The 72,089-nt window shown below is 39.0% G+C and overlaps 1 protein-coding gene and 1 non-coding gene across 3 annotated transcripts; one reads left to right on the top strand and one right to left on the bottom strand.

Moving 5' to 3' along the window:
• Nucleotides 1–4,768: 4,768 nt before the first annotated feature.
• On the top strand, nucleotides 4,769–4,875 carry LOC140858269 (small nucleolar RNA R71). The gene has a single exon (XR_012141836.1). It is a non-coding gene; the product is annotated as a small nucleolar RNA R71 (small nucleolar RNA).
• Nucleotides 4,876–20,521: 15,646 nt separating this feature from the next.
• On the bottom strand, nucleotides 20,522–56,850 carry LOC105032901 (phenylacetaldehyde reductase). Of its 2 annotated transcripts, XM_073258100.1 has the most exons (7): nucleotides 56,043–56,065; nucleotides 55,758–55,873; nucleotides 29,250–29,419; nucleotides 25,299–25,490; nucleotides 23,778–23,940; nucleotides 23,117–23,303; nucleotides 20,522–20,909 (listed from the first exon to the last, which is right to left on the bottom strand). In XM_073258100.1, coding segments are annotated over exons 1-7 (975 nt in total). In that variant the 5' UTR covers nucleotides 56,045–56,065; the 3' UTR covers nucleotides 20,522–20,764. The 2 variants fall into 2 exon arrangements, with proteins under 2 accessions (XP_073114201.1, XP_010905793.1); XM_010907491.4 differs by lacking the exons at nucleotides 55,758–55,873; nucleotides 56,043–56,065 and adding an exon at nucleotides 56,523–56,850.
• Nucleotides 56,851–72,089: the final 15,239 nt, after the last annotated feature.

The following is a 72,089-nucleotide window of genomic DNA, read 5'->3' on the forward strand; positions in this document are numbered from 1 at the left end:
CGAAGCAACTTAATCAGAATAAGTTGGTTCATAAAGAACCATGGCATCTTCAACAGTCTTGACAGGTAATTCCAAGAATGGTTTTAATCGTTGACCATTAACTTTAAAGATAACACCATTACTTGGGTTTTCAATCTCAACAGCTCCGTGTGAAAAAACTTCCTTTACTAAAAATGGTCCTGTCCATCTAGACCTAAGCTTTCCTGGAAACAGATGTAATCTAGAGTTATATAAGAGCACCTTTTGTCCGATATTGAAAGTTTTTCTTATAATTGATTGATCATGAAATGCTTTGGTTCGTTCCTTGTATATCCTTGCATTTTCATAGGCTTCATTTCTAAGTTCTTCTAATTCATTCAATTGAAGCTTCCTATGGTTTCCAGCATCGTTCAAATTTGTATTTAGTTGTTTGATGGCCCACATGGCTTTGTGTTCTATCTCAATAGGCAAGTGACATGGTTTACCAAACACAATCCTATAAGGAGACATTCCTAGATTGGTCTTGAAAGCGGTTCGGTATGCCCAAAGTGCATCAATTAATTTTAAAGACCAATCCTTTCTATTGGCATTAACAGTTTTTTTCAGGATCTGTTTGATTTGTCGGTTTGACACTTCAACTTGCCCACTAGTTTGAGGATGATATGGTGTGGCCAATTTGTGGGTGACATTATACTTTTTCATCAATGTTGCAAAAGGTCGGTTACAAAAATGGGTTCCCCGATCACTAATGATTGCCCTAGGAATACCGAAACGGGAGAGAATATTTTCTTTAAGAAACTTAATGACCATTTTGCTATCGGGTGTTCTACATGCAATTGCTTCTACCCATTTTGAAACATAATCAACTGCTACTAGAATATATTCATTTCCAAAGGAATTTGGAAATGGTCCCATGAAATCGATCCCCCAAACATCAAAAACTTCAACTACCAAGATTGGGTTGAGTGGCATCATGTGTCGCTTGGTGATTCGGCCCATTTTCTGACATTGAGCACAATTTTTACAATATTCGTGAGCATCCTTAAACAAATTGGGCCAATAAAAACCACATTGGAGAACCTTAGCAGCAGTTTTCTTAGACGCGAAGTGACCCCCACATGCTTGATCATGACAAAAAGATAAAATATTCATGACTTCGTTATCTGGGATACACCTTCTAATAATTTGATCAGGACATTGTTTAAAAAGATAAGGATCATCCCAAATGAAATACTTCACTTGGGCAAAGAATTTATATTTATCCTGCTTAGTCCAATGAGAAGGTATCTTGCCTATGGCTAAATAATTTACAATATCAGCAAACCAAGGTTCAGTAGACAAAGACATGAGTTGCTCATCTGGGAAAGATTCATTGATGGGTGGTTCACTAGATGGTGCAACTGGAATTCGGGACAAATGATCTGCTACAACGTTCTCAGTGCCTTTCTTGTCCCTAATTTCTAGGTCAAATTCTTGAAGGAGCAAAATCCATCTGATTAAACGTGCCTTGGCATCCTTCTTTGCTAGGAGATGTCTAATGGCTGAGTGATCGGTGTAAACAATGGTGTGGGTCCCAACCAAATAAGATCTAAATTTCTCTAAAGCAAAGACAACGGCAAGGAACTCCTTCTCAGTTGTAGTGTAGTTAAGCTGCGCATCATTTAAGGTTTTACTTGCATAATATATCACTCTAGGTAGCTTATTTATTCGTTGACCTAAGATTGCGCCCACAACATGATCGGACGCATCACACATTAATTCAAATGGTTCAGACCAGACAGGAGGATGAATGATTGGAGCTGATACAAGTGCATTTTTTAGAAATTCAAAGGATTCCAAGCACTCATGAGTAAATTCAAATTTAGTATCCTTTGCCAAAAGATTAGTCAGTGGACGTGCTACTTTGCTAAAGTTGGCAATAAACCTTCTATAGAATCCAGCATGACCTAAAAATGAACGTATTTCTTTCACAGATTTAGGTGGTGGAAGACTTGCAATTAGATCTATTTTGGCCTTGTCCACTTCAATCCCCTTTTTAGAAATGACATGGCCAAGAACTATTCCCTGTTTGACCATAAACTGACATTTTTCCCAGTTGAGAACTAGGTGCTTCTCCTTACATCGTTCTAGAACTAATTGCAGGTGATTCAGACACTCGGAGAAGGTTAGACCAAAAACAGAAAAGTCATCCATAAAAATTTCTAGAAATCGTTCTATCATATCTGAAAATATGCTGATCATGCATCTCTGAAAGGTTGCCGGTGCATTACATAGTCCAAAGGGCATTCGTCTATAGGCAAAAGTACCAAATGGACAGGTGAATGTAGTCTTTTCTTGATCTTCAGCGGCTATGGGGATCTGGTTGTAACCGGAGTATCCATCAAGAAAACAGTAAAACTCTTGTCCGGCTAGTCTTTCCAACATTTGATCAATAAATGGCAAAGGAAAGTGATCTTTCCTTGTCGCAGCATTCAACTTTCTATAGTCTATACAGACCCTCCATCCCGTTTGGGTCCTAGTTGGGATAAGTTCGTTTGCATCATTTTGGACCACTGTTACCCCAGATTTCTTGGGTACTACTTGAACTGGGCTTACCCAAGAGCTATCAGAAATAGGATAAATTATTCCACTATCTAGGAGTTTCAGAATCTCCTTTTTAACTACATCCTTCATAACTGGATTAAGCCTTCTTTGGGCTTCTCTTGTTGGTTTAGCCTCTTCCTCTAAGTATATTCTATGTTGAACTATAGAAGGGCTTATTCCTTTGATATCTGCTATGGTCCAACCTATTGCCTCTTGATTTGCTTTTAGAACTGACAATAACTCCTCCTCTTGCTTGGGATCTAGGTCTGATGCAATAATTACAGGCAAAGTTTCTTTGGGTCCTAGATATGCATACTTGAGATGTTCTGGGAGGGGCTTCAGTTCTAAAATGGGTGCTTCCTCTATCGATGGTTTAGGTGATGAGTTCACCATCTCAATGATTGGTTCAGTAGGAAGTGTCGATTCCTGATTAATCTGATTTTCTTTAAGTATTTCATTGACATCCTCAGACTCATGGATTAACCAGGGGTTAGACTCTAGGTCGACTTCATCATCACTAATGTCAATGGATTCATAAATACCATCTTGGACTACATTGACATCAGCATGAGAAGAGGATTCCTGTTCTAAGTTAAAAACATTAAGCTCAATGGTCATATTCCCAAAGGATAACTTCATTAGACCATTTCGACAATTGATTTCAGCATTGGCCGTAGCTAAGAATGGTCTTCCTAAAATGACAGGTATATGTCCTTTAGGATTCGCAACTGGCTCAGTCTCTAAAACAATAAAATCTACAGGAAAAATGAAATTTTCAACCTTTATCAGAACATCCTCGACCATTCCCTTAGGGATCCTGAGAGATCTATCGGCTAACTGTAATGTGATCCCAGTAGGTTGAAGTTTTTCTAATCCTAGTTGTTCATACACCGAATATGGAAGGATATTCACACTAGCTCCTAGATCTAGCAAGGCCTTTTTTATATTGGTTTCTCCAATAACACAAGAAATTGTTGGAGCTCCAGGGTCCTTATATTTAATTGGCACATGGCTAGATAGGTATGAACTGACACTTGCAGCCAAAAATGCTTTCTTTGGTACATTAGTGGTCCTTTTCCTAGTGCAGAGATCTTTTAAAAATTTGGCATAAGTTGGAACCTGATGGATTATATCTAAAAGAGGAATATTAACTTGGACTTGTTTAAATACCTCTAAAATTTTGTCTAAATGTTCAGATTTATTGGATTTCAGTCTGTTTGGAAAAGGAGCTCTAGGACTTTTAAGTACTGGACTAGGTGAATTTTCAGTTTCTGGTGCTTGAGGTTGAAAGGTAGTAGTTTTAGAAGGTGACTCGGCAGATGAGTCATCTATATCATCAAGTGCAACTACCTTATTGTCTATTTGTTTTCCTGATCTTAAGGTATGAATGGCATTTATACCATTAACTTGGTTTCCTTGTTGGGGTCGTGGACCATTTTGGTTCCTAGGATTTGGCTCATGTTGGCTAGGTAACCTACCATGTTCTCGTTCACTAATGGTCGAAGCCAGCTGACTTACTTGCATTTCCAGACGGGCTATAGCTTGGGTGTTATTATTTATGAGTTGACCCGTAGTTTGCATAAAGCTGGTATGTGTTTTCATCATGGCTTCTAGGCTTTTCTCTAAAGAGGTAATTTTTTTGTCATTATCATGGAAGCCTGGCGGGTTGTTCATCACTGGGTTGGACCTTAGATTTTGCTGATTGAAATTTGGATTACCTACATTAGGATTCTGGGACCATGAGAAATTCGGGTGATTCCTCCAACCTGGGTTATATGTGGGTGCATAAGGATTGTTCAATGGTCCTTGATAGGTGGCATTCACCTGTGCACACTCATTCGAGTAGGAACATTCTTCTAAGACATGGTTTGGTGCATTGCACCCTTTACACATGGGTGCAGATATTTGATTTACATTGGCTGGTCTCTGTAATTCTAAGGCTTCCAATCTACGTGTTAAGGTTGCAATCTTGGCCTCTGATGCTAAGGTTGGTTGAATTTGATGCATTCCTCCTCTTGAAGGTGTAGCTTTATCAGGTTCCCTAGTTGTTTCCCACTGTAAATTTTTCTCGGCTAGGTCTTCTAAGAATTGCCAAGCTTCAGTAGTTTCTTTGTCCATAAATTGGCCTTGGCACATGAACTCTAGCATGGTTCTTGAGTTTGAATCTAACCCCTCATAGATGATCTGGCATAGTCTCCAAGTTTCTATTCCATGGTGTGGGCATTGGGTCAAAAGATTCTTGAAACGATCAAAGTACTTCCAAAATGATTCACCAGCTAGTTGGTAAAATTGATTTATTTCATTCCTAATCCTAGCTGTTTTATGATGGGGGAAATACTTTTTTAAAAATATTCTCACAAAGCCCTCCCAGGTAGTGACAGAATAGTTTGGCAGACTATAAAGCCACTTCTTAGCATTGTCCTTAAGGGCAAAGTTGATTAATCTAAGTTTGACCTCATCCTCTGTTAATTGCAGTTTCATGGTTGCACATACCTCCTCAAATTCTCTAATAAATATATAAGCATCCTCTAATCCTGTGAATTTTGGAAGCATATTTATGATTTGAGGTTTGATTTCAAAATTGTTAGCTGTGGGTTGTGGCAACCTGATACAAGATGGTTGGATGGAGCCAACTGGATAACACAAATCCTTAAGGGTCATGGGTTGGATTGGTTCAGCCATTGGAACAACAGGAATTGACTCAATTCTAACTAGACGACCCGACACTCTTCTCCACACACGAAGTGTACGGTTCTCGATGTTTATACAATTTTTTTTTTTTTAATAAAATTTTTATGTATAAGGAAAAGAAAGAAAAGAGAAAAAGTTCTAAAGAGAAGATCCTAAGGAGTCCTAAATCTAAAGAAAAGTAACCAAATTAATTTAAATTTTAAATTTTTTTTTTTTTTCAAACAAGTGAATCAATAAATTAAACTCAATCTATCCTAGGGTTAACCTAAATCTAGACAGCTCCTAACTGTTCCAAGATGACCCTTCAAACCTTCCAAGTGGAGATTGATCAACTAGTTAGCCAGGTAAGTATAAGAGGTGGGAGGTTCACTCATCGTTGCCTTTCTAGACACCAAACGAGTTGGCCAGGCCAGCAACTGAACCAATTTAACAAACCACCCTCAGGGACTTGCCTAGACACCAACTAATCAAACAACTCAAACTTGGTAGAACTCTTAGGGTTCCTTGTCCTATTGAGCTCGAATTCCTTAAGGTTGACGTCTAATTGATTTTAAGATTAAAAGTCTAGGTAATGCAATATGATGGAGATGGTTTTTGGGCTAAGGAAGGGTAATGAAATCCCCACCTTATCTTGTTAATGGGTTGATGCCCTTAGATTAATTATGAAAATACAAATACAAATAAACAAGATGACCAAGAATGTAAAAGATTTTAATTTAGAATTTTTTTTTTATTTTGATATTTTACTTCACGATTATGAAATGTCTTTTGTTTTGTTTTATATTTTTTTTTTTGTGATTAAGTAAATTCAAATGATTAGGTCTAAAAGCAAAAGTAATTAACTAAAAATAATAAAAGAGAAATTAGAAGCGTACCTGAGTTTTCCAGCAATCACCAACTAAATATAGAAACTTAAAGAAAAAAAAAAGAGAGTTATAACGCACGAAGAACAAATATTTGAAAATAATTTAAAACGCCAAATCCCCGGCAACGGCGCCAAAAACTTGATGTTCAAATCTTAAAATTTGTAAATAAAACCGCAAGCGCACGGTGTGCAGAGTAGCACGACCAGCGAGTACGGGTCGATCCCACAGAGACTTGGTTTTAAAAATAATTTTCAAATCTATGCTCAAGTGAGCTTTAACAAAAATCGAAAGTCGAAAGTTGTTTGCTAAAGACAATAAGACTAAGGATCTAGGGTTTTTGAATCCACTAGATCTAGATTAGGGAATTCTACCTAAAATTTTTCTTATTGATCCTAACGACTACTCCTCTTGTCTTTCCCAAGCATAGATTATGAAGGGACTAAGGCCCAACGATAACCTATCAAGATTCTTTACAGGGGAGTAGTAACTAGGATCCCTTAGGATTTTCTCCTCCTATGCACTGAATCAAGCATGAACTATGAAGGGACTCTGACCCAACTGTAGTTCATTAAAAATTCTTGGCAAAAGAGGAAGAAAAAGAAACCCTAAGAAAAAGAAAGAACCCTATGTAAAATCCCTACTCATGATCTAGCTTCATCGCAAACCCTAGAAGGGATGCTTAGCTAGACATGATCTAAATCTACTTACAAAATTTAAATACAGAAAAATAAACTACCCTAATTTCATAAATTAAACTATCCTAATTGCATAAATTTAAACTGCATAATTTAAACTAACCTAATTGCATAAAATTAAATTGCATAAATTAAACTATCCTAATTGCAAGAAAAATAAATTGCATAATGTAAAGAGATGAAATTGCATAAAAATAAGATTTTATATATAAAAAAAATTTATTACAAAAACTTCAAAGCTCGAGGCTTGAAAAGAGAGCTAAAAACCCCATTATCTAGGGTTACAAGCTTGATCGGAAGGAAGAATACATAAAACAAGGGCCTTTGGGGGCTTTTTATAGGCATTTGGGGGTTATAAGGTTTTCAAAATTTCCGATGTGGGACTAAGAGGTTTTAGGGGGTTTATGGTGCGCCGATGGGTCCATGGTCCATGCGCCTGTTGCTGTGGACCAGGCGGCTAACCAGATCACCAAATCAGTTGATTTTTGATCAATTTTGATCTGATTTGACTCGGGTTTGACCCAATTGAGTCTTCTTTCTTCATTCTTCAATTCCTGGGTCAATTTAACTCCGTTTTGCATAAAATTTGCGCCGTTGGAATCCTCTTTCCTTGTTCTTTCTATTGATGATCTCTTCTTCTGCAAAATATAATAACAAGTATCAATTTCTTAATAAAGTTAGATAATTTAGATATTAATTGATACTTTTTATGTCAATTTGTGACATAAATCAGGAGTCTTCCCCTTCTCCGATTTCGACTAAGAAAAGGGCCGTAGGGCATACTAATCGTAGAGTTTTGGGTCTATAAGAAGGGGTCTTCTCCACCCTTTAGTCACCCTATCCCAAAGTCAATCAACATTGGTGAAATCTGGCAAAAACTTCTTGAGTTTCTATTAAGCATACATGGCAAGTCTGAAGGAACTAGATCTAGGATTTTAGGGTTAGATCTTGAAACTTTTTCAAGATCAGATAGCGAAAGACTAAAATAAATCAAAATTTATCTTATAAAATCAGAGAATCCCTAGATCTAAGATCTTATTACATGATTATTACATGATATTAAATCAAAAATTAAAATATAAAAAGCAAGAACTACATGTTGATCATATCAACATGTTTCTATAGTACATCTAATGTATGTAAAATATAATAGATCAGATCTATTACCTTGCAAGTTAGATGTTCTAACTTTGTTGATCCGGACTTGAGAATGATGTTGTGAGCCGCACACGTGTCCGACCTCTAGGAGTCATCCACACGAGCCCACGAATCACGATCAGAAGTCCTGATCCAAGAAATCAGCACAATATGCTAGTATTGCATTGATCCTTCTTCGATGGTCGATTAGATGCCTCTTTCTTCTTGATTTGGACTCTTCTAAAGATGAAAAGTAGAATAAATTTTAGATCTGAGACACTCTCAGAAAACTCACAGATGGAGGAAGAAAAGAGGTGAACTCAGCAACCCTAGAAGAAGACCCTCTTCTTCTTCTCTTTGCTCTCACCTAGATACCTAGTTTTGTGTCTATTATATCTCCACATCCCAACACTCTTTCTCTTTGATTTTCACATGCACCAAAGGTCTCTTAATGCTCTGTAATCCACAAAAATCTCAAAAAAAAATTCAACTTAAATAATGAGAAATGAAGAATTCTTGTCTAGGTCAAATACCTAGTCAAAGAAAATCCAAACAGGGCAAGACAAGTGGTGCCCAACTCTTGGGCGCCCCCTCCTTCTTTTTCTGCCATGGACCACCAGCAAAGGGTGCACAATATATGCCATAAAAGTTACAAAAATTTCAAAAAAAATTTGGATAAAATCAGTGCCATAAGGAAAGTATTTTGGTTTCCTAAAATCCTATCTCATAGAATTTGAAATCCAACCTAATTCCTACTTTGACTTGGTCCACAACCATATTCCATGTAAGAAAGAAAGAGTGAAAAGCTTTGGGCATGCGTGAAGGCCTAGGAGAGAAGGTTTTGTCACACAAAATAAGAGAGAGTGGGCATGGGGGACTAAGGTGGCGCAAGGTGGAATCCTAGTTTTACTAGGATTCAATCTATGACTTGTTCAAATTTAGTTTCTCAAACCAAATCAAACCAAAACCAAATCAACCCAATTAAAATAGGTCTTAACCAAATTAACAACCTAATTTAATTAAATTAAATTAGATTTAAATTTAATTTAATTTTTGAATCAAATTAGAAATTAGGTTGATCCAAGTCCTAATTGAACTAGGACTAGTTTTTTCTTACACTTGGCTTATCCAATAAATCAATTGAATTTGAACCAATCAAGTCCAAATCAAATCTAATTAAATCATATTCAATTAGACTTAATCTCAGCCTATTGACTTAATTAAATTAAGCCAATTAGCAATCGAATTGCGAATCGATCTTCCAGCAACACTTGCATTAGGTTAAATGTCAATCGTATTGATCGTTTAACCCTAGAATGATTTTTAATCGTTGATCAACCATCTGATCGGATCGTGAACTCTAATGTGTGTGACCTCATAGGTCCAAACTTAAGTCGGTAGTACAGGAATAAATTTTTATACTAATCGAAGTGACCATCTAGCAATGGTACTCGATGGTCGGATAGGTCAAATGTGTAGAACAACATCCTTAGAACCCATACGGATATAGTTTTCATATAATTCATCTCCTTGACCAAAATGCTCATAGGACACCACAGAGTTCAACAGTCAACTCTGATCAGGTTGTCCACATTGTATTTCAAAATATCAAATCCATCTGATAGATTATCCTGGCCAAGGTTTTGCTAAATTGAAATACAGCGACTCATTCTTCTCCAACTCTTGGAGTGGTCAATCCCATCTTGATCACACTCTGACTTCGCAAGTACTTGACTGTGCCCAGAAGCCTTCCGTCACTGAATTAAAAATTCAGTTAGTCCAGTACCAAAGCACAGTGAGTTGCTTGTAAATCACTGAGGCGATCTCAGGTTTAAGGAACACTTATACCTATATCCCATCAGAGATATTCTGGACAACAGAATACTCTGGAGTTGGTCACGTTCAATGATGATGTACCCTTACATCTCACCTGTATGCCATACCAGTATCTCCATATTTTTTGGTTAAGAGGACAACCAACCCATATGGCCTACAGCAACCTATGCTCGATAGAAGCTGTCGTCCTTATTAACAGCCTATCATTTGATCGTGAACAGTTTTAAAGACTAATCGATAAATCCTCTCTTTATCGAACCTAAATAGTCCTAAGAACTTTATTACAACAACGGAGTTCATTAGAAGATGAAAATTTATGATGAAAATATCAAAAATATATTTTAACGAATCAATTACAATACAAGGTTACTCAACCGTCAACAAGTTGATGATTGACTTTTGGGACATATTTTTCAACAACTCCCACTTATCCTAAAACCACTCGACAGAGTATCTAGTACCCATCTTCGACTTGTGGTTGTCGAACTCCTTTATCATCAGAGCTTTAGTGAAGGGGTCGGTCAGGTTTTCCTTTTTATCGATCTTCTGAAGGTCGACGTCACCTCGATCCACGATCTCCCGGATCAGGTGGAAGCAGCATAAAATATGCTTCGTCCGCTGGTGTGCTTTGAGTTCCTTCGCCTGAGCTATGGCACCAGTGCTGTCGCAGTAGAGCAGGATCGGATTATCGAGGGAGGGTACTACTCCAAGCTCGATGATGAATTTTCTCAGCCACATAGCTTCCTTCGTGGCATTCGATGCTGTGATGTACTCCGCCTCACAAACAGAGTCTACCACAGTATGCTGCTTGAAACTCTTCCAACAGATGGCTTCACCATTCAGAGTAAAGATATAACCCAACATGCTTATGCTGTCATCATGGTCAGATTGAAAGCTGAAGTCTGTGAACCCCATAAGTTTCATATCTGACTCATCATAAACCAACCAATGGTCCTTAGTATTTCTCAAATACTTAAGGATGGCTTTAACCACTTTTCAGTGATTTTCTCCAGGATCAGATTAGTATCTACTCACTACTCCTAGTGAGTATGCCATATCTGGCCTTGTACATGTCATGGCGTACATGATAGATCACACGATAGAAGCATATAGGACTCTACTCATACGCTCTCTCTCTTCAGGAGTTGTCGGACAATCCTTCTTAAAGAGAAAAATTTCATGGCCTATCAGTAGATAGCCCTTCTTGGAATTCTCCATACTGAACCTCTTCAGCACAGTATCTATGTACGTGGACTAGGACAACCCAAGCATCCTTTTAGATCTATCCCTATAGATCTTCATCCCTAGGATGTAGGATGCTTCACCCAAGTCCTTCATGGAGAACTACGATGACAACCAAACTTTTATTTTCTATAGTACGGGGATGTCATTCCCGATTAAGAGAATGTCATCCACATACAAGACAAGGAATACCACAACTGAACCATTTGCCCATTTATAGATGCAGGGCTCTTCTCTGTTCTTAACGAAGCCATACGTTTTGATCACCTTATCAAAATGCGTGTTTCAACTCCGAGAAGCTTGCTTCAATCCATAAATGGATCTCTAAAGCTTGCACATCTTGGACTCATCTGTGGATGTAAACCTCTCAGGTTGTATCATATACACCTCTTCAGTCAGCTCTTTATTCAGGAGAGCTGTCTTTACATCCATCTGCCAGATTTCATAATCCAGATGAGCAGCTATTGCAAACATTATCCGAATGGATTTGAGCATTACCACAGGGGAGAACGTCTCATTATAGTCAATACCATAATGTTGACGATACCCCTTGACAACCAGACGGGCTTTATAGGTCTCCACCTTTCCGTCTGTGCCCCTCTTCTTTTTAAAGACCCATTTACACCCAATGGGTTTAACCCATTCAAGTGGGTCAACCAATGTCCATACATCGTTGACCTTCATGGACTCCATTTGGATTTTATGGCTTCAAGCTATTTTTCGAAATCAGGTCTCTGCATTGCATCCATATAAGTAATCAGATCCTCATCATTCTCATCGAGTTCGATGGGATCATCGTCTCAGACAAAAAAACTGTAGTATCTGTCCGGCTGATGCAGTACTCTACCGGATCATCTTAATGGAGCAGGTACCTTGGGCTCTGAATCTGATCTAATCAAATCCGACTCAGGTTCAGCTATTGGTGTCAGTCCTTCTACTTGTTGAACTTCATCAAGTTTAACCTTAGAGGTAACGATTCCTTCACCAAAGAACTCTTTTTCTAAAAAGGTTGCCTTAAGGCTAACGAACACCTTTTGTTCATCAGTATGGTAGAAAAAATATCCTTTGATCTCTTTGGGGTACCCTATGAATGTGCATTTATCAGACCTAGGTTTGAATTTATTTGTAACTAACCATTTGACATAGGTCGAGCACCCCCAGACCCTAAGGTGTGAAAGTGCTGGCTTACGCCCTGTCCATATCTCATCTGGAGTCTTAATTATAGACTTACTTGGAACCCTATTTAATAGATAACAGGCTGATTCGAGTGTATATCCCCAGAAGGATATCGGCAAGTTGGCAAAATCTATCATGGATCGGACCACGTCTAACAGAGTCCAATTTTTCCTTTCAGACACACCATTATGCTGTAGTGTTTCTGGAGTCCATTGAGAGAGAATCCCATTCTCTCCTAGATATGTGAGAAACTCACCAGAAAGGTATTTTTCTCCTCGATCAGACCGAAGAGTTTTAATACTCTTCTCAGTTTATTTTTCTACTTCACTTCGGAATCATTTGAACATTTCAAATGAATCCGATTTATGTTTCATCAAATAGACATATCCATATCTGGATAGATCATCCGTGAAAGTGATGAAGTAGAAATATCCACCTCTAGCACTTGTGCTCATGGACCTGCATACATTAGTATGTACTAGGCCCAAGAGCTCAGTAGCTCTCTCACCTTTTTTAGTAAAAGGTGACTTGGTCATTTTACCAAGAAGATAGGACTCACAGGTTGAAAGTGATTCACAATCACTGACTTTGAGAATTTCCTCTTGAGTCCACCTATTTATCCTGTTCTTATTTATATGACCTAGCCTACAGTGCCATAAGTAGATATCTGATACACTATCTAATCTAGGGTGCTTACCAGTAGAATAGACTATGTTAACAGATTGTGATAACATATACACACCATTGTTCAAATGTCTACAAAAAATAGTAACACCATTCATAATGATATTACAAACTTATTTCTTTATTGAAATTTCATAATCATTTTTAGCCAGAAGGCCTATAGAAATAATATTTAAAAAAAAATTGGGACAAGAATGACAATCATTAAGAACAACGGTATGAGACTCAAATACAAGTTTCAAGATTTCTAATGCTAGAACTGAAATTGATCTTCCATCTCCAACGTTCAGGAACCTCTCACCTTGCTCGAATCTCCTACTAACCTGCAACCCCTGCAACGAATTGCAAATATGGTAAGGGCTACCGGTACCCAATACCTGTCAGTTATATCACAAATAGAGAAATTACAAGAAGTTATCATATAAATACCTTGCCCAGCAACAGCTTGCTTCTTTCTCTGCCTGTTCGGGTCCAGAGAGGCAATGTACTGAGGACAGTTCCTCTTCCAGTGCTCCCGCTTCTTGCAAAAGAAGCATTCAGCTTGACTCTTATCGGGCTTGATCTTTCTGGTCTGGCCCTGCACTGATGTCCCAACTTGAACTTGCACTTTCTTCACTTTCTTCTTCTTGTTCTTCTTCCCTTTCTCAAAGGGTCGAGAACCAGAAGACGAACCTCCCACTAAGTTCACCGACTCCTTGTGGAGTTGGTGATCCTTCTCAAAGTTTTGAAGCAACCCCAGTAACCTGTGGTAGTTTACTTCAGGCTTTGTAATTCTATAATGAGTGAGGAATGGGAGATAAGACTTGAGCAGTGAGTTCGGTATTGCATCTTTCCTAAGCTGCTCATGCAAGGAAAAGCCGAGCTTGCTCAAATGCTTCATCAGCTCGATCATGTACAATACATGATCAGTGACAGAGGCACCACCTCGCATTTTGGCATTGAAGATGGCACAACTAGTCTTGTGCCTCTCCGTGTCATCAGGTATGCCAAAGGCATCCTCCAACACTTGAAGCATGTCCTTTGGCTGAGCCGTCTCAAATCTGCGACTGAACTCGTTGCTCATGGCAGCCAGCATGATGCAGCGCACCGTGGTCTAGTCACTGAGCCACTTCTTGTAAGTGCCTCTGACTGTTCCACATGCATTGGCAGCTGGCTCCTCAGGTGCAGGATCCATTATCACATATAGGATCCGTTCATGCTCCAGGACTATCTTCAACTTTTGGTATCAGCTACCGAAGTTGGATCCCACCAACTTATCATTATCCAACAATGATCGAAGCGATAGGGAAGTGGCCATATTTGTACAAAGAAAAATCATAACCTAATTAGTAATTGATTCATTAAACTTAAAGATTTAGACTTTAATCAAAAGATTTCTCTCACTATTTTATTCGAATTGGTAGCCTCTACCTCCAATTCGAGGAATTACCCTAATTTCTTAGTGGGTACTAGAATCCACTTAGACTGTACACAAGCCCAACTTTGGTTGGCCAACCCATGTACATCTAAGGGTAGGTTCATAACCAATTGTTTCTCTAAATAATTTTTAGTAATTTTAATTTTGCCCCAGTCCCTAATCAGTAGGCTTTGGCCTCCATTGAAAAGGTCTGGTTAGGTCCAACCATTAACATGACCATACTTGGCCCATCTAGCCAATGAATGATTAGGTCCAACTTTGGTTGGCTAACCTAACCACCATTTAGAAAGATGCAGTCAAGAAATCATATTATGAATGACAATTCCATCAGCCGATAAGCACAAGGCCTTTGGGCCTCCAATGATTATCCGACTGATGGACCCATTATCATCCACTTAATGGGTGGCTATGATCTAGTTATCATCATAACTATTTTATTTTAAGGATCTAATAATTTTAGAAGATTTAATTGATTTAGAGAAGGAGGTCAGATGAACCAACTTATCATGATCCTCCCACTGGCTTCACCAAGTCAGCTTAAGGGAGACCATTAAAAGGGCTGGTCTAGGAGCACATAAATCAGTCACACTGATTTACCTAGTTGACATGGGTTAGCTCGAATAGTCAAGTGATCCGATCAAAATATAATTTCATCAAGAGGTCAGGTAAGTTCGATCGGTGGGAGGGTCTGCCAAAGCTTGCCTTAGACACCATCAGAGATGGTCAGGTAAGCGGGCTACTAATTAAAAACCACCAGTTTGGTTTACCTTAGACACCAACTGGTTTAATTAGTTTTGATTAGATCAACCTAACAGTTCGTGCTAGATCGCTTAGCCAAGAATCAAGTCCATTTGGTTCTCGTTAAAGATATGGACTTGACCAACTACAACTATTGTAATTGATCAAGAGAATCCTTGACCTAATCTAAGACAACAATTGATTAGATTTAGTCAATTCTTTAATTAAGTCCATCTTTAATCTAACCTTAGGTCTAACCCAATTAATGGACCTAATTTTCACTAACCCATTAACCCAATGTGTTATGGTTTGTGTCTTAGGTTCTGCAATTCATAATCTTAGAACCTAATCAAACAACTTTTTAATTCTCAATTAAGTTTTGGGCTGAGGGTTGGGGTTCGGCTTTTTGAAAATAATTTTTATGTTTGTAAAATATTTTTATAATATGGTTCTACCAACTAAGTTGCATATTTGATTCATAATCAAAATGTAAGTGAAATAAGCATGAAACTACTGTATATCTAATCTAAACAGGTTTATGTAATTGAAACAATTTCAACTTTAAACTTTGCAAATTTTCTAGACAAATATATGATGGTTCTTTGCACAAGAATTATTAACAAAGAGATTTTATTTTAGATTTAAATATTTTTTAAATCTAATAAATCATAAATTTAATCTAGATAATATCTAACAAATTTATGATTAAAGATAGATCTACACAAACTAGGACAACCTTTGCACTGTAAGGGATAAACCTTACAGCAAGACAACCTACAGTTCGTGATTGATCTAAAAATTTTAATTTTAGATTTAACAATCAGATTATAAATTAGATCTAATCTAAGAAATAATCTAAGCATGTATAAATAATCATGTAATAAATAACTTAGGCTCTGACATCAATTGAAGGAACCAGATCTAGGGTTTCAGGGTTAGATCTTAAAATTTTTTCAAGATCAGACAGCGGAAGACTAAAATAAATCAAAATTTATCTTATAAAATCAGAGAATCCCTAGATTTAAGATCTTATTATATGATTATTATATGGTATTAAATCAAAAATTAAAATATAAAGAGCAAAAACTACATGTTGATCATATCAACATGTTTCTATACTACATCTAATGTATGTAAAATATAATAGATCAGATCTATTACCTTACAAGTTAGACGTTCTAACCTTGCTGATTCGGGCTTGAGGATGATGTTGTGAGCCGCACACACATCCAACCTCTAAGAGTCATCCACACGAGCCCACGAATCATGATCAGAAGTCCTGATCCAGGAAATCATCACAGTATGCTAGTACTGCGCTGATCCTTCTTCGATGGTCGATCAGATGCCTCCTTCTTCTTGATTTGGACTCTTCCAAAGATGAGAAGTAGGAGGAGTTTTAGATCTGAGACACTCTCAGAAAACTCATAGATGGAGGAAGGGAAGAGGTGAACTCAGCAACCCTAGAAGAAGACCCTCTTCTTCTTCTCTTTGCTCTCACCTAGACACCTAGTTTTGTATTTATTATATCTCCACGCCCCAACACTCTTTCTCTCTGATTTTCACATGCCCCAAAGGTCTCTCAATGCTCTATAATCTACAAAAATCTCAAAAAGAAATTCATCTTAAATAATGAGATATGAAGAATCCTTGTCTAGGTCAAATACTTAGTCAAGGAATGGCCACTATTGAGGTCATCTCCTCCTCAATGTCAGATGCTACTATTGGCCGCCGGCCGAGGTTCCACCATCATGGCATGGAAAAGAGGAAAAATGGGGAGGGGAGGGGACCTCTCTCTTTTTTCTTTTTTATTTTCTCTCTATGGATGAGTAGAGGGATTCAAGAAAAAAATTTTTAAAAAAAAAATTCTTTTCTCTCTCCTAACTTTCTCTCTCTATAAGTTTCTATATCTAGTTTATCCCTTTAGAATCTCTATCTCTTTATGAATTTCTCTCTCTAGAGATTTTATGGACCAATGGAGGTCTAGGTATTTAGGTAAATCCGGATCAATTGGTTGACCATAAGAGGGGGCTTGGACCTATAATATTTAGGTGTTTTCATAAATTTCGCTATCCATGATTATTTATAATAGACCTTGATTATGTAAAGGTATAATTATCGATATAAGGTGTCGAGTAGAACATCTTGACCTTGAGTTCGTGGATCAAGGGGTTGATCAATTACTATGCTTGAGTCTGAAACCGATAGAGATAAAAATCTCTAACATGATCACTATTATATATACTATTTGCATCGTTAGATTTATATTATTGGTTTATATCATCGGATTTATGTTGATGCATTTGTTTTGTTTGAGATACTATTATTTGTATATGACTTTTCGCCATGAGTACATTATATGCTGACTATATATGTATAATAATGATTGATGATATGATTATATGATTATGATATACTTATCTTGATCATACTACAAATTAAAATTGATGTGTTGAAATCAACATATAGTAATTGGATGAAAAGATATGGTTTGGACTAATCTCATTATGTGGATAGCCGACCAGGAGCTTATGTCTGAGACAACCTTCTTGAACTTCTGTGTGGGATAGCTGGCTCGAAGCTTATATCTGAGATAGCCTCCATAAACTTGTGCATGAGATAATCTCCAAAAGTTTATACATGGGATAGCTAGTCAGGAGTATCCCTGGGACAGCCTCCACAGGCTTATACTTGGGATAGTGTGCTAGAGCTTATGCCTCAAATAGCCTCCATAGATTTGTGTGAGAATTTGACTAATCATGGACTAAAATATTATCTTAGTTAGTCTAAAATTAGAAAGAAAAAGGTTATAAAATTAGAAAGAAAAAGGTTAAAAAATTTGAAAATATTATAAGAGGAATGAATGATAAGATACATGAAACTAATCCTAAATAAAGAACTTCGCTTGTTGACATGTCGTGATACATTTCTTTGGACTAAACAAATATTTGATATATATTTATATGGATATTTAAGTTATTCTAAATTTTTGATATAATATTTCATGCTTTATACTTATTATGATTTTTAAATTATATTATTATATTGACGTAAATGTGTGAAAATTTTTACTGGACTGTAAAGCTTATAGCCCCATTATTTTCTTTCCTCTTCAGAGTTATAGGATGCTTGCACTTGGCTAAGGTTCAACTCTTGATTTGAAAGGATTAATTAGATAGGACATCATCAATATTAGTTGGATAATTAAGTTTTATTAATCATACAAGATTTGATATTTGTTAATATAAAATATTTATTATGAATTGAGATCAACAATGTTCATGAGATTTTAGATTGTAATGAATTTTAAAGCTTTGTATATTCTTTAAGATCATGCCCTAGGGAGGGTGTACCGTTGCATCACCGACCTAAGTATTGGGTTCAAGGTGCGACATTCATAATTTAAAAAATATAATTAGATTATATTCTCATTTTTATTTTGCAGATATTATGGGTCACATCATAGTTGTTGGACCTCTCAAATAGGCATACATCAAGCAAAAATTGGTTTATAAAAGAAACTTAGAAATAAAAATTTTGAAGTTGTGTATATTGACCTAATTCATTTTTTATGATATGCAAATATTGACATTTATAAATGTTTCATTATTTTTGAATTGTATAATGTCATTATATATCTGTCTATTTTTCTATTTTACAGCATGCAAAATGTATCCATTACCTTTTGGGCTGAATTTTCCGAACAAATTGATGGAAATGCTATTTGTGCAAAGGAAAGAGAAGGGCAAGTTATTACTATTTTGATAGGCATGATATCAAAAATAAAATTGATGTCATAATTATCAAAATATAAAGATAATCTTTTCTTGGCAAAAATAAGAATATATAAAGATAATCTTTTCTTTGCAATATTTTGTACTGTGAAAATTGGTATCATAATTATCAAAATATTTTACATATTTTGTATATATAGAAAAATCAAAACAAAAAATTCAGTTACTATATTTAACAAAAAATAAGAATTATCCATTATGGTGAAAATATACTTATAAATTCGTGCATAAAATCAAATTACTAGTTGCTCCAATTAGATTTATGGAACAAGAGCAACAAAATGAAAACAACCGAAGAATTATTGAAATTGAATCCATATAATGTCTAAGTATTATCTAAAATGCTTATGAAATTGTCATATTCTTTTCTAAGAAACTTGAATTATTCTTCTTTTATTTTAGAGGATGAAATTCACATATAAAGCAAATCTAAAAGAAATTAATGCTTCTTATGATTAATGGAACAAAGTATGCTACAGCTGCAGAGCTATAATAAAACTTTATGGTGACACTTTTTGGTGCAGCCAATATGGCAAAATCTATTAACCTCCAGTACTATAGTAGGATATGATGTCTTCTTAATTATCAAACTTTTCCTATAAATAAATATAATTTTTTATATAAACAAAAACAACATCTATATATCTAACTTGGTTTGGTACAAATTGAATGTTATTGTTGAAGATGATACTGGTATAACAAATTTTATTATATTTAAAAAATTAATATAGCAATTAATTGATATTATAGTACTGAATCTTACAATGGATGCAAGATCTGATAGATTCACTTTTCCAATTGTTATCAAAAAAATCAGCAATGGCACCTATATTTCCCAAATTATGTTCAAATCACAAAGTTTTAATGATAACATCTATAATTTCCAGGTGATGAATATTTTTCTACCAAGTGAATCTCAATCAAGTGGTTTATACGGAAGTTCTATATCCAGATCTTCGTCATCTCAAATTCCGGAAGACCCTATTTCTTCAACTCCTGAAAAAGAAATTCAGCATAAACTTTTTCAGGAAACTACTCAATAAAATCCTAAATTACTGAGTGGATCCAAATTTGCTGATTTCTCTTAGAAGATCGTAGAGGTAGTGCGCTTGCCTAATCAAAGACTAAGAAGGAGGCCCATTCTAAAGGAATCAATCCCTTTCTCTTTACATGAGATAAGGGGCCAGGTGGCCCATAGCAAGTGCTCCCCTTCACTTTCTGGTTCAACATGAGAAAGAGAAGGAGCGAGCACTTAGTTGAGCCCTTCCCCTCCCCGTTAGTGGTAGCCCCTTATTCCTCTCCTACTTTGACTAGGGAAAGTGGATTAAATGGGACAATAATTCTCTTTTCCATAAGAAGGGGATAAAGGGGGATTCGATGGTGGTGGTAAATATTAGTAAAATCAAAGAATCATGTGCAATCAAAACTAATTGTGAATAAAATCAAAGAGAAATAGTTTGTAAGAAACTAGAAAATAAGGTAATCTAGATCCTAACAAGTGCTAGGCACTGCTCTAAGAGCATCATTTTCCCACGCAGGATATAATTAATCTCCCACTCATTCAGCTCCTCCCTCCCATAGCAAGGCATGACATTCTTTCAACCCATAGGAAGTGTAGGAAAGTTAAGGGAAATTCAATGCACGCTGTATCTTAGCTTATAAATGGCCAGCAAAACACCACTATCAGGCATCAAACACACTCAAACATGGTAGATTTTTATTACTCCTTCAAAATACCTCCATAACAAATAAAGCAAAGGTTGCACAATTGCATCAAACAAACTTGAAAGTTCCGATATTTTGATGGAGCTTAAGGATATCCTCAATAGTTCTAAACACTCAAATAGCAATATATCACTATATCTTCATAATACCATCAAGCACTATCCCAACTAATTCGGTTGAGTTCCATTTTGTGACTGTTAATTTTTAAAAACTAACAAATCCCTTCTCCTTCAAGCTTTTGACAATCTCCATGATGCTCGTCTCTAGAAGAATATAGTCAATACCTAAGCTTTTTGCCTTTTCCCTCGAGACATGGTATATTGGTACAAGGGGCTTGTCATCCGCACACCTGCCAATATATGGAGCTTGACAGTCAAAGAACAAGTACAGAAATAGAGAGATTTGCCTAAGTAGAGATTACATTTAAATTAAAGGGTAACTTGTTAAAACTTATACTCTTTAAGAACTAGTAATTGAAATGACTAATGAAAAAGTAGCCTTAAACCTTTGAAAGAGTAGGGAAAAAAGAGAAAAAGTTGATGGACAAGGCAAAGTAGAGGTTAGAAGTAAAATATATATGTCTCTAAAAAAATACTTTGGCATTTATTTACTGATTTCAAAAGATACAAGTACAAGAAGACCAAAGAAAAATAATCAAGCATAAATAACAGCTTGTGCTTTATGAACACATTCATCGGCTAATCAAACAACTTATAGCTGATACAAACATGTTGTACATTTAATCATAAGAACATGGTAATCTTTTCCATCAATAAGATATGCAAGGTTTTTGATCAATAGAGAAATGATAGTGATACTATAGATTGAACATAGAAATAGCAAACTTGAGCTAAATAATAGAATGTTCAATTGGGATTTGGATTTGACTATGTAAGAAAGGTTGCCAAATTGATACTCATTTATATTTGTAAAGAGAAAAACTTTAAACTAACGTTACAGACAAAGATAAAATACAAACCGAGAAGGTCCAAGATACTTATGGCATTGGAAAGGCCAAATGTAAAAGAAGAGAAAGCATTAGTTGTAGTTTAATTGTTATGGTTGGAGCTATTACTTTTCATATTTGTATTTTTTGAGTCCAAGCTTCTTATGACTTGGGAGGTGTACAGGTTTGAACTTAAGAAAATCTTGGCCAAAGCTCAAGAGATCTAGTAACCTCGTAAGAAGAGACAAGCACAAAGCCATTTCCAAATGGAGCATCAAGTGCAAAGCACTGTCTTTGGTACTCAAGACAAATAAGATAGTAGCAAGAAGGTGGTAGAGCGAGAATACATGTATATACTGTGAAAAACAGAGAGATAAATTACATAAAAGCAATGACAAAAAATAATATCCTAGGAATCACTCATAGATAGCAGCAAATCATCCTAATAACCCAACCACTAACAAATAGATATTGCATAAAGTGGAAAATACAATTACAGATGGTGTATGCAGTTGTTGTGCTTTGCTACACTTAAGAATCACATCTTAGTAGAAAATAGATCAAAATTGTTATAGCTTTTCCTCACATTTTGGACTAGTTTCAGCTTAAATTTTCAGAAGCAGAAAATACTAATGCCTTTGAATTTAATTAAGGAGAAAAAGGAAGCAACAAAAAAAGGGTGCATAGATAAAGAATTTTAGGAGAAAGAATGAAAGATCAAAAGCATAGATTAGCATGAATTATAGTTTTCTTCTTGAAATCATACATGAATATTTTGACCAGGTGATATAGATAAATAATGATGATGATGATGATAAGCTCATATATATAGTCATTTATTATTATAGACAAGAACCAATATGGTTTTTTGGTATGAAATAATGTTATTACCCAAAAATAGGGATTTAGTAATTCGAATGAAACGCATGTGATCAAATCACCACCATATGGTGAATGGGTCAGATTTCTATGAAATTACATGACCTAGCCACAACAATTAAGTATAAAATAGAAAATATTTTTTTGTTAACATCAAGTAGTTAGTGCTAACCCATTGTAGATTAGAATAAAAGGTCGTGTCTATGAATTTAAAACTTAATAAAACATTCAAAAGGCATGAGATTTCATGAACATATTAGGAGTGCTTTTGTTAGTCAAAAGATGCCAGCAAATATGTGAACATTACTATATTTCTCACAAGATAGGTTGCTACTGCTACGGCACTACACATGCTCATCCAATCTTTAATTGGGTATTGCTGTATGCAGGGATAATTCACGACCTCAACAAGGATGGGGTTTGCAGCTAGGCTATGGGTAAGAAAGGAATGAATTGCTAAATTCTAGATGATGGAAAATGATCCCAAAACATTTGCTATGACATACAGTCATAATACAAAAACAGCAATATATTTTTGAAGACTTGGATGTTACAAACAAAAATAAACCTACTGAATAAACAAGAACATAAAAAAAAAAAGCAAACATTGAGAACGAATATAGGACAAAATGCAAGGAAATTGTATAGTCACAATGAGAAAAAAGAATGATTTCTAAAACACAGGACTTAGTAATTAAATAAATCCATCGCCATTAAAGACATTAACTTACATTTCAGGTAGTTTAAGAGCAGGATATTGTTCATGCAAAATTTTCACAATATCTGAATAGTGAGCGACACTTTCAACTAAACAATATCTTCCACTTGCTGAGGGAACCTCGAATGCCAGAATATGTGCCATGGCAACATCTTTGACATTGACCAACCCATAACTTGCATTTGGATATGTAGAAGATCCTATAAAGGTTTCAAAAGGAAGCTGTTAAATTTTAATTCTCTTTCTTCATCAACAAAACAAATTTTATAGAAAAGACTAACTAGATTGGATAGAGCATGCTTGTAATATTACAGTAAAGTATACCAAAGAGTTCAACAAGAAGCATGGTTGAAGATTCTATATGAATGAAACATCTCCCTAGATATGTTTCATAATTAGGCCTACTACAATGATACTAGACATCAGGATAATTAACCAACTTATTTTGGCCCATTTTGGATAAAACATCTAGATCTTCACCTTGCCATTTACTTTCTTCTATTCTTTTTATCTTATGACATATGTATTTTGAGAAATGTTCTGTTTGTCTTATATTATAAAAACTACAGCATATAAAGGTATATTCTACCAAGGTAGATAAACTAAAAGAGTTAAGTCCTTGTCGCTATTTACTAATATTCAACCATGATAAATATAGCATGAAATTTACATACCATTTATTAACTTCAGAAATACAGCAGCACTCGCATTTAGAGTAGGTTGCAGAAGAGGACCTATGACAAATGCTGGGTGTATAGTTACCATATCGATAGAATTATCTTTTGAAAACTTCCAAGCAGCCTCCTCTGCCAATATCTTCGAGAGTTGATACCATAACTAATAGAAACCAATAGGTTAAAAAAAATATTCAAGGTTCTCAAACTTATACATTTACTCAGCACAGTTTGAGACAAATTAAGAATAAGATTGACATGCCACTTGCAGTGCTCTTGAACAACTAGCATCTTAAACCTCTAAGTTATTATAACATTTATAGAGAAACATAACCATAAAAATTTTTCAAGCCATCAGATAAAACACTACATGATTATTCTTTCATCTGATAGAGAAAACTATCACACTACATTACCAATATTAAAAAAAATTCTTTTTCTACAAATTGCATATTTTTTGGAACTATATATATCAAAAACTTAAATAATTAGATTAGATCAAAGTTGAGGAAAATCAAATTTGGCAATAATCAGGGTATTTTAGCTATAGACAGTAAAGAGTGAAATTAGGGTAAAAACATAAAAAATATCAATAAACTTAGGTTTAAGTCATTTTCCATAAATCATCATCTTTATAATAAGATAAGTTAATTGCTATCACATGCTAATAAATAATAAAATACTTATCTCTCATATTGTATAGTGCTTAAAAAGAACATTCTATAGAGTAAATAATAATAATAAATAGAGTAAATAATAATAATAATAATAACATTCAAAATGTAGCATTTAAATTTTGGTGGCTCCACACCTAATATCAGGTATTACAATTCCAATCACTCATATAAAATATGTTTATTATATTCACAAATACATATATTTCTAGTAAATTAGTTTGAATTGAAATAAATACAAAATAGTAGCCAACCATTAGAAGAGGAAACTGGAAAAATGGGCCTATATTAGTTACTTTTGTTGATAAATGAATCCGACAATTAGAAGGTGAGCTGCAAAGTAACTGTACAGTAGCCTTCCCCCAACCAGAGCCAATGGATTACATATATAGAATACAACCAAGTTACTCTTTCTAGCAAATCGCACATATCAATCCCTTTATGCAGTGACCAATGTAACTTTGATATCATGTTTGATCCCCAACCATGCATTGCACTTTTTTTCACAAACTTCATATTCATGCCACTAGTAAATCATACATAACAAGACTCAAACACATGATCTACTCCAAATAGGACATCTCTTATAAGATTTTGTTGTGTTCTTTGATGAGTATGCTATAGAAATCAAAAATTTCTTCATGGAAGGACAAGGTCAAAAATAATTGAGGAACCATCTATTCTTTGTGCTTCCATATGTTCTTAGGGAATTCATGTTGCAACCATATTTGATCATACAACATCCAGCTTGTCTGTATCCAGATATGATTCAAATAGAGAAATAGACACTGAAAGATAATGTGTATTATAAGGAAAGGGGGTGAATGCATGAAATACTAGCTCATACCTTTTCCTGCTTACAAAACTCTACACTAGAAAACCATGTCTCATCAACTATGACATTAGGTGTTCGTGGTCTTCCATTGTAGTAAACAGTAGCCATTGACGATGTTACAACCACCCTTCTAACAGAAGGAGTTTTTACACATGAACTTAAAACATTGAGTGTCCCCTTCACTGCTGGGTCAATCAACTCAGTCTGCAAGTAAGATTGAAAGACAAAACAAAAATAAAAAATATCATAAAGACATATGGGATAGAAACCAAGAAAAGAAAGCAAGAAGATTGTGTGTGGTAACTTTGTCCAATCCCAAATATATTACCATATTGTAACACAACATATGGAAGAGAAAACTTGTTGCAGTAAGCATGAAATAGTCAATTAGAAAGACAAATATTGCAGCATACAAGCAAAATATTAATCTATGCTGGATCTTATTATCTAGCAGAGAAAAAGTGGCCATAATGCAGTAGATTGTGGAATGGCATTGACATAGGTTAATACACATATTGGATCATATGACAAGACTCATTTTATTGCATGGTGATTTTGCGCAGAAATTTGAATATAAGTTGCAAACATGCAAAAAGTCTAAAGACTCAAATACGTAACAAAAAATATAAAAAATGAAAAATAAGTAATACATGCCCAAAACTTAGGATCATTTTGTATATAAAGAGATGAACCAAACAGGGAATGGATCTTTCTTCTCTATTTTTTACTTTTTTTTTATGAGTTGTTTTAGAAGTCCATGAATAGTTTAGCTTTTGATTCTTTAATATTTTTAGAATAGTCATATGATTAGTGTCTATCAGCATAGTTAGGTAGAGAAAAAAAATAGTAATTACTAATTAGAATTGTACTGGAGAGTTTACATGTCTTCATATATTGGGTTACTTAGTTGCAGGGCCCTCCAAATGTGACTTTTCGCCCCAACTCATCGAGGAATTATTTTTCTTCGTATTATAATTCTATCTGTTGTTGAAGCCTCTTTAGGAAAATAGTGGTTCATCAAGAGAAACTTTTTCTTTTATGTGATCTTTTATCACCTTTGGAGTAGGGGGTCCCTTCATTATTTTATATTCAAAAAAGTATTAATAGACTTGCTATGTACTCTAGTATATTATGTAAAATCAACTTCAGTTGAAATTTTCAACATAATCTTGCAGCACATCAACAGTTGAGGCAATGCTAGACGATAAACTAGCCTAGGATTAAGAGCTTACATAGATGCCCAAGGGATTGAGTACAAAGTTGGTCAATTTTTTTTATTTTATTTATTTATATTTTTAGCTATTGTACTATTAATAATCTAATATTTTATGTGGATCAAGGCAAACAACATAAATATATCATATGAGTACCGCAGGAAGGTTAAAAATATCATCAAGTTTTAAATAGTATTTTAACTTTACAACTTATAAATGAGACATAAGTTCTAAAAAATAACGTCGTGATTTTAGCTCATATAAGGTATAGATTGCTTAGCTACCCCATGGCATACAACTTTCTAAAGGTTGGAGCATAGATCTATAGTTTTGACCATACCTATGCAAGTTGATATTGTGATATTGTTGGGGAACTACTACGCATGTTGTACAATGAATGTTTTATTGATTAGCCATGCCATATCAGTCAACATTTGCCATATCAGCGATACTACCAGTTTCAAGTATAGTGTACAGGTAGCTCTCTACTTGTATTATTAAGTATGCACAAACTAACCTATACTAACAATTTACCAGCATGGTACTAGTATGGATACCCAATCGATAATGCAAAATGTGATATTAAGGAACATTCAGTATTTTTAAGTAGTGCTTTGTGTTAAATGGAGTGGCCAAATAGTCCTCGATGAAATGGTTAAATAACTTTGCAAGATATATTTTTCTTCCTTAGTGGCATAAAGTTTTCGTTATTCAAGGAATCAAATAAAATCAAAAGTATTTGTTTGATCGTGTTGGCTTTGTAGGGTTTGACATGGTCAAACAAATCGTTAAGTTGTTGCACTTAACATGGGAGAACATTCGTGATTGGGGGCTTTGTGGGAGATAAGAGAACAAAATACATGAAGATATGGAGGAGTAACATTCGGATATTTTAAATGTTACACTCCTAAAAACATGCGAGTAGTTATGATGGGTAGTTTTAAATATCTATCTAAAGCTCTTTGAAACTTATGGAATTCACAACTTATATCCCTATTGGGGCAAAACCCAAAGCCACCCAACCACAAATTTTATGTGCTCTCTCTAGGGCTAACAATTTTCGACACGACTTGTTGACACAGACATGACATGATATGTATTTAGACGGGTTCAGATTTGGAATAAATGGGTTCAGATCATAAACGGATCGACTCGTTTATGACATGATAAATTCATGTCTTAAGCGGTTTGACCTGCGAAATCCGTTTTGACCCATTTAACTAAATGGGTTAAAATAGGTTAACAGGTTACATGACACGTTTATTTTAAAATTACTTGAGGACAAATGAGAAAAATCCAAAAATTATAATCCTAACCTAAGACAAATATGATGGAATTCAGAGCTGTGAATTAGCATGATAGGTAACTAAATTATTTTTATATTATTTTAATCTTTTGACTAAATTTTTATTATTTTAGTTGATTTTATAAATAAGTCAAATAGTTAAACGGGTCATTAGACAGGTTATGTATCAGTTTGATCCACCAACATGATTATTAATCATGTCAGATGGGTCATGTCGTGTCAATCCGTGTATATTCGTATCATGTTTGTGTTCCATAAGTCGACCCATTTAATTAAATGGGTCATGTTCAGGTTGAGCTAACCTATGTTATACCCCCAGATCGATACGACCTGTTTATGATCCGTGAACACAAATTGCCAGCCCTAGCTCTCTCTTGTTTTTGATTTTTGCTCTCTTTATTCTATTTTATTTTTCCATCACATCTTTTGCTTTGAACATTATGACTCGAACACCCATTCTGGGTGTGGTCATAGGCCACAAATTCAACCAGAGACAATAAATAATCTATTCCTTCTCAGGTATTTGAGCTCTCTTCCTCACTTCTTTAAACTTAACCTCTCCAATCCTCTATTTCTTCCCTAGTCATGCTTGATGCCAAATGCCACTTTAAATTGTTCAAATGTTGTCTTATCACACTCAACACTAACTAGATCTCCTATTGCATTGTTGCTATGACCAACAACCCCCCCCCCCAACCATCTATCAGCCTCATTTTTAAAACTCCAACATTGGCACTTCAACCACTCTATTTGGACCTCCTCAACTCCCCTCTGAAGTTGCTGCCTCAACACATTCTTGACACTATCTCCATCTCTTCAGTCCAGCTACCTCAACTAGCTCCTAGTCCCACCACCTCAACCTCCACAATGGAATCACCTGAGTCGAGAAAAGAAAGAACAACAAAGAAGATCATCAATTCTATACAACAATTGGTGAACTTTTGCTCCCATTGCCTAAATGAAGAAGAAGATGGGAGGTCATTAGATTGAGCTTTAGCAAAATAAAGGGCACAATTTTTCACTGTGGCCTAGTCCGAGTCAAATGAGCTGTTAACTTGGACGGTTCAAATAGTTGAGCTGTTCAGTTCATCGATTCAAACAAATATTAGCCCAATACTAGATTTAACTCAACTTGGCCGACCATATCTAGCTGTTGGTCGATCAAACAAGTAGACCCAGTTGATCCAGCCGTATCTCTAAACACTTGAAGGAAGTGCATATACTAGATCATTATCTCAATAATCAATATAAAAATTACGTTTACTCCAATAGTAGCTCAACCCCAGCAAATATTTTTCAAAAAATTAATAAAATTATGATGATTCTATTTTTATTCCGTAAGACTAATAAGTTAGGGGCAATTTAAATAGTATATTGGTGAAAAAAGTAAACCTATGAAAAAAATACTAACAATATTATTCTATAATAGATAACCAGATAAACCTGTGGATCTGCAGCATGCATATAGAAAGGAGATGCTGTATGAAAAACACCCTCACACCCCTCAATCACTGAAGCAAAAGAGCCCTCTTCCAACAAGTTTGCTTTAAATAGGTGCAGTCTTTCATTAGCTCCTTCCAAGGCACGTAAATGCTTGGTTTTCTTCGGATCAGCTAACAAACATGACATAAAAAATTATAAGATAAGAGATAAAAATTAATTTTTCATAAAATATCAGATCTAGTAGATGCATGTCCTATAGTAAGTTAAGTGGCAGAATGTTTGATATATATCAATCATAGAATTTGCAAAAAAAATTGGATGATGATCGGAACATTGCCATTTTCTCCCTATTCCACTAAAAAATAATAATAGAAAGAGATGTTCAAACAAAAGTGACAAAACATGAAGAAATACCCAAAACAAAGAACACAAGAACTTAGGATTTCATATCCTATGCATAAATCATATATAGGCACATTTATAGGAAAGACTGAAAAAAATATTACATAGCAAAAAGTGTTATTATTTAAGTGAAAGCAGAATTGCTTCTTCAAATCTATTATATTTTTAACTAGAAATCAACATCATCCTCAATCTGCCTTAACTGAAATAAACTTCATTGCAAGGAGCCCGACATCATTCAAGCACTGCAAATAAGCTTCAAACTTGTACTAGAGATAGTTAAGAATATGATTAATCAATGTTAGCACAATGAGTCAAAAGTATCTTTCAACTAATAAGTCAAAAATATGATTAATCAATGTTAGCACAAAGAGTCCAATGGTGATTAATAGAAAAAAATATATATCAGAAAAAATTATGCACAACAAAGTCAAGAAAGAATCAACTAAAATTCCTTTGATCTGAGGTTTAAACATTAGGTAAAAGATCTATCCAACCATAATCATAGCTTAAGGGCTACAAGCCAATGTAAGCAGGTAGATTGGTTTAAGGACTATTCAACAAATCTATGTATGGAGAGAGATGAAATGAGAATAGGTGCCATGCTATATAACACTAGTAGGAGCATCCCACCACTCTTTATATCTACCTATATCTCCTAAATAGGAAAGAGGAGAAGAGGGATAGAAAATAGCTATATTCAACATCCCCCTACCCTCCACAAAAAAAATGATAAATTATACTGATCCCTCCTCTTGAGGTTTGAGGTAATTCTAGATTCCCATCTAATATTTAGGAAATATACATTCTACTACTTAGCCATTGCTATGTGTATAACACATAACCACATATTATTATCTTTCTTTTAAATAAATTAAAGAACCTTGTTGACATCATCACTCTAACCAATTTTAGTCTTACAATTTCTCATATTCTTTCTGTTTATTATTTCTTTTTATTTTTTTATTATTTGAATCTTTTCAAAATTTCAATTTTTGTCTTAAAAAAATATCAAACTTATGATGATGATTAGAACTCAACCAAAGGAGCATGATTATTAAAATCCAAAATATTTATATATAATTTACTAGTTTAGGCTTTCAGAGCCTAATCTAATATATATAATATAAAATGGAGGCCTCTCAATGGAGAAGCCTCCATATGACACGTGGTAAAAAATATGAAGCCTCCATTGGCCACCTGGACGTCATGACGCTCACTCGCGGAAGCTCCTGAATGCGTGCGGACCCTCTACCGAGCTCTTTAGAACACCCTTTGGTCTTCCCTTCTTCCTTTTGAAGGATTCCGTTGAAGACCATGCATGCGTCTATCTCTTTCTCAATGCCCCTTATCTATATGTCATAAAACCCCTTATCCGCTGGCTGGCTACTCATCGTCTTCAACCGGACTGCCTCGGTTCGAAGCCAAAAAACCAAAAAAAAGGAAAAACAAATCTCTCGACCGGCTACTCCCTCACTGTGGGAGAGAGCCACAAGTGGAAAAAAAAATGAGACCATGTTCCCAGCTCCATCTCCATCTCCATCTCCGACATCGAGAGCTTGGAGGAAGGCATCGTGGCGGCCGACGAAAGCGATGAGACAGAGGGCGATGGGAAGGCCGTTGGCAAGGGGAAAGAAAAGAGGATACAGAGGAGGGCGATGAACGAACGAGAGCACGGAGAACAGAGGGGTTTCGTAGGTTTCGATTGGGGTTTTTTCTTCCTCCCCCTCAACCTTTGCCTCTTATCTCTCTTAGGTGTTTTTCTTCACATGGATCTCTGAAAAAGATTAATAAATAAAAATATCCAATACAAAACCCCAGCCATCGTCTAAGCTTCCTTATTCAGCCGCTCCAAGCCTCCCACTAGGTTGGGACTCTTGAAGATGGAAAAAATGGAGGAAAAACAGGGAAAAACATAGGAAAAATCAACGAAAAAAGAGGACAGATGAAAAAAAATTAAGGTTGACAGATTGGGGTCTGATCCTCAAGATCTATGAGGAGACGGGAGGTAAACAAGATGGAGCAAACTTTCTTCACCCTTAGATCATGAAGTGCTCCAATCTTTGGGGCTATGGAAAGGGAACCCAGAATCATGACTGAGAGCCTCTGCACCTTGCTCAGATTCCATGCCGCCCATGTGAGATTCCACAGCATCTTTTCTATCTCCAAAGCTTGAGACAAAATGAGAGAACAAGGATGTGGGCATGCTGGACTTCCACACTCAATAAGCTGGGAGGCAATGGTGGGAGACCCATAGCTGTCGGCGTGCCAGTAATTAGGGGTGACAAAAGGCACTTAATAGATGTTTAAGATGTTCTCAAGTTAATACAAAGAAGGGGATATTGAAGAAAAGTTGTTTAGTAGTAACTCAAGATCAGCATCTCTATTGAATACATTCTAGAGATGTGGAGGCACACCTCCATGACCTTTTTCTTGGTTCTTAGGTTACAAGAGCTTCGATAATAAACAATAATCAAAGAATACATTCAAATCTACAACCTATATTTATATATATATATATTTCGTATTAAGTTTCAGATACCAAGCCATATAAATATTTGATGTTCTCATGTACTTGAATATCCATAAAACTCTTAAGAGCAAATGCTATTAAATAATCAAATTTTTACTATATTGAAACAAAAGAACATATTCTTATTAATTAAAGAATCAAAATAAAAAGGTTCACTGCACAAAAAGCATGGCAAGGGTGATTGATTTTTAAATATTTACTTGGCCAATGTAGTATCATATAAAAAAAATAAGTATTAAGAAAAAAGAGAAATGATTGTAAGAAGAATCACTAACTTTGTTTAGACAAAAAACAGAGGCTTCTCAATGAAAGAACCTCCTTTTGACATGTGGCTCCATTGTGAGATGCGGGTTAGACACATGGTTCTATTACAGAACTCCTTCGAGTGCCTACACTTGATCATCCACTCACTTCGTGCCCTTTTGCATCATCCCAGTCCCACCCGATTTATGAAAAAACAGTGGAAAAATGTAGCGAAAAAACCTGGAGAGCGATCCTCTGCCGGATGCGCACACGGTGGATTGATGTCGACGAGGCGGGTATTGAGTTGACGAAGTTAGTGTAGTCATAGTTGATGAGGTCGATGAGCTAGGCATTGAGGGCAGCTAAGTGGGTGCGGAGCTTAACAACGAGGCTTTCTAAGAGGAAGAAGAATAAGTCTAGGAGAATAGTGAGGATTTTTGGGACATGTAGTTGGCTTTCTAAGAGAAATTCTCAACCTTTTTCCTCTTTTTTAAGTTTTCTTAATTTGATTCTTTTAAGAGAGTGATGTCTTCTTCTGATTTGTTTATATCTAAAATGCTAGACATATTATATTAGTCTCTCTCGCTTTTAACGCATTGTTTTTCCTCCATTTCCTCTACCCTACTCCCTATGTCCTCTTTTCTTCCATCCCTTCCGTCTCTCAATCTTATCAATGATTGTGCCGACCGACGATTGATCATACCTTTTCTCTGAAGTAAGTCTTTAATGATGACTGAAAATTTAATAAAATAAAAAATTATATAATAATAAAATATATATTATTTTTATTAATACAATTATGAAGAAAAGAGATGTACGTGGGATGCAAATAGATGATCATGCTCGCTTAATAATGAAGATTCTGAAATAATTAATACTGAAAATATTGATTTAAAAAATAATTTCTCTGTCAATAAAAGACAGAAATGATTATGTTACTTCTTATTATTATATTATTCAAAAATTGAGTTTATATTATAATTTTGAATATTTAATATCATCTATGATGTCTTTTATATTATGTTGAATTTTTAATTTATAAAAATATTATTTAAAGAAATAAATACATACCGTGCATCGCACGAGATTCTATGCTAGTTATGTTATATGGTTGTACATACTAGAATATATAAATACAAGCAAACAGCATAGCCCATCTCAAAGCCCAAATCTAATAAATTATATATATATATATATATATATATATATATATATATATATATATATATATATATATATATATTGTTGTAGATGAAATCTGTCTTGAGCCTGAAATGCTGAAGCTACGAGATGTTCGATGTATCGATGGTGGTCGGACCTACAAGAAAAATCTCCATTGGAGCCATCTCTGGTGGAAATTTTTCTTGTAAGTCCGACCACCGTCAATACATCAAATGTCTCATAGCTCCAGCATCTCCAGCTCAGGATGAATTTCATCCACAACAAACTGACGCTAAAGGAAGGAGTGGGGCTCTCTCGTGCTAGTGCCGGGCGCCCACACGACTGCCCACTTTTGAGAAAGAGCACCCTATCTATCGTTATGCCACCATGGAGAGCTTCTCCACCGATAGGACCTGTTAGGACATTCAACCAACTCCCGATTCCGACTCTAGATCGGTCTCATAAACACAAAATGCCGACTAACAATTAGTTGACCGACCGACAGTCGACTATTCTCAGTCATCAACAGACAACCACGACAACTCGATTGATATCCGATCGATGACCATCGACATATCAGAGTTACCGATTGATTCTCATTCAGATCTCTATGACTACCGACATACTATTATTATCGACATATAGTCGGCTTATCTGAAATTGTCAATACAGAAAGTGCATAATAGCCAGAACATGATTAGTGGCAGGTGTAACCACCCATCCCACGATCGCATAATGCCAGAATGTGTAGAATCCACGTGTCTAACCGTTATAAATGGTTATCAACTACATGTCACGATCATTAGTGGGCATAAACAGTCCATTAACTCTAGAATTATGGTCCGATAATTATCTTTTAATGCCATAAAAAGTGAGACCACGTGCTCGACGGTTATATCTGAATCATCTATAAAAGGGAGATAAATGAATAGCATTGGTAAGACACTTCTGGACTGAGATTCTGCCATTTTCAAAATTCTATCTGCTGTTTATGACTCCCCACTGACTTAAGCATCGGAGAATTCCTATCGAACATAACTCTGATCAATGTGGACTTCTTTTACAGGTGCTCTTCTCCGACGATGGACGTAACGAAGAATTGGCCGCAACAGATTGGCACGTCAGGTAGAAAAAAAATACGAGCAACCATGACAAAAATCAGAGCTCAACACTCAACAAGATCTACGAGGCAATCTTCCCACTAAGAAGATATTCCTCCCCCACCTTCATTGGCAGAGCCCAGTTCTTCGCATCCTGTAGTCACTATGAACGCACAAATTGCTGCCTTAATGCAGCAAATGAAGATATTAACAGAAGCGGTTCACAGCCTCCAACAGCAACAAATACAACAGCAGCAGCAACCATCGGTAGAGCTGGTGGCTCATTCAGTGCCGTCTAGGCACAACCGCCGTCCTCCACAGCGTTCACCCTCATCTCCAGAGCGGCGACCATCTCGACACTCTCACCGAGACAGACAACCGCATTCTCGGCACTCCCATCGTGCCGTCCATCCTTCGCGGCGTTCTCCTTCTCTTTCCCATATACATAGTATCAAGAAGGGGAAAAGGCCATGTATGTCTTTTGCTTTTCCATCCTCAAATTCTTCGGGAGACTCTACCCCCAAATTATCCCGACAATGATGGCTCAACGACTACGAGCACAAGTTCAAGGAGATCGATTGCCAACTTGTCCGACTTCAGGTAGAAGGTTGAAAATCCTCCAACAACTACGACTTTCACACTGCCCAACCTCTCTCTTAGCACATCTTGAACAAAATCGATTCCATCTCGGTTCAAGATGCCACAGATGAAGCCATACGACGGCTCCATCGATTCAATCGACCATTTGGAGAGTTATAAGACTCTCATGACGATTTAGAGAGCAACCGACGCCCTCTTATGCATCGACTTTTCGACGACTATTCGCAAGACTGCTCGAGCCTAATATCCTAGGCTTCAGTCGAAGAGCATTAACTCCTTCGAGCAGCTTGAGCATTCTTTTATGGTCCATTTCAGCACTAGTCGAAAGGTGCCACGGATATCAGACAGTCTCTTTTTCATTAAGCAAGGTAAGACAGAGACGTTGAAAGATTTTGTGGCTCGTTTCAATGTGGCCACACTTGAGATCAGAGACTTCAATGAAGACATGGCCATATCGGCCATGAAGAAGAATCTGAAGGGATCCAGATTCACTTATTCTCTTGATAAGACTCCTTCGAACCTATGCAGAACTTTTGAAGCGCGCATACAAGTATATCCACATAGATAAGGGCACTTCTGACCGGCACCAAATAGAAAAAAAAAGGTCAGAAAAAAAAGCAGAAGAAAAATGAAGCTTTGATCGAATCAAATCGGTCAACTACCAATAAATGAGCTTTGCCTCAACGATGGAATCCAAAGCCAAACAGCTATGGCAGGTATGACTCCTATAGTCCTCTTTCTGCTCTCCGTGCATAGATCTTGATGGAGATCGAAAGAAAGGAGTATCTTCGACACCCCTCGTCAATGAAGATGCCATAGAAGAGCTGACAGGAAATACTGTCGGTTTCATCATGATCACAAACATGATACCGAATAGTGCATCCAACTCAGAGATGAAATAGAAGTTCTGATCCGACGAGGCTACCTTGAAAAATTTCGACGAGATCATCTGACTCAACCTCTCACTGACCAACAGCCTCAGCCACAAGCTGAGAAAATGATCAACAATCGACCAATGACGGGAGTCATCAATATGATTTCTGGACGACAGAAGGACCAGGGGGCAACTTTCGAAGAAGAATCAATGAAGAAACGACGACTTGATAATGTAATTTTATTTTCGAAAGATGATATCCAGAAAATACAAAATCTCCATGATGATGCTGTCATTGTCTTGACGACGATAGTAAATTATGATGTAAAAAAAAATTAATTGATAATGAAAGCTCAACTGATGTTCTTTTTTACTCGACTTTTTTTCAAATACGATTACCGACTGATCGACTCAGAAGAGTCTCGATGCCATTAGTCGATTTTACTAGGAACGCAGTTACTGTAGAAGAAGAAATCACTCTCCCATTAACCACAAAAATAGATCCACAATAGAGTACTGTTCTCTTGACATACAGTCGTCCGAATTTCCTCTACTTATAATGTCATACTCGGATGACCTGACTTAATATCTTGAGAGCAGTAGTTTCAACATACAATCTACTAGTCCAATTTTCAACAAGAAATGGAGTCGAAAAAATGCGTGAAGATCAACAGCTTGCTCGATGCTGCTTCCTCATCTCCACACAAAATAATCAATCTGAAGATTCTTTATCTGTCGATAAGTTGGACCAAAGAGAACATGAAAAAAGAGATAAACCAGCCGAATAATTAATTTTCATCTTGCTAAAATAAGATCCTGAGAAGACGGTCCAAATTGGATCGCAACTGTCCGATCCGGAGTGGCAATAACTGATCAATCTACTAAAAACAAATGTCGATATTTTTGCTTGATCAGCCACTGATATGCCAAGCATTTCTTCGGAGATAACAACCCACCGACTAAATATTGATCTAAAAATTAGACCAATGAGACAAAAGAAAAGATCTTTTGCTTCTGAAAGACAGAAGGTCATCGACGAAGAAGTCGACAAGCTCCTCACGACTGACTTCATCAGATAAGCTAATTATCTCGATTGGCTCACCAATATAGTGATGGTGAAAAAATCAATGAAAAATGAAGAATTTGCATCGACTATACAAATCTAAACAAAATTTGTCTGAAAGATGATTTTTTTTTGCTAAAGATCGACCAACTAGTTGATGCGACTTCAGAACACCGACTCTTAAGCTTCATGGATGCCTTTGCAGAATCTAATCAGATTCGGATGCCGTCTGAAGATAAAGAGCAAACAGTCTTCGTAACCGACAAAGACATCTACTGCTACAAAGTAATGCCATTCGGTTTAAAAAATACTGAAGCTACTTATCAACGGCTAGTCAATAAAATATTCAAGGCACAAATCAGATGAAATATGAAAGTCTATGTAGATGATATGCTGGTGAAAAGTCCCAAAATTTCTGATCATGTTTGAAATCTGAAAGAAACCTTAAGCACACTTCGATGACATCAGATGAAATTTAATCAGACCAAGTGTGCATTCGGAGTAACTTTTGAAAAATTTCTTAAATTTTTTGTCACAACAAGAAATTGAAGCCAACTTCGAAAAATAAAAACTATCATCAATATGAAGCATCCAAGCTTCAAGAAAGAGATACAACTTAATAGAAGGATCGCCGCACTCAGTCGATTCATCCTGAAGTCGGTAGAAAGATGCTTGCCCTTCTTCAAGATCTTGAGATAAGCAAAAGACTTCTCATGGTCAGACAAGTGCCGACAATCCTTCGAAGATCTAAAACGATGTTTGGCATCTCCACCATTGTTTACAAAATCGAAGGTTGGAGAAACTTTGATAACTTCGACGAAAGCAGTTAGTTCGGTATTTGTCCCGGAGGATGAAAACCAAATTGAATGACCTATTTACTACACCAACAATGTGCTTCATAATGCCGAAATAAGATATTCAAAAACAGAGAAGATGATCTATGCCCTGATCATATTATCACAGCGATTTTGCCCATACTTTCAAGCACATCCCATTATTATCTTGACAGATCAATTGTTGAAGGTGATTTTATACCGACCTGATACTTTAAGATGAATGACAAAATGGACAATAAAACTCAGCGAGTTTGATATTCAATATTATCCACGTCCATCAATGAAGGCACAAATTTTGGCTGATTTCATCACCGAATGTACCATACCTGACAATAATTTTGAGGATGAATCTAACAATCAAATAAAGCAACTTGAAACTCTCAAGCCCGACTTGACATTGGCATGGGTGCTACATATTGATGGAGTATCCAATGCACAAGGCAGCGGAACCAATCTCATCTTCATCAATTCTGAAGGGATTGTAACCGAATATGTCCTTCGATTTAATTTTAAAGCTTCAAATAACCAAACCGAGTATGAAGCTCTCCTAGCCGACTTGAAGATTGTCAAAGAGCTTGACATTGACAATCTGAAGGTCTTCACCGACTCAGTTGATTACTGGATAAGTTAAGGGCGAGTTTGAAACCCAAAACCTCGTTATAATGAAGTATCTTCAGAAGGTGAGAGATCTTATATCGACTTTAAAATATTTTGAAATCTCTCACATTTCAAGAACAGAGAATGCTCGAGCCAACGTACTTTCTCGACTTGCAACCACTTTATTCAACTCGCTGGATCAGACATTCGTCGAATGTCTTGAACACCTAAGCATCGATAAAGTCGAAGAAGTGCTATAAGTTAATAATAAGCCAAGCTAGATGGATCCGATCATCCAATACTTGACTGATGAAACTCTACCTATAAATCCTTCAGAAATCAAATGACTTAGATGGATGGCCTCACAATATATTTTGATGAATGGCCAACTTTATAAAAGATCGTTCTCTCTTTTCTTACTGAAATGTTTACGACCAGCAGATGCTGACTATGCACTTCAAGAAGTTCATGAAGAGATTAATAGAAATCACTTGAGGGACAAATCTTTGATTTATAAAGTTTCACAATAAGGATATTATTGACCCACCATGAAAAAAATATAGCTGAACTTGTTCGAAGATGTGAACCATAAAAGCTTAGATCAACAACATCTACAAAATGACACCAGGCCGATAAGCAATCGATCAAATTTTTACTGACTACATCTCGATTTTTCACTGTAAAAACCGACATACTGACTATATCTCGATTTTTCACTGTAAAAATCGACATACTGACTATATCTCAATTTTTCACTATAAAAATCGACTTCAGTCGAATGACTACTTATGCTGACTTAATTTTAACTAAGCAAAATATTGTGTCGATTCGATCCCGATCGAATCAAACATACACCGATTTGACTACGGTCAGTCGAAAGATATTCGGCTAACCACAGTCTATCAAATATCTAGACATATCGATTTGATTAAAATCAGTCGAAGGATATTCGGCTTATCACCGTCTATCCAAATATCTAAAAGATAAAGTATGTCGACCGACATTCGACTAACGGATAAATTCTACAATAGTTATTATGAAACATTCGATTCATCGATGGATAATCGGTTGTCCGACTATGATTCCACAACATTGAAAGTACAAAAAGGAATATCAAAAAAATTTTGTACTTAAAAAAATTTTTCTTTTCATTCATTGAAGAGAGGGTTACAAAATTCAACCCAAGATCCGATTACAAAATTTATCCAATTATAAAAAAAAATGCTACATCGATCACCAGTCAATTTCTTCATCACCTTGCTCTGGAATAGCTTCGATATTTGGAGCAGATCCTGGTGCAGTCGGTGCATCATCTTCAGCCGATGTGGCGCCCTCTTCAGCAACCTCTTCTTCCAAATTAAGAGGAACGATGCATCTCGACCGTCCTCGTATTCGATACAGTAGGAGGCGAATCCGCCCTCAAGAATCTCCTCCTTGAATTCTTCTGAATTCTTAAAGTTCTCGACAGCCAGATTCAGGACATCTCTCGCCAACTTAGCTTCAGCCTTCGCGGAGGCCGACTCAGCATCGGCCAATGCCAACCTTTTCAGGATGACCCGATGCCTTCTGCACTCCGCTTCCAGCTCTTCAATACATCCATCCCTCTCTCTCCGGAGCTGATGGATGGAATTCTTCTTGCTCCTGATCCGAGATTTGAGAGACGTGATGTTCTGACGAGCCGACTCAAGTTCAGTTCTAGAGGACTGTAGGTCAACCATCATACAAAAAATGTCCTCCTGAAGTTTCTTCTTTCGTTCAGCTGTCGCTTGGAGTTTTTCGATGGTAGCAGTCTTTTCAACGATGACGACCACCACCTTGTCCATCCATGATCGACGAAAGTCGATGATCTTTCGATATCCGCTCTCTAAAGCATGCATATCGTGCACCCACTAAAAACAGAAAACAAGTCAAATCAGATTAAAAAAAATAAAAATAAAAAAGGAGGAATGTCAGAAAATTACCCCAATTATCGTCGGATAGAAGGAAGAGAACATTTCGAACACCATCCGATTCTTCCTATTCTCCCTATCGGTCGGGAGAAGAGCAGCTTCAATGAGTCGTCTGGCTAATGATGGATTAGCCAAAGCCGACTCACCTTCCGAAATTCTGATGTCGAAGAGTGTGGAAAGGCCCACAAATGACCCATCATCGATCGAAGTAGTCGGTGCCTTCCTCTGATCTCCAATAAACGATCGTGCGCTTGAAATCGAGGAAAATCAGTGCTTGACTGCGCCCGAGAATGTTCCACTGAAGGAACAGCTGGCGCAGTTGCAAACTGCTCGTGTTCGACTGCGACTCCCGATCTGACCTGAACCCCCACTGATGGAGTCGTCGATGGTTCTACCGCGGCTTCATCTCTCGCCGTCTCAACTCCAGCAGACAGCGCTTCAGTCGGAAGAAGCATTGTCGGGGCCGACAACGCTAGGACCGGCTCGGGGGCTGCCTCTGACGGAATGTCAGATTCCCTTGTCGGTACCGACAGAGGTTCAACCCGACTCTTTCTCGATGGTCGGAAAAATCCAGCATCAATCACTACCCTCTTCTTGGTAGCATGCGAACGTATGTCGCCAGCCGACGCTCATGCCCTTGTCCGCATGGCTGCAATCAGAACAAAAAGATCAATACAAAGTTCAGAAACAGACAGAAGAAAACATGCAATGACCGGCTATGTTATACCTAAGAAAGTTACCGAATTAAGTCCAGCATCATAGAGAGCTTATTCGATCATCAGCTCTCGTTGCGGTGGAACTTCCATATCTTTCAGTCGGAGAAAGTCTTCCAAATCAACGGCATCCATCCGACTATTCTTATTGGGGCCGGTTCTCAGATTGCCCCAACACGAAAAAAAGCCCCAAGGAGAAGAAGAAGAAACAAAAAAAAAATTGATTCTTCCATCCATGAATGGACGATGGATGACCGAAGATGAAAAAAATCTTTTCTTGAATTGAAGAACCACCAACCCTTGACCTTAGGATGAGGACGAAGGACAAAGAAAGATCGAAAGAGAGAAGGACGAGGATCAGTCGGGATAAGCCGACATAATAAAATAAAACTGATAATCAGTCGGATAGAGTTCGGAACCAGCTGAGCAGGACAGAGATCATAATAGTCAAGAAGATTTCGGATGAACTTCAGAATTGAAAATCGAAGACCGGCCCAAAAGTCCTCGACATAAAATGCGATCTGGCCCGGAGGAGGAGAGTTCACCCGACCGTCCGGATCAAGAATAGAAAGCTGATATTGCTCTGGGATACGATACTATTCCCGGAGCTGCTCAATATTGGGCCCGAATAAGGAAGAAACTTTCATTTTCGGACCCAAAAAAAAATTGGCGGTTGGATTCCCCAACCGACTATCTCGAGAAGATGAAGCCTTCTTACTTGCCATTGGAAAAGGAGAACTAAAAAGGAAAAGAAAACCCTAAGAGAAAGAAAGGAGAACTCGACCTGAAGCCAAAAGATGATGTAAGGAACAGAACTCGAAAGCATACACTAAGGCAGCAAAACCTTATCTTGCAGAGAAAAGCGACAAATGCAAAAGTAAAGTCCAGATGAAAGCGACTTTATATATATAGGACTCCTCAACAGTCTGGATAAAATCAGTCAAATCAATATCTCCTCAGATGTTGATATGTGATAACATCAAGACCGACCATTGATCGAACGGTTCGACGCACCTGCTCTCACATCATACCACCTTACCATTATCTGCGTGAACAGTTCAGAGCCAATGATGTTTGGACACGTGACCAAGATCTACTCAAATCATCTGGATTCTCCAAGAGCTGAATTATTTTCTCGAAACATCTCAATGATGATCTCACAAATATCGAAACAACAATACAGCTGGAGACCTCTCGTATTTCAAAAATCATTAATGCCAGCAGCCGAATCGGAGCTCGAAGCAGTGCATGATATGACAACTCTCTTCATCCAACGTGACAGACCACGTAACAATATGCACATCAAGCCACCTTGGACTTGAAAGTGGGGAGCAACTATTGGAACAATTCAATCGACCCCCGATTACGACTCTAGATCGACTTTATAAATACAATATGCCGACTAACAATCATTTGATCGATCGACAGTCGACTATTCTCAGCCATCAACGAACAACCACGACAACTCGATTGATATCCGACCGATGACCATCGACATATCAGAGTTACCGACTGATGCTCATTCGGATCTCCACGACTACCGACATACTATTATTACCCACATATAGTCGGCTTATCTGAAATTGCCAGTGCCGAAAACGCATAATGGCCAGAACATGATCAGTGACGGGTGTAACCACCCATCCCACGATCGTATAATACCGAAATGTGTGGTCTTACTATATGTCACGATTATTAGTGGGCATAAACAGTCCATTAACTCCAAAATTATGGTCCGATAATTGCCCTTTAGTACCATAAAAAGTAAGACCACATGCTCGACGGTTACATCCGAATCATCTATAAAAGAAAGGTAAATAGCAGCATTGATAAAGCACTTCTAGACTGAAATTTTGTCATTTTTAAAGTTCTATCTACTGTTCATCACTTATCGCTGACTTAAGTATCGGAGGATTTTCGTCGGACACAACTTCGACCAGTATGGACTTCTTTTGCAGGTGCTCTTCTCCGACAACAGATGCAACGAGAGATTAGCAGCAACAGGACCTTTGGTCGGAGACTATACTACATACGACTCATTGGAGGCACCCTTGCAACTCCCTTTGCTGGTCTTCAAAAGGGAAGAGATAATTTGTGCTGTGCTTTTATCAAGTTTCACCTTGTTTGATGAGAGGCCCTCCCCGTTGAAACCTCTTAGACATGTTTAAAGCAAGAGGCAACTGATTTTAGTAGAGAGGGTATAAGCTTGTTCATAAGGAGGAGCAACCATTCTGCCAAAGCTATTTTGTTGCACCACTTTGGCGGCATTAAGTCTCCAAAAGCAATGCTAACCACAGGGCCAGCCTTCGGAAGAAATGTCTTCCATTTCTCGAGGCCCTTTCTTGCCCTTCTCATGATATTTTGATATGAAACCCACTGCTGAATTGCAGAATAGATACCAACGTAACCTGTTCCCCCTCTACTCATGAAAATGAAATTTGGTGAGGCGATTAATGAAGCCTCTCGAAAGAGTGACTTCGGATATGGTTACATAAGTAGGGGGGCAATGATAAAGAAAGAAGGCAAAAGCCGCTATCTCAGATGATGCCGAGGTCGCTTACTAGCGGCCCCACTTACTCCGAGCGCAACTTCGAGCCCCGCGATGACAAAGTAGACCAACTTGACTTTGGAAATCAAGGGACGGAAGTGCCTCAAGCTAAGCAAGGAACTAAGCTGTATATTGTTATGTTATTATTTAATTCATGTATCCTATCTGATGCTGAAAACCCCCAATGAGAAACCAGCCATGAGAAAGCACTCAAGCAATGGGCCCATCGTGGCTAAAATCTTGGTGGCCGAATACCATCCATTTTCAATTGTCTCATCATGACCGAAGCTCACGGCTGCACCGCATATCGGGCAGCCCCCAAAACCAGTTATTACGAGATAAATTCCCCATGAGCATGCGTTCCTCGCCAGCACCGAGGTCGGCCAGGAAAGGCTCGAAGTTTTCCGGCGCCGGGGTTCCCCTGGGCCTCTGCTCTTCCTAAGACGGCCCGAATTTGCTGCTGGAGGAGACTCTTTTTCTTCCCATGGCTTCTCTTCGAAGGCACACTAAAGACCATATTTGTCGCTGGCGCTGAACTCAATTACAGCCGTCGCAGCCACAACTCAGATTGCTCGAGACAATTTTGTGCTAGCCGAAAACATGTGTCGGGGAAATTTTGCTTGAGCCAAGGGTACGAATGAATCCAAGGCCCAAGACGTCATCGGTCTGACCGGCCCACTTCGCCGGAACTGAAGGATCTCCACCCACCTTCGGTTCTGTCCTCATTGGCTTCGGCCCCGGCCATTGTTTTATCCCCCTGCCCACACCTCGACCATCAACTCTGGCTTCGGCCGTTAGTCCCCATCTCGGCCATTCGTCCTGATTAAAACATCCGTGCTGGTTTCATTGCCCACTGTTGCGGCCAATCGCCTCGTCGTCCGATCGTTGGAAAGCGTGCACCTGTAAAAATGAAAAGTCCACTCTGACCGAAGGCGGCTCCGGCGGGGACCCTCCGACGGTCAAGTCAGAGAGGTGACTGGGCAACAGTGAAATGTAGACAGAGAGCTCGATCGAGCGGGAGAGGGGGAGAGAGAGTAGCGAGCCTGGGTTTTTGGAGTCGAGATGTGGGAGAAATGGAGCGGGTCCTCTCGCACTGTTGCCTTCCCCGGTTTATATAGTGGAGCACGGTATGGCGCCGTCATTAATGGCGCAGACAAGTAAGGAACTGTCAACTCACTGTAGACTGTCAGAGTCGCCGTGAAAGTGTCATGTCGCCGTGTGGCCGTCAAATCACCAGGGTTGACAATGCCCCCGGCGGGACAATACCCCTAGGTAGTCGCGCCGCATGTTGCTGTCAGAATTGACAAGGTCTGGCGGCTGTACGGCGATTGGAGGAGTCGATCGACCCTAAGTCGGTGGCCAGCTGAGTGGTGTCGGGCCCCTCCGTTGGTCGGCGAGCTTTATGTGAGTCGGCCATCAGACCTCTGGGTTCAGTCGGTTGGGAAAGGTGCGCCCGACATATCCTCAGTCGGTCGTGAGCCGATGACTAGCCGGTGATGGCGCCCGTCAGTCGGTCGCCCCGGCCGTCAGTCGGTCGGTCCGACCGTCAGTCAGTCGGTCGGTCCCTTCGACCGTAAGTCGGTCGGTCGGTTCCTCCGACCATCGGTCGGTCGGTCGGGGGGTAGTCCCCAACAGTTGCCCCCCTCCACTCCTGAGTCGGACGGTGAGCTGGCGACTAGGAGTGGATTCGTCGTATGCAAAGATCCGACCGTACCGTCGGTTGATACGGTGTCGGGCGTCTCATTAATGCCGAGCGATTTGCTGGCGTCCGACGTCTAGTCGGTGTCAGACGTCTCGTCCCATCGGCGTCAGATATCATGTCGTCGTCGGACGCCCCGCCGTGTCGGATGTCCCGCTGGTGTCAGCGATAAAACCGGCGCCAGGTGTCCCGTCCCATCGGGAAGGGTAACCGTTATTCCCGCCGTCCCTTCGGGAACACCAAACGTCGCGTCCCTCGCGCCACGTGGCGTGCGGCCATTGGTTCATGTTCGGTGGAGCGGATGGAGGTGACGTGGCGCAATCTGAAGGAGGGTGCGTCGAACCGTCGGACGGCCCTGATGACGCCACGCGGCAAAATCTGGGAGCCTTCGTTGGCCGCGCCTTCATCTCGACCGTTGGGGGGCACTATATATACAAAGTTACCCTCACATGGTTTTTTACCCTCCTCATTTTTACAGTCGAGACTCTGCCCGCGTGAGTTTTCCCTCCAGGTACTCTCTCGCTCCGCTCCTTGTTTGCAGCTCCTTCTTCTCCTTCTGAGGGCTGCCACTGTCTTCCCCACCTTCTTCTTCTTCCTCCTGGCCATTTGTTCTGAATCCATGGCCAGGACGTCCCCACGAGGTAGTCGGTCGGGAGAGCCGACCGAAGACACTCGGTCGTCCCCGGAGGTGGAGGTTTCTTCACTTTCGGGGCCGAACGTCGATCGGCTCCAGGAGCAGTACCGCGTCCCGGAGCAGTTTCGGCTGTTCGCCCCTGGCGCCGATGGTCGGGTCCATAGCCCGCCCGAGGGTCAGGTGGCCTTCTATCTGGAGGATCTCCGGGCCGGCCTTCGATTCCCGGTTCCAGAGTTCGTCCGGAACATTTTTGACTATTACGGGCTATGCCCGGCACAACTTGCGCCGAACTCGGTTCGGCTGATAGTCAGTTTTGCCCTTTTGTGTCGGCTCTTGCCGACCGAACCTCGGATCTCTCTTTTCCGAGTATTCTTCGTCCTCCGACCCCACCCTAAAGCCCGAGGGTGGTGGTACTTCGTCCCTCGGAAAGGGCTCTCTTTCATTACTGGTCTTCCAACGTCCATTCACGGATGGAAGAATCAGTTCTTCTTCGCATCGTCTTCTGCTTCCTGGGGGTTTTCCGTCCGTTGGGGAAATCCCCGAACCGAGCCAAATGAGAACAGTCGGGTGGAGGCCGATGATCGGGAGGACTTCCACCGGTTAAAGGATATCTCGGTGCCGAAGCAGAGCGAGCTCGTCACCGAGCAGGCCTTATACGACGCCGGCCTTAGTCCAGTCCCCCGTTTAGGTCGGTTTTTTATTTTCCCGACCGCTCTTTTTCTCTTTTTTCTTTTCCTCTTCGGCACTGACCATTTATTGTCTTTTTCAGATATGCCACCGAGGACACGACTGACGGCGGCCGACGTACGCCAGCATGTTGTGAGGAAGAGGCCGGCGCAAGGCGCCGGGCCGTCGCAGCCTCCTAAGAGGCCCCGCGCGCCTCCGCCGAGCGAACCAGCCTGGTCGGAGGCAGAACCGGTGATCGCACTGTCTGCGCCGACAGTGCTCGTCGATGTCCCGTCCGAGGGACCATCGGCTGAGGGCGCAGCCTCACCAGGCAGACGGGCTGCCGAGTCGGCAGATGGCGCACCAACCGCCCAACAGGCTCCGGAGGTTCGGGAGGAGGTCCGCGAACCCGAACGACCGACGCACGCTGCCGCCGCACCGTCGGTCGAGACCCGGTCGGGGTCGAGCTTGCCGTCGATTTCCGACGCCAGGGCCTGGGCAACTAGCCGAGGTAAGGCCCCCATGGCGTCGGGCGACGAAGGTCGGTCGGCTGGCGGAGGGTCGGCCGACTTTCCTCTTTCCGAAGGTGCATCGAGTCTGGCCGACCACGACTTGGCCAGGAAGTTGTGCCAGGCGCTCCTCCTTCCCGCCGACATCAACGCGATGAAGAATCAGCATGTGTCCGACATGCTATCTTCGTTCTATCCGATGCTGATCCGGGTAAGTTCCTCTTCCCTCCGACTTTAAATATAGTTTCCCATAAACTTGCTTTCACATCGGTCGGTTTCATCTCGTGCAGCTGGTCTTCAACATCTCAGAGCTGGAAGCCGGATATCGGAAGTTCGGCGAGATGCGTGCGGCATGGAGGGACAAGGTCGGAGCCCTCGAAGCCGACAAAGCCATCCTCGTCGATCAGCTGCAGCAGTCGGTGGACCGGGAGAACCGACTCGAGGGGGAGGTCTCCCGACTTTCCGAGGAGAGCTCCCGACTCAAGGGGGCCTTGGCGTCGTCGGAGTCAGAGCTCCAGTCGGCCAAGGACGACGCAAGGAAGAAGTCCCGGACCATCCGTCGGCTCCGACACGAGCGAGACGACATCGCCAAAGAGCTGGAGGCGGACCGCGAGCAACTCCGAGCGAGTCTCGGGAATCTCGCCAAGGCCGAAGAAGGTCTGTCCGTTGCTCAGGCCGATGCGGACATCGCGAAGGGCGAGGCCGAGTCGGCGAAGAAGGCTCTGAGTCAGGCCATCGAAGTCTTCCAGGACTCGGAGGAGTACCGTGAAGAACTTCTAGAGAGCGGCTACCTCTCGTACCAAGTCGGGTACGAGGATGCTCGGGAAGCCGTTCGGGGCTTGTACCCGGGACTAGATCTTAGCGGCGTAGTTCTGCCGGAGTCGGAGGCCCCAACTGCGGAGGAGACGGCCGGACCAGCGTCGGAAGGTCTCTCCACCAGGGCGGAAGCCGAAGATGTCGCAGAGCCGGTCGTCGAAGATCAGTCGGCCCCGACTGCAGAAGTCGGAGCTGATCCGCCGACCAACTCCCATCGTCGTCCAGTGGAGGACGTTGATTCCGACTACTGAATTACAAAATTCACTGGCAAAACAGCTTCAGGTTGTCGGCGTTCCAGGTCCGGGGGATGGGTTTCCCCTCAAGGGTCTCCAGTCGGTAGGCTCTCGGACCGTAGGTGTCTGCTACCTTGTAGGGTCCTTCCCAATTGGGAGCCAGCTTCCCTTGGTCTAAGGGCTTCGACACTTCTGCCTTCCTCAAGACCAAGTCGCCGGGCCTAAAAAGCTTTGGTCTGACCTTGGCGTTGTAATACCGAGCGACCCTCTGTCGGTACGAAGCCATGCGAACTTGGGCCTCGTCCCGCAGTTCGGGGAGGAGGTCGAGGTCGGCCCTCCGACTCTCAGAGCTGTCCGGCTCTTGGTACCGCTCGACCCTTGAAGATGGCAGGCCAATCTCGAGCGGGATCATAGCCTCCGTCCCATAGGCCAAACTGAAAGGCGACTCCCCGGTCGGAATGCGGGGGGTCGTTCGGTAAGCCCACAGAACGGAGCCCAGCTCGTCGACCCAGAGACCTTTGGCTTCGTTTAGTCGGGTCTTGAGTCCGTGGAGCAAGGTTCGGTTGGTCACCTCGACCTCGCCGTTGGACTGGGGGTGCCCGACCGAAGTCAGTCGGTGCCTGATGTGGAACCTGACGCAGAAGTCTCTGAAGTCCTGGTTGTCGAATTGCCGTCCATTGTCAGTGATGATCGTATGCGGCAACCCGAACCTGAAGATGATGGACTTTTGGATGAAGTCCTCCATCTTCCGCTCGGTGATCTGCGCCAGGGGCTCAGCCTCCACCCATTTGGTGAAGTAGTCGATGGCGACAACGATGAACTTCCTCTGGCCCGACGCTGGTGGGAATGGACCGAGAATGTCGACCCCCCACTGGGCGAAGGGCCATGGAGCGACAATAGGGGCAATTTGGCTGGCCGGTTGGTGTTGGATGTTCGCGTACTTTTGACATGGCTCGCATCTCCGGACCAACTCGGCCGCATCCTTCTTCATGGTAGGCCAGTAGTAACCTTGTCGCAGAACCTTGTAGGCCAGGGACTTGCCCCCCAAGTGATTCCCGCAAATTCCTTCGTGAACCTCTCGGAGAGCGTAGTCGGCGTCGGTCGGTCCCAAACACCTAAGCAGGGGAAGAGAGAACGACCTCTTGTAGAGTCGGCCGTCCATGATGACATATTGTGAGGCCGACCATCGGAGTCGCCTGGCCTCCGCAGGATCTTCGGGACTGATCCCGTCGGTCAGGTACCAGACGATCGGGTCCATCCAACTTGGTTCGGACATTAGCTGCTGTACTTCTTCGACCCGATCGATGCTCGGCTGCTGGAGGTCCTCCACGAACGTCCGACCCAAAGAGTCGTAGGCCGACGTTGCCAATCTGGAGAGTGCGTCGGCACGAGCGTTCTCCGACCTAGGGATGTGGGAAATTTCAAAATACTCGAGGCGCGCCACGAGGTCCTTCACTTTCTGAAGGTACTTGACCATGGTCGGATCTCGCACCTCGAATTCGCCCTTGACCTGCCCCACGATCAGCTGAGAGTCGGAGAATGCCCGGAGGCTGTCGATGCCCAGCTCTTTCGCCATCCTCAAGCCAGCGAGGAGTGCCTCGTATTCGGCTTGATTGTTGGAGGCCTTGAAGTCGAACCGGAGGGCGTACTCGGTGACCACCCCATCCGGATTCGTGAGCAGGAGCCCGGCCCCGCTTCCCTGAGCGTTTGAGGCTCCGTCGATGTGGAGTACCCAAGTGGAGATCGGGTCTGGCTCAGAGACCGCATCTCGTCCTGGGTCTTCAGCTCCCGACCCTTGGTCGGTTGTCGGGCATTCGGCGATGAAGTCGGCCAAGACCTGAACTTTCAGGACAGGCCTTGGTCGGTACAGAATGTCGAACTCGCTAAGCTTCATCGCCCACTTCGCGAGTCGCCCAGATGTGTCGGGTCGGCGCAGTATTGCCCTCAGGGGCTGGTTGGTGAGCACCACTATGGCGTGGGCCTAGAAGTATGGACGGAGTCGTTGCGCAGAGACGGTCAGGGCGAAAATCATCTTCTCTGTCTCCGAGTACCTTGCTTCGGCCCCGTGGAGCACCTTGCTGGTGTAGTAGATAGGCTGATGGGTTCAGCACTCATTTTCTCGGACGAGTACCGAACTGATCGCCTCAGGAGATGTGGCCAAGTAGAGATACAAGGTTTCCCCGACCTGCGGCTTTACGAGCAGCGGCGGGGAAGCCAAGTACTTTTTCATGTCTTCGAAGGCCTGTTGGCACTCATCTGACCAAGAAAAACCATTCGCGTGGCGCAGAGTTTTGAAGAACGGGAGGCACCTTTCAGCTGATCGAGAGATGAATCGGCTAAGAGCGACAATTCTTCCGTTCAGCTGTTGGACCTCCTTCTTGGTACTCGGATGACGCATGTCGAGGATTGCCTTTATTTTCTCAGGGTTGGCCTCAATCCCTCTCTGAGAAACAAGGAATCCGAGGAACTTTCCTGAGGTCACCCCAAAAGCACACTTGGTCGGGTTGAGCTTCATCCGGTGTCGTCGAAGGGTGCGAAAGGTCTCCTCGAGATCCTGAACATGGTCCGGGATCTGCGTGCTTTTCACCAGCATGTCGTCCACGTATACCTCCATGTTGCGCCCGATCTGGTCTTTGAAGACCTTATTGACGAGTCGCTGGTAGGTGGTGCCGGCGTTCTTCAGTCCGAAGGGCATCACCCGATAACAGTAGAGGCCCTTGGGAGTCACGAACGCGGTGTGCTCCTCGTCTTCAGGCGTCATTCGGATCTGGTTGTACCCGATGAAGGCGTCCATGAAGCTGAGCAGTCGAAATCCGGACGTCGCATCCACCAGCTGGTCGATCTTGGGAAGCGGGAAGCTATCTTTTGGGCAGGCTCGGTTGAGGTCGGTGTAGTCGATGCAAATCCTCCACTTCCCGTTGGCTTTTTTGACCATGACGACATTGGCGAGCCAATCGGGATACGTGGATTCTCGGATGAAGTCTGCTTCGAGTAGCTTGTCCACTTCTTCGTCGATGGCCCTCTGCCTTTCTGGAGCGAAGGATCTTTTCTTCTGCCTCACCGGTCTCATCGTCGGATCGATGTTGAGTCGGTGGGTTATTGTTTCTGGAGGGATGCCCGACATATCTGCTGCCGACCAAGCAAATATGTCGGCATTGGCCGTCAGCAGCTCCGTCAGTCGGTGTCGTTCGGTGTCGGGCAATTGAGACCCGACCCAAACTTTCCTGTCGGGATTTTCTCCTATCGGGATCGCCTCGAGCTGCTCGGCTGGCGAACCTCGTTCTTCCTCCTCCCGTTGGTCCAGCTTGTCGATCGTCAGAGAACCCCTCGACTCGTCGCTTTGAGCGGAGATTTGGAAGCATCGTCGGGCGAGCTGTTGATCTCCGTGCATCTTCCCGATTCCGTTTTTGGTCGGGAACCGAACAAGGAGATGGTACGTCGAGACGATTGCCCTGAGGGCGTTCAGTCCCGGCCGTCCGAGTATGGCGTTGTAGGCCGAAGGAACTTGGACGACCGCGAAAGTTAGGTGGACCGTGCTTTGCCGTGGTTCGGTGCCGACCGTCACGGGCAGGGTGATTTCTCCTTCTGTCGTGACAGCGTCTCCGGCAAAGCCGATCAGGGGCACAAAGACCCTCCTAAGTCGGTCAGCTGACAGTTGCATTCGGGAGAAGGTCGAGTAAAACAAAACATTTGTCGAACTTCCATTATCAACAAAAATTCGTTTTACATCATAATTGGCTATTGTTGCCGACACAACAACAGCGTCGTCGTGGGGAGTTTGGATGCCCCGAACGTCGTCCTCCGTAAAGGTGATTACGTCGTCCGGGCGCGGCTTCTTCGTCGGCTCCCCTCCCGCAGATGTCCCCGGGCCCAGTCGCTTGGAGATCATGTTAATGACTCCGGCCGTCGGCTGGTTGTTCGTCGCTTCTTCAGTCGGTTGGGGTCATCGATCGGCAACTGGTTGGATCGGCGGACCCTTCCGAAATTTGCCGAGATACCCCCGGCGGATGAGAGCTTCGATCTCATCCCTCAGCTGGATGCACCGCTCGATGTCGTGGCCGTGGCTTCGATAAAATCGGCAGTACTTCCGACGGTCGAGGCCTTTTGCCTTCAGAGGCGGAGGCCGTCGCAGGTATTCCTCCCCCTCGATCTCCATCAGGATCTGCGTGCGGGGAGCGGTGAGAGGAGTGTAGGAGTCATACCTGGGGCATGCTGGCCTCGGAGTCTGTTGCCGGGGTGACTTTTGGATTCGTCGGGGTGGCGAGACCCGACTATCGATCGGGGGCCTGCTAAGTTCGGCGGGCTCCCGACCTTTTCTCCGCTTCTCTTTCGGGCCTCTGGGCTCGGCCAAGCATCGGTCGGATGCTCCTTCGTCCGCGCGCATATACTTGTATGCGCGCTCCAGTAGCTCGGCATATGTCCGGGGGAGGGTCTTGTCCAGAGAATAGGTGAATCGGGACGCCCTCAGGCCCCGCTTCATGGCTGAGACAGCCATGTCTTCGTTGAGGTCCCGGACCTCAAGCGTGGCCACGTTGAATCGCGCCACGAAGTGTCGCAGCGTCTCGTTTTCCCCTTGCTTGAGGGAGGAAAGGCTGTCTGACGTTCGCGGCGGCTTTCGGCTGGTGCTGAAATGGGCCACGAACGAGTGCTCGAGCTGCCCGAAGGAGTGGATACTTCCCGATCGGAGATCGGAGTACCAGGCCCTGGCAGCCTTGCGGAGTGTGGCGGGGAAGCCGATGCAAAAAAGAGCGTCAGTTGCCCCTTGGATCGTCATGAGAGCTTTATAGCTCTCGAGGTGGTCGACTGGGTCGGTGGAGCCGTCGTATGGCTCCACGTGCGGCATTTTGAACCGACTGGGAATCGGCTCGTCGAGGACCAGTCGGGAGAGAGGTTGGGCGGTCTGGAAGTCGACGTCGTTCGAAGACTTCTGGCCGTCCATCTGCAGCTGGGCGAGTCGGCGGTCGATTTCCTCGAACCGGCGCTCGTAGTCGTCCGCTCGTCGATGCTGGGAGACCCCAGGAGTGGAGTCTCCGAAAGATTCTGAGAGGGAGGCCGACGGCGTGCGCGGCCGTTTCTCCTTCCTTGCCCGTTCCAACGGGGAAGGAGAGGGCCGCTGGAACCGTCGGTCGTCGCGCCATGGTCGTCCCTCCTCTTCTCTGTGGGAGCGCTGTTGGGGGCGCTCGCACGGAGGCGACAGGAATCGGCGCGGTCGTCGGCGGCTGCTCCTGGAGGGCATCGGTCGGGCAGCCGGTTGCTGCTGGAGGCTTTTGACTGCGTCCGTCAGTACGGTCATCTGCCGTACGATGGCCGCAATCTGCGCCTCCGTGGTCACTGCTGGGCGCGGAGAGCTGGACTCCGCCGTCGGTGGTGGCGGGGAGGCCTCTTCCCGGCGGAAAGAGCGCCTTGCCGACCCAGTGATTCTCGATCGTTGAGCTCTTGTCTTTGTCATGCTGTCCCCTACCTGGCGCGCCAATCTGTTGCGGCCAATCGCCTCGTCGTCCGATCGCCGGGAAGCGTGCACCTGCAAAAACGAGAAGTCCACTCTGACCGGAGGCGGCTCCGACGGGGACCCTCCGACGGTCAAGTCAGAGAGGTGACTGGGCAACAGTGAAATGTAGACAGAGAGCTCGATCGAGCGGGAGAGGGGGAGAGAGAGTAGCGAGCCTGGATTTTTGGAGTCGAGATGTGGGAGAAATGGAGCGGATCCTCTCGCACTGTTGCCTTCCCCGGTTTATATAGTGGAGCACGGTATGGCACCGTCATTAATGGCGCAGACAAGTGAGGAACTGTCAACTCACTGTAGACTGTCAGAGTCGCCGTGAAAGTGTCATGTCGCCGTGTGGCCGTCAAATCACCAGGGTTGACAATGCCCCCGGCGGGACAATACCCCTAGGTAGTCGCGCCGCATGTTGCTGTCAGAATTGACAAGGTCTGGCGGCTATACGGCGATTGGAGGAGTCGACCGACCCTAAATCGGTGGCCAGCTGAGTAGTGTCGGGCCCCTCCGTTGGTCGGCGAGCTTTATGTGAGTCGGCCATCAGACCTCTGGGTTCAGTCGGTTGGGAAAGGTGCGCCCGACATATCCTCAGTCGGTCGTGAGCCGATGACTAGTCGGTGATGGTGCCCGTCAGTCGGTCGCTCCGACCGTCAGTCGATCGATTCGGCCGTCAGTCAATCGATCGGTCCCTTCGACTGTAAGTCGGTCGGTCGGTTCCTCCGATCGTCGGTCGGTCGGAGCTAGTCCCCAACCCCCACTAAAATATGACAAGCCATCAGAGTCCGTCTCTTTTTAGTTAAATTAATGCATTTAATGATCAGCCATGATACTACAAAGGAGGCCCTGCATAAGCCCATCATAATGGGAAAAAAATCCCTGACATCTTCCATGGAGTACCCTGACAAGGGCATTAATGCCACTAAAATGTTACTAGCTGTTAGAGCCCATTCTTCCTTACTTAAATTAATTTGTTGGAGCGAGTGGGTACCCAGGTGTGAGTAAAAAACCTACCCTCCTCGAGCCTTTGGCTATCCAGTTATGTCATTATTGGGGGTGGACCCCACTCGCCACAAAATGACATTATTCGTCCAACTCGAGGAAGTCGGAAGATCAAAACATAGCTCTCGAGAACATTAAATGGGGGTAAAAAATCGCTTATGACCGCCCTCAAAGATACTGACGGGATGGATGGGATGGCGTGCTTAGAGGACATAGAGATCGTCTCTTTCTGACACTCCATTCAAGATTTCTTCTTTAGATGGCGATATTGAATGGCCGACTCCCCATCAGACATTTTTTTTAAGCCTCGCGGCCAATTCGCGATTGGCTGCTGCTACTCCTTGAGCACCACGATAGTACTGCCTCTAACGGCCCAATGCACCACCGACGCCGGCCGCTTCGAAAATCTTTCGGATTATATGGCCGTGAGCATTCAGATCGAAATTGAGATCGAAATCAAAATTAAAACTGAAGCTGAAGTCAAAATTAAAACGGAAGTCGAAGTCAAAATTTGGATCGATTCAAAATCAAATCAAGCTGATCCGAAGTTAGGCTTGGATTGATTTGAAATCAGATCTAGACCAATTCGGAGGGAAGAAGGAAAGTCTCCCACATGCCCGACTTCAGCCCGGCCAAAGCCACCTATGCGCGATCTCCGAGAACGGGCAAGAAAGAAAGAGAAGGAGACGAGGGAAGAAAAGGCATATAAGACGAAAAGAAAGAGAGGGATATTGTTCTTTCCCTCTAGTCTCATCCTGTTATTATCAATAGCAGAGAAGAATAAAGAAGAAATGAAGAGAGGAAAAGGTGACGGGAAGAAGGAGAAGAGGAATGACCGTCTGCAAGCTTCCCCTCCGAGCATGCACCACATTTTTGTGCCGAGGTGACCCGTGACCGGTCGTGCTCCCTACGCACGCATGCCTCCGAGGTGACCCGTGAGCAGCTGTGCTCCCTGCGCACGCATGCCGAACCAGGGTTCAGCCTAAGGTTAGATAAATATGGTAAGAGGCTTCTAAGCCCCCACTTATTTTCTTCTCGCAGGACAGCAATTTTTAAACGTCCGAGCCGAGGTTGGAATTAGACTGAAGTGAGATCTAAAGCCGATTAGATGCAGAGCTCACATCTAAGCAAAGACAAATGATGAGGAGTCAAACAGGATTCAAGAGCTCTCTAACAGAACTCATAATTTCTATGGAGGCATGAACGGCTACTTGTTCTTCAGGGGAGAGTCGGCAAAGCCCTCCCCTCATTGTTCCGTGGAAGAGCATGATCCCTTCATTGAGTTCTTATTATCATTGCAAATTCAATATTTGGGGATAATTTAGCTCAACATAAAAATTTCAAATTTAAAAATTTTAAATAATAAAATAGATAAATAATAATAATAATAAAGAATATAAGATATGAAAGACTCAAATAGGTTTACATGGTAATGACTTCAACAAGGCTCGTTAGCTTATTTGAAGGAAAAAAACTGGTTGGAGATTATGTATATATTTATAAAATGCTGGATAAAAATCTATAATTATCCCGATCCTTGAGGAGGTCAGTGTAATAATATAATCAAAAAGAACATCCAAATTTGAGAGAGAGAGGGGTACTAAGATCCCGGACGGTGGCGCGCACGGTATATCCGCGCTGGAGGAGAAGCTTGACGAGCCAAGAAGCAATGTAACCGGACGCACCGGTCACGCACACCACCTTCCCACTCCCACTCATCGTTTCTCTTCTCCCTTCTTGCTCCCGCTTTTCAGTATTTGGTCGGAGGCGCACGGATATACATAGAGGAAGAAGCCCGAAAAGGAACACGGCATCAGACGCTTTCTGGATGGATGATAAAACGTTAGCAATTGCGACATCAAGTTTTACCCGTCCGTATATCGCAGCCACGGCTGTGCAGAATTTGACGGCCATTATCTTGGCCGTATATCGCAGCCATCATTAAATATGATTTGCCTCAAACGCTGGCGCAATTGCTTACGATGTAGGCGCCTTGTGCCCCAGCGCAAGTAGAAGGAAAAAAAAAAGAGCACAATTTCATACGATTGGCGGTGCCGAAAGCGAGTTGAGGCGGCGGTTTCAGAGGCGAGTTTTTTATCTTTTTCGATAAAAAGAGGCGTGTGGAGGAGGTCATGGCACGTGGGTGGACTTCTACGGATGGGGTCGACAAGTTGAATGATTCAGAGAGCAATCTAGGTGGCATCAATTGGGATAAGACAACATCTGAAGATTAAAATACGCATCAAAATGATCGAGAATCAATATATTATATAAAAATAAAAATATGATGGTTGAAAATCTATCGTATATCATCTAAAAATATAATTTTAATAAAAAAATTATTTTTATTTTAAATTTTTTCGATTGAAATCTGAATTTTTAATTTAAAATTTAAAATTTTTTTCGTCAACCCATCAATTAATATTAAAATTTAAAATCAGATCAAATTGGATATATATAAAAAATAATATAATCTCAATAAAATTTTAATTAAAAAAAAATTATTCTCTCTCGCTATATTTGATCGTTTGAAATCTGACTCTTTAATTTAAAATTTTAAATTTCTCTCTACCAATCGATCAATCAATATTAAAATTTAAAATTAGATCAGATCAAATATATTTAAATAATATAAAATTATTATAATTTAAAAAATATATATTAAAATTATATCGAATTATATATCCATATCAGATTTAAATTATTTTTATTTTTCAAAATCCAAATTAGGTGTGAATTCGATGTGGTGGAGAGACGAGGGTGTTATGAAGATGTTAAGAGGGGTTTTATGAGAATCGTTGGATCCAAAATAGATGAGGGTTTACTCATCGGCAAATGGACCGTCCTTTGAGATGGCTGTTGGGCATGGAGAAACTTTCGATGTAACCTTCTGATGACCAATCTCGATCTGGTCAGTGTTCTTTCTCTTAATATCTTTGTCCCATGCTTTTCGCTTCTTTACTACTCCAGATTTCATCTTTGACAATTTGATTTTCCTAGCTCATAAGTGTTACGATTAGGGTTTTAATATTGAATCTATAATTTCATCTTTAATCCTCCTCTTTTGAATCTCGATTTTTAGTAGGGGCAAGTATGCGCGAATTTTGTGAGTTTTATTTTTTTTTATTTTTTTCTTCCTTAGCACACGTGGCGGAGATCGAGGTAGAGTGTGGGTGAGTTTGTGGTGTCCATTGGGTTACAAGCATGGTCTGAGATGGTGATCGATCGTCGGGGTTTCGATCTCCAACCCCTTCTCCAGCTCCTTCTTACAGGTAGTACTCCCACTATCTGTTTTCTTCTGAAAATATCATCTCAATAAAATTCTAACTAAAAAAAAAAAAATTTATCCTCTTAATTTTAACAGTTTCAGAGTTTTAATGATGGTTTCGAAAATGAAAATAGTCTTGATAAGATTTGATAGTACTTACTCCATTAAATTAAAAATAAAATTAATTTATTATCGTTATGTCTTAGATCTTTTTTATATACGATGAAATGACTAATTAGTATGTAAAATTTTAAAATTATTTCAGATTTTTTTTTTGAATAGGATAAAAATGAGAGTGGTGTGATCCCTTTTAAAGAACTTACTCCTACTAAGAGGCTCGATGATGAAGTATTTAATAAAGATTTGGCTGCTGAATTATTCTCTAATTGCATCAAATAGAAAAAGTTCATTAACCAAGAAAAATATTGAGGTGTAATATGAAGGATTTTGTTATTAAAGTATCTTTTTTTTTTTGAAAAACATAAAATGATGATGTTTTCTATTGAAAGAACCTGTCTTCTTTTGCTTTTATTTCTTCTAGATGATTGCTTAATTACTTACTTTTTTACAGTGATGTTCATTGGATCTTTCATTTTTGCTTTACAATAGCTATCTAGCATAAACACCGTTTTCTTTCTTCATTGGATTTTTTTTTTAATTAGTTGCTCATTAAAAATTAAATGGTAAATACTGAACCTAAAAATACCTATTTGCTTTTGTATTGGACACTTAAAATAATAAGAAATATTTTTCAAAATATAGAAATATATTGGTATTTTCCAACGTTGGGTACATGGATTTTTTTTTTCATTCTTTAATTTTTTTTCTTATATGAGTTTAATTTTATTATTCATTATTAATTTTTTCATCTTTAATTATATTTTATCTTTTTTATGTAATTTAATAAATATATTATTTTTTATTATTATTTATAATTTTTTTAATCCTAATTTTCGTGCATCATACGGGTGCAGGACTAGTTGGTTTAGAGATGCGAGGGACGGAGCACTTGAAAGGCTGCTTTCCTAAGGATAAATAGAGGCAAGAAGTAAAATATGAAAAAATAATTCCATGATGAATTAAAAATAAATATTTAAAATTTGGAAAACCATAAAACATAAAAACATCTAAATTACCCAGTATAATTTCAATTACTAAATCTTCCTCGACCCAACAATGACTCGTGGACTCTAATCATACAACTAATCCGAAAATATTAAAGATCTAAAGCTAAACCAGCCAAACAACTCAAAAAAATAAAAAAAATTATCTGGTTGCATCTATTTGTACAGAAACTTGGCCTATATTTAGTGCTTTCTTTATTTTTATATTTCAACTATATATTTTAGCTTTTTTTTTTTTGCATGTTTGCAATCTAGATTCAAATCCATGCACAAAATCTTCATGTAGTGAAATGAGGTTGGTCATATAAATGCATTATGTGTACCATGATAACCCAGCCTATTCAGGCTTTGTAGCAGACTAGGCCTGGTCCACTTGAGTGCTAACCTAATAAGCTCAAACAGCCCAAAAATGGGAAAAAAATTACCAGTATATGCAAGGCACATGCTAAGGCAAATGGAATCGGATGATAGGAGTCATCTCTTTTGTGATTTATCCAACTAAGATCAAAGCGAGAAGGGCCAAGACTCCAACACCTCCCTCTGGCTCTATTTAATGGACCAAGGTTCCTCTCTATCTATCCATCGATCCCCTCATCAGTATATCAGCCCTCAACTTGGAAATCGATGATGCCCATGCTTGTCTTCACTGGACACCACTCATCACCATTGTGGCCAAATGTAGGTCGAAAATCAAATGGCTCTAATCTCCCTATTCCATCCTCTTATTTCTTAGATTTTGATTTCCAGTCGACAAATGCTAGAGTTTTTTTTTTTGAGAACTTGAACTCTCTTTTTTTCTAATTTTTTTAAATTTTCAGTCCTTTGTTCTTTTTTTTTTGGCCATATTGCTGCCAGCCGCATCTTCTGGCTTTCTATTGCCGCTCCTCCGATCGTGGCCTTCACTGGCTTGAGATGCCCTCTTTTGTTCCAGAGAAAATAGAGATTAAGAGTTCTCTATTTTGTCAAGAAAAAAAAAGGAGGAAAAGAAGTGTTGCTGCCAAATCCTATAACTGAGATCAGAGATGATCTTCTTGGATGAGATCTCTTCGGCAGAAGATGAAGAGAGCTGATCTTCAACTGAAACTGAGGTGCCGAGGTGGCAAAATCTAGGAGATGGAATAAGACCTACAAAAAGTCATGGTCGGAGTAGTCTCGGGTGGGGACTTTTCAATACTTAAGTCAGTGGGAAGATGGACAATAGAGAAAAACCTTACAAGAGCTTACTTTGGGATCCAGTTCCCCCTATTTATAGCTAGGGAATTAGCTGTGCATGCTCGAGGGACTAACTAATTTTCGGATATCACATGCAGATCATGCTGGCAGTGATCGCTCCTGTGTTTGCAATGTGAGGTAGCTATTAGTTTTCACTTGGGGCATGATTCGATCCTGGTGATCTTCTTCCTTATCTGGACTCTCAAAAAATATGAAAAGAATAAACTTCTTCTGATTGGGATAACAGCCTTATATTAGAAGTCTTCCTTTACTTACCTCCCCCCTCTTATCTCAGCTATAGCTATGGTCTGAGCTACCGTTTATAGGGGTTGAAAGCTCTAGATCAAGTCAGTTGGTCTGGATTTCCATGCTTGACTCCTTCAAATCAACCATAGCTGACCTCTTGCTATCTTTGTATCTATTAATCCTACGACTGATTTTGATGATAACAAAATATTGAGTAATTATGATACTAATCATGTATTTCAAATGTAGATGTAGGATTTTTAAAGTATTCTCAAGGAATAAAAATACTTTGGAAGAAATTCTCTCAAGATACCAAGCTAAAGTACTTAAAAAAATAAATTTTCACAAGTTCGAATAGCTCTTTATGAAGAAAATAAAATTGAAAAAACCAAATATCATGTGAAAGCATTGGCATTAAGAAATTCAAATTTGGAAGGCTAAAATATGAAGAAACATGAAGTTGAAAGATTTGGAGCTAATCCGGAAGGTTTCAAGTCAACTCTCGCACATTGGAAGAAGACTGGCATAAGCTTGAATCGGCTCGAAGTCAATTCAAACTGACTCTTTTAGAGAAGATAGAAGATTGTATTTTCAGGATCCCTACTCAAGCCAACTTGCCTTCAAACTCGAGTCAACTCACCTATCAAGCTGACTTATATGTAGAATCGAGTCAACTTCTGTCATGGGACTGTACTAACAGTTAGTTTTTCTATACTTTTTCAATGACTAGTTTTTACTTCTAACGGCTATTTTAGCTCTTCCAATGGTCAAAGCTCACTCTTAAGCTTCTCAAGCTTACAAAAGGCTAGAGAATCAATTAGAAAGGAAGCCAAGTAGATTAAAAAGAGAAAATCATTAATTTAAGTAAGATTCATCAAATATCATTGAAAAAAAAAAGAAAAGATTGAGTACATAATTTTAAAAGCTTTCAAAGAAGAATCATCACCAACTTCTTCCACATCCTCTCAGTCTTCATTTGAGAAAAAAATTAAGCTTCAAAGAGTAAATCATTAGTTTCTTCTTTAGACTTTATTGAGTTTAAATTCTATTTTTATTTTGAGCTAAAACTTTTCATATTATATTTTATTTTTTTTATAATTTTTTTTGAAAAAAAAAACTTGTGGTGTAGGCCCGTCCAAGTCTAAAATTAGACTTTTTAGGTTTTGGTTGATGAGCCCATAAAACCAACTAGATTCATTATCAATCTAGAAAATAATTGATGTATGATTTTGGTTGGTGATCCCAAAAAATTAACGAAATTTATTTGTGATCTCGAATGAAACAAATACACTATAATCAAGCTGATTATAATGTAATTCTCAAGGGGCTCTCAGGGAGTGGAATTAGATGCGGGGTTACACCGAACCACTATAAATGCTCTTGTGTTTGTGTTGTACATTATCTTGCTTATCTTACTTGCTTTGCATTATTTTAATTCTTATATTGCTGTCTTTATATCTTATTTCAATTGTTGCACTTTGCATACACTGTAGGAACCAGATCTAGGGTTTCAGGATTAGATCTTGAAACTTTTTCAAGATCAGACAGCGGAAGACTAAAATAAATCAAAATTTATTTTTTTAAAATCAAAAAATTTCTAGATCTACGATCCTATTACATGATTATTACATAGCATTAAATCAGAAATTAAAATATATAGAGCATGAACTACATGTTGATCATATCAACATGTGTCTACACTACATCTAATGTATGTATTAAACAATAGATCAGATCTATTACCTTGCAAGTTAGACATTCTAACCTTTTTGATCCGGGCTTGAGGATGATGTTGCAAACCACATATGTGTTCGATCTCTAGGAGTCATTCACACAAGCCCACGAATCTCGATCAGAAATCTTGCTTCAAAAAATCAGCACAGTATGCTAGTACTACGCTGATCCTTCTTCGATGGTTGATCAGGTGCCTCTTTCTTCTTGATTTGGGCTCTTCCAAAAATAAAAAGTAGGAGGAAGAGTTTTAGATCTGATACGCTCTCAGCAAACTCAAGATGGAGGAAGGAAAGAGATGAAACTAACAACCCTAGAAGAAGATCCTCTTCTTCTTCTCTTTACTCTCTCCTAGACACCCTGTCTTATGTCTATTATATCTCCATGACTCAAAGGTCTTTCTCTATAATTTTTGGATGCCCCAAAGGTCTCTCAAATCTCTATGTTCATCAAAAATTGCATGAAGAAACTAATTTTATAGAGAAAGATATGATAGAATCCTTGTCTAAGTCAAATACCTAGTCAAGGCTTATCCAAACATGGCAAGATAAGGGGCGCCCAACTCTTGGGTGCCTCCTCCTTATTTTCATGCATGGACTACCAGCAAAGGGTGCAAAATGTGTGCCCTAAAAGTCATGAAAATCTCAGAAAAAATTTGGATAAATTTGATGCAAAAAGGAAAGAGTTTTGGATTTCTAAAACTCTATCTCATAGAATTTAAAATCCAAGCTTATTCCTACTTTGATTTGATCCACAACCACTTTTCATGTATGAAAGAAGAGAGAAAATCTTTTGGACGTGGGAAAGACCTGGGAGAGGGCTTTTGTTGCACAAAATAAGAGGGGATTGGCGTGGAATAAGAGAGAGAGCGTGGGGGGGTTTATGTGGCGCAAGGACTTCATCACAACAACGGAATTCATTAGAAGATGAAAACTTATGATAAAAATATCAAAAATATATTATATTTATTAACAAATCAATTATAATACAATGTTGCTCAACCATCAATAGGTTGACGATTGGCTTTTGGGACATATTTTTCAACAACTCTCACTTGTCCTAAAGCCACTCGGCACAGTATGTAATACCTATCTTCAACTTGTGGTTGTCGAACTCCTTTATCGTCAGGGCTTTAGTGAAGGGGTCGGTCAGGTTCTCCTTTCCATCGATCTTCTGAAGATTGACGTCACCTCGATCCACGATCTCTCGGACCAGATGGAAGCGGCACAAAATGTGTTACCCTGACCAAGGTTTTGCTAAATTGAAATACAGTGACTCATTCTTCTCCAACTCTTGGAGTAGACAATTTCATCTCGATCACATTCTAACTTCGCAAGTACTTGACTATGCCCAGAAGCCTTCCGTCACTGAATTAGAAATTCAGTTAGTCTAGTATCAAAGCACAGTGAGTTGCTTGCAAGTCATTGAGGTGATCTCAGATCTAAGGGACACTTATACCTATATCCCATCAGAGACATTCTCGACAGCAGAATGCTCTGAAGTTGGTCACGTTCAATGATGATGTACCCTTACATCTCACCTGTATGCCATACCAGTGTCTCCACACTCCTTGGTTAAGAGGACAACCAACTCATATGGCCTATAGCGATCTATGCTCGATAGAAGCTGTCGTTCTTATTAACAGCCTATCTTTGATTGTGAACAGTTTTAAAGACTAATCAATAAATCCTCTTTTTATCGAATCTGAATAGTCCTAAGGACTTCATCATAACAATGGAGTTCATTAGAAGATGAAAGCTTATGATGAAAATATCAAATATATTTTATTTATTAACAAATCAATTACCATACTTGGTTGCTCAACCATCAACAGCTTGACGATTGATTTTTGGGACATATTTTCCAACATACACCTCATAAACACTCAAGATAGCTTTAAATCAAGGTATATAATTATTTAGATTCAAATTTAGCTGAAATTTTTAAAGAACCCAATTCACCCCTCCCCCCCTCTTGGATTGCTAATCCTTTTGGATAATAATTGATATCAGAATAGATGTTTTTATTATTTATTGTTGACATAGTTGTTTAGAGCCAAAGATCTTAACAATCCATATAAAATTTTTTTTTAATGAAGGCCATTCTATAGATCGTGCCCCACTATTAAATAGATCAAATTACATATATTGAAAAGCTAGAATGAAAACTTCATACAATTACATGATTATAATTTATGAAAGATTATAGTTAATAGTCCATACACATCTAATGCATTAATAAATGATAAAAAAATAATCTAGCTAAATGCTAAGATCATGAATATGCTCAATTGTTCATTAGATTCAAATAAATTTAATATTAATTTTTTTTTACATTTCAGCTCGATAAGTGTGGAAAAAATTAAAAATAACTTATGAATGAGCAAATCAAAAAAAAAAAAAAATATTCTCCCCAACATACACCTCATAGCTCATGAGGATGAAAAGATGAAATAGAAGAAGAAATAAGGAGAAAGAAAGCAATAATTAAGGAGGAGCAAGACAAAGATGAGAAAAATAAGAAAAAGAAAGAAAGTATTGCAAATTCATACCTCATGGCTATAATGATGAGGTAAAATTGAAAACTCTTCTGACTTTATGTTTGAAGAATTATTTGAAGCCTTCAATGATTTAATGGATGAATACAAAAAGATAAGGCTAAAAAATAATGAGTTTAAAAAGTCAAATCAATTTTTAGTTGAAGAAAAGAGTAAATTTTTAATAAAAAATGATGAACTTTTAAAAGAAAAAAATTTTTGATGGATGAAAAAGAAAAATTTTTAAAATCTGAAAAGCATTTAGTGGAATAAAATAAAAAATTAAGAAAAGAATTGAAGTTTTAAAACCTATAGTTGACAAGTCTACATTTAGTTCTCAAAAGCTTCAATCAATCTTTAATAATTAAAAAGCTATTTTTGACAAAGCTGAAATCAGAATTAATCCTTTGAGAAAATAAAAATTAGTCAAAAATATATTTGCTAGATCCTTATAAGAAAATTATTTTATTACTTGCTTTAAATGTGACAAAATAGATCATAAAATTTTAGAATATAATATTAAAAAATTTGGCCATACTTTATTAAATAAATTTGGATTCCTAGAGGAACCACGTGCTCTAACTTAAAAGATTCAAGATGACTTAGGTATCAAAAATTAAGAAGTGATTTTACAGATATGCCAAGCATCCAAGGGCATAAAATAAGCAAACTCTTGAAAATAGATGCTTAGAACATAAAGTGGATGGGTGACGATTTTTGATAAAAGCTAAATCTTTCTCACGTAATTCCATCATTGCTTACTGAATTTAATTTGCTTGACTAATTGATTTTGATGATTTTTCTTGCATTAGCAATAATCTTATTCTATGACCTAAAAGTTTTTGATATATTGATCTTTATGTTCTCTTTCATATGTCATTTTGATTATTTTGAGTATATGTTTTACTTTAAATTCAGTATGCAATTCATATCATGATATTACTAAAGAAACTTAAATTAAAATGAGCTTGATGGCATTTGAAAATATTTGAGTGAAAATTTCACCAAACAACCTTTGACATTTTCATAAGACATGTAACTATTGGAATATGTCAAAAATAGCATGATTCAAAGAATATCAAGATAAGACATTCATTCATAAAAGATTGTATGCTTGATGATTGATTTGCATTGCATCTTAGTTTGACCCTTGAGGCTTTGAAAATTTCTTAGTTGAACTTCACTTATAGAGCCATTGTCTACATTTTCCCTTGATGTGATTTGATTGATTTTAAATCCAAATTGATTAGTTCTTATTTTTTTCAAATTGACTTGAATATCAATCTTGATCATCAATTTGCTTGCCCATTGATCTCCAGCCAAATTGATCAATTTTTCTTTGATTTGAAATTTCTTTAACTATTTTCTGTATCAAGAAGTCGACTTTTGAAATCGAAGAGTCAACTCATGTATTCTGAAAGAAAAACAGTTCTGTAAGGAGTCAACCCCAACTTTACTGGAGTCGACCCATCATTAGGAGTCAACTTGAGATTAAGACGAGTTGACCTCTATGTCGAAGATGGGATTTTTAATTCGAGTTGTCCCATGGCTCAGCTCCTCTGTTCTATTTCTTTTCGATCCGAAATCCCCTTCAAACCTCTCTCCTCCACAAATCAACCCCTCCCCTCTCCATTTCTATCCTATTCTTATGGTCTTTGTTCTTTAATGGCATCCTGAAAGTAGTTTGCCCGAAAGAAAAAGTCTCATATAAAAATTCAAGAATTTAGGGCTTCTTCAAGTAGTTTTCCTGTGCAAAAAAGAAGAATCAAGCATCAAAATGATCAAAAATCTAGTTTCCAAAATAAAAGATGTGTAGATTGAGATGGATATTGCTAGCATTAGATGCACGCTACATTTATAGATCGATGGGAGCATCTCGAATTGTCTTAAGCAATGACACGTTTAAAATTTATATGATGTCGAGAGTATCAAGGATATCAGTGCTAACCAGCTGAGTATGGATATATGGCTACTACATCATATGGTCCGTAGGATCTTCTTCGTGGTTATATATCACATTTTTTAGAAGATTCCTCTTTGCATGCTAGCACCTATACTACAGTAGATGTCATATGGTCCGTAGGATCTTCTTCGTGGTTATATATCACATTTTTTAGAAGATTCCTCTTTGCATGCTAGCACCTATACTACAGTAGATGTCAAGACCGAGGAGCCAACAGAGCAGCAGAGTAGATAAAGATAGTTCCACCTTCATAGATTAGCCATCCAGAGAATATCTCATGATTATCTGATAGACTGGATAAAGATGCATTTATTGAGAGAGTTTCCATCAAGATCGTCACTTCAATCCATATAGAGCTTTAGAGGTATACTTCAGAGGCACAATAGACAAGATGAGATTTATTGGAGGCTCTATCTTTTGTTAGAGAGAAATCAGAAAGATTGATTCAGGCACTTACTTCAGTGAGAAAGAATGTCCGTGATCGAGGTCAGTCATATGGAGACATCAAAACACCCTCTCCTTCTAGTCAGCTTAGGTCTACATCTTAAGATTATTCTAACCTATACTTAGGATGCTAGGATTCTTTTCATAAAGTTTTAGTGACCCGAGCAATCTATTTCTATTATCTATATAGAAATTAGCTCTCATATATTTGGTATGTATTCATATTTTCATCATATTCTGCATTTACATTTCAGCTAATCAATGCAAATTTGATCTTTTATGAAAATTCAATGTATTTGATGTTTATACTTATGCTTGTTTGAATATTTACTTTATTTATAAAACTAAGGGAAAGAAAAATGTGTTCTTGTAATGCTTGCTTTTACTTAAATGAATGTGCATATTTTGAAAGAAAGAGGGAGAGAATTATTAAAAAAATCACTTTTTGGCATTTATTGTGTAAAATAGGGGAAGAAAATACTATTTATAATTATAAGAGAAATCAAAATCATTTCTGAACTTAATAAGAGAAATTACTTTGGTTGTTTTAATTTAGTCATAAAGAATCATTTGAGCATTCATGTGGTTTTATTCATTTGATTATGCTTTACATATTTTGATCATATCATCATTCTTTTTGACAATTGATTGGTATCAATAAATCATTTTGGATTTGAAAAGAAAATTCATTGATGAGCACTTATACTCTATTTCGATTGATTGATATCGAAAGATGAATTTAAAAAATCCTCTTCTAGAATTTTTTAGAATTGATATCATATAAAATATTTCAAAAAAATTATCATTTATCTTTAAAGCTAAATATTTAAAGAGAACTTCTATTTTATTCAATTGATATCAGATAATTTACTATTTACCTTATATTTTATTAAACTACTTTTTGGTAAAAATAGAAAAATATCTGTCTCAAATATGATTTTGCAAGGCTATATTTTTGATAAGACGTCATTTGAGGCAAAATCAAGAAATTAATATCTTTTCTAAACTTAATTGCTTAATTCTTCTTATGAAAAAGATAAAATTATCTTTTTGAAGAATAACTAAAAATTTCTTTATTTAAATGATTTGTTGATATCAATTCAAATTGATTTATCATTCTAAATTTTCAAAACTATTTGATTTGAATCGATATATCTTTATAACTTCAAAACTAAAATAATTGATATCAAAAAATTTTCAAAAAAATTACTATTTCAAAATATATGATATCAAGCTAAATTTGAAACATATCTTCATATTTTTCTACGATTGATTATTTTCAAGAAATGAATTTAAAATGTGTTCTTTTTAAAATCTCTAATTAGTATCATGGTAATTGCTATTTGATTTAATTTTTAAAATAATTGGTATCAAAAAGATTAATTTTTATAATTGATATTAAACAACCTAATTTTATTTTGTACTCCATTGCTTTATCTCTTGATAAAAAAAAAAGAATGCCATATCTTAAGTTTATTTTGCTCTGATACCATGTTTTGCTCTAATACATTCTTGGTATAATGTCATTTGAGATAAATTAAAAAAATTAATATCATTTTTGAATTTAAGTATTCAATACTTTTCAAGAAAAGAATGAAATGATTTTTGAAAAATTGAACTTATCCTATAAAAATTCATTGTTCTAAAAAGCTCTATCCTTTTTAAATCTTTGAAGTATAAAGTAATTTTGTAATTGAATTTAAGAATCTATTTGATGTATCAACTTTATTCAAAAAGAAAGAGATGTATTTTTAAATCTATATTATTCTAAAATTTAATCTAAATTTGAAAGTTGGATCCAAGTCAAATTTGAAAAGGAGGAGAAGTTGTGAAATTTGAATGTAATTTTAATTGATTTTGATGATGTTCTTTTAAATCTTGTCTTGCACTCTATTGCTTCATCTTTGGCAAAAGAAATAAATATATAGTTTTAAATCTATTTTGCATTGACATATTCATGATATGATATCATTTGAGATAAATTCAAAAAAAAAAATTCATACCTTATTCTAAACTTAATAGATTAATACCTCTTAAAGAAAAAAAGAGATATCTTTTGAAAAAGTTAACATATCTTATGCTTGATTTTGATACTCAAAATTACTAGTATTGAAAAATTCTATTCCATTGAATCTTTAAAACTCAAAGCATATAGAAAATTTGAAAATGGAAGAACTCAAATAAAATTCCAAAAAATAAATATCTTTGGATAGTCTTTGCTTGATTTTGATGATTTTTTTTAAATCCTTTCCTTGTGCTTTTTGATGCTATCAAAAAGAGAAAGAGTTATGTTAAATATATGCTTGAAATACTTGAGTTGATCATTTGATTTATTATGCTTGAGATACTCATTTACTTATTTGAGAAAATCATATGAAATGACTATGTTATGTTGAATATAATTTTGATGTATGCATTCTTGAATATAATGGAAACATTCATGAAGTATATGCTTAAAGTATTTAGTTATTCAATATTCATGAAGTATATGCTTAAAGTATTTAGTTATTCACTTCATGATCTATATTGGTAAATTAATTGAAATATATTATGTTTATTTGTGTATATACTCAAAATTTTATCATCATCAAAAAGAAGAAGATTGTTAACCCTATGATTGATTTTGATGATAATAAAATATTAAATAATTATAATACTAATCATATGTTTCAAAAGTAGATATAAGATTTTTAAAATATTCTTAATGAAAAAAATATCTTTGAAAGAAATTCTCTCAAGATGCCAAGCCAAAACACTTAAAGAACAAGTTCTCATAAGTTTGGATGGCTCTTTATGAAGAAAATAAAATTAACAGAATCAAATATCATTTGAAAGCATTGGAGCCAAGGAATTCAAATTTGGGAGACCAAAATATGAAGAAAAATAAAGTTGAAAGATTTGGAGCCAACTTCAAAAGATTTCGAGTCGATTCTGGTATGTGGAAAGAAGACTAATACAAGCTCGAGTTGACTCAAAGTCAATTTAAACTGACTCTTTCATAAAAGATAGAAGACTGTATTTTTAGAATCTCTGCTCGAGTCGGTTCACCTTCAAACTTGAGCCAACTCACTTATCGAGCTGACTCATCTGTAGAATCGAGTCGACTCTTGTCACGAGCCGACTCACTTATCAAGCCGACTCATTTGTAGAATCGAGTCGACTCCTATCATGGAACTGTACTAACGATTAATTTTTTTATACTTTTTCAATGACTAATTTTTACTTCTAATAGCTATATCAGCTATTCCAATAGTCCAAACTCACTCTTAAGCTACTTTCAAGCTTACGAAAGGCTAGAGAATCAATTGAAAAGAAAGTCAAGTAAATCAAATAGAGAAAATCATCAATTTAAGTGAGCTTTATTGAATACCATTGAAAAAAAAAGAAAAGAGAGGATTGAGTGCATAGTTTTGAGAGCTTTCAAAAAGGAATAATCACTAACTTCTTTCATATCCTCTCAAGGTTTGTTTGAGGAAGAAATCAAGCTTCAAAGAGTAAATCATCAGCTTCTTCTTCGGACTTTATTGAGTTTAAATTTTATTTTTATTTTACTAAAACTTTTCATATTATATTTTATTTTTTTTTATAAATTTCTTTAAGAAAAAGAAATTTGGGATGTAGATCCATCCAAGTTCGAAATTAGACTTTATAGATTTTAATTGTTAAGCTAGTAAAACTAACTATGTTGATTGTTAATCCGAAAAATAATCGATGTACGATTTTGGTTGGTGATCTCGAAAAATCAACTAGGTTTGTTTGTGATCCCAGATAAAATAAATATATTGTAATCAAGCTGATTATAGTAAAATTTTTAAGAAGCTCTTAAGGAGTGGACGTAGATGCAGGGTTGCACTGAACCACTATAAATCTTCTTGTATTTATGTTGTGCATTATCTTGCTTATCTTACTTGTTTTGCATTGTTTTAATTCTTATATTGCTATCTTTATATCCTTTTTCTGTTGCTGCATTTTGCATACACCTCACAAATACTCAAGATAGCTTTAAATCAAGCCACATAATTATTTAGATTCAGATTTAGCTGAAATTTTTGAAGAATCCAATTCACCACCCCCTCTCTTGGGTTGCTAATCCTTCTTAGCAATAATATCCACTGAGAACCAAGCCCTTCGAGTCTTTGGTCATGACCAAGAACATGGTCGACCAAGATCGAGGTAGTGATCCACAAGAAATGCCCCCCACTCTCGAGCCTGAACTTGGGCTGAGGTCAGTCAAAGAGAGTACGAACCCAAGGTCAAAGTTGATCCAATAGGATGCTTTGTTTACCATGCTTGGATGCTCATCGAGATAGGGATACATGTCAAAGATTAGCATCGATGATCATTCAAGTCTGTGAATCCAGACCATTAAGATGATGGATCCATGTGAGCCAAACCATAGCTAATCGAGACCTGACATTGGGTGATCATGATCGTGGCTAGATGAATCACCATCATATTGAAGCTGTTTGAGCTCTTACAAGTAGGCAGTCGCTATCTCAGATCAACCTTACTATTTCACTATGTTACTACCTTGAGAGAGAAGTGAAGACTTTAGGTGATTTCTAGCAATCTCTGATGATCATCGTCGACAGTCGAAGACCACCTTAGCTATAATTAAACTTCAAAACCTGACCCTAAAGTCCA

The sequence above is a fragment of the Elaeis guineensis genome, chromosome 5 (assembly GCF_000442705.2).
Source record: "Elaeis guineensis isolate ETL-2024a chromosome 5, EG11, whole genome shotgun sequence".
Classification (NCBI taxonomy): domain Eukaryota; kingdom Viridiplantae; phylum Streptophyta; class Magnoliopsida; order Arecales; family Arecaceae; genus Elaeis; species Elaeis guineensis.

What these genes read in the sequence shown, in the direction of transcription:
- LOC105032901 (XM_010907491.4), bottom strand. Translation starts at nt 56,835, where the DNA reads ATGGCCGTCAAATTCTGCACAGCCGTGGCTGCGATATACGGACGGGTA. An exon ending in AGTTTTGTAAGCAGGAAAAG is followed by an intron (nt 23,941 to 25,298) that starts GTATGAGCTAGT and finishes GGTTTCTATTAG; the next exon opens with TTATGGTATCAACTCTCGAA. An exon ending in GCTCTTAAACTACCTGAAAT is followed by an intron (nt 20,910 to 23,116) that starts GTAAGTTAATGT and finishes ATATATTGGCAG; the next exon opens with GTGTGCGGATGACAAGCCCC.